The sequence below is a fragment of the Glycine max genome, chromosome 4 (genome assembly GCF_000004515.6).
Source record: "Glycine max cultivar Williams 82 chromosome 4, Glycine_max_v4.0, whole genome shotgun sequence".
In the NCBI taxonomy this organism is placed as follows: Eukaryota; Viridiplantae; Streptophyta; class Magnoliopsida; order Fabales; family Fabaceae; genus Glycine; species Glycine max.
In genome coordinates, this window is record NC_016091.4 from 30,114,948 (window position 1) to 30,181,182 (window position 66,235).

Here is a 66,235-nt window from a genome sequence, read left to right on the forward strand (position 1 = left end):
TAGTCGGAGCCCCATGAATTGTGCTTTCATTCCATCCATCCTCCACCAAAGAGTTTGGAGCCATGCTTCATGATTGACTAGTGAGGACCCTCAAGTTCAATCCTCCATCCTCGCCTTTTTTTCGGAGCCTCATGAATTGCGTTTTCGTTCATGCATCCTCCACCAAAGAGTTTTGAGCCATGCTTCATGATTGACTAGTGAGGACTCTGTAGTGCAATCCTCCATCCTCGCCTTTTATTCGGAGCCCCATGAATTGCACTTTCATTCATCCATCCTCCACCAAAGAGTTTGGAGCCATGCTTCATGATTGACTAGTGATGACCCTCTAGTGCAATCCTCCATCCTCGCCTTTTTTTCGGAGCCCCATGAAGTGCGTTTTCGTTCATGCATCCTCCACCAAAGAGTTTGGAGCCATGCTTCATGATTGACTAGTGAGGACCCTCTAGTGCAATCCTCCATCCTCGCCTTTTATTCGGAGCCCCATGAATTGCGTTTTCGTTCATGCATCGTCCACCAAAGAGTTTGGATCCATGCTTCATGATTGACTAGTGAGGACCCTCTAGTGCAATCCTCCATCCTCGGCTTTTATTCGGAGCCCCATGAATTGCGTTTTCGTTCATGCATCCTCAACCAAAGAGTTTGGAGCCATGCTTCATGATTGACTAGTGAGGACCCTCTAGTGGAATCCTCCAGCCTCACTTTTTATTCGGAGCCTCATGAATTGCGTTTTCGTTCATGCATCCTCCACCAATGAGTTTGGAGCCATGCTTCATGATTGCCTAGCGCGGACCCTCTAGTGCGATCCTCCATTCTCCAATGTGTTCTTCACTGTCAAGTGCGGACCCTCTTGACTGGGAATTGTGATCTTTGTTATTTTCCCGATTGATTCCTTTGCCAAACGTGTATATTATATTATTGTTATTTTTGTATTTTGTTTTGTGTTGTGCAGAAAAAAGAAGGAGTAGAGACGAGAGTCGTCATGGGCTAATCACGAAAAGGGCAAGAAGGACGAAATCAGTGTCTTATCTTTGCTTTCCTCTTATCTCCGATAAAAGGTAAGTAAAGAGGGGTAACTGTCATACCCTAATTTCGTCCGGGGATTATTACTTGATGATATGCAACCTTTGATTGGCCGCTTCAAGATACTTGGCACCCTTTGTTGCACGAAATGTAAGTCCCGAGACACGCCAGAAATCAAAGGGAAGCAGGGTTACACGATCCGTGAAATTCCGTAATGTGGCGGAAATAAAAAAGAGGTGTTGTGCAATCTGTGAGTTTCCGTAACTTCTTCGAAAGCTAAAAAAGAGTAAATACATGATCCGTAAGGATTCGTAACCTTACGGAAAGAAAATAAGTATGTTGCGAAAGTTGTAAAGTTTCGTAACGTTACAGAAAAAGAATTACCAAAAAAAGTAAAGGGGGGTGCATTTAGTAAAAAGGGGGGTACAAATAGCAATCAGGCCCACTTGGGCCTTCCAGATTCTTCCTCCAGAAGGTGGTTGCTTCTGGAGGAAGCAACCTTGCCCGCCTAGGCGAGCTGGGTGGCAAACTTCTCCCCTATTTTTCTATAAATAGGGGGAGGAGTGAAGAGGAAAAGGGTTCAGCCTTCTTGGCACTTTGTATTCTCTTAAATTTGCTGAGGAAAATTGTTTCCGTGAAGAAAATCCAAGCCGAGGCGCTTCCGTAACATTTCCGTAACGTTTCTGTGAGTAATTACGCGAAGGTTTTCAACTGTTCTTCGACATCCATCGTTCTTTCTTCGTTTTCTTCGGTCTTCAACTGGTAAGTACCCCAAACCGAGCTTTTCAATTCATTCTATGAACCCGTGGTGGTCCACATTTTGTTTCATGTATTTTTATTCTCGTTTTCATTTACTTTATGTACCCCCTTTTGACGTGCTTCAGTCATTTATTTAAGTCATTTCTCGCCTAATCAAAAAAATAAAATAAATTTCCATCGATCATTTGATTTGTAATATTTGTTAATTTCTGTTAAAATGAATTCCGACCGTTCGGTCGTGCCGTAACCACGTTGGAAATAAAAAAAGAGGTAAAATAATAATATAATAATCAAAAAATACCTTTTAGTAAAATGAAGCGAAAAAATCAATCGGACGTTTTCTCTTTGGGATTTTTCATTCTTAATCGAATTGACTAATAACTAAAGTAAAACTAAGGCTAAAATCAACTCGCCTAGTCAAGCTCGTCCACAAAAAAGTCACTAAAAAGGGTTTGAAAGTTTATCATTTAAGTTTTCCTTATCAAGTAAATGGATCATTTTTAAGGTCCAACGTCTTAAAATGATCACCTTTCAAGTAAAAAGAATCGCTTGATTCACTCTTAAGAAAGAACTACGTAAGTCTGACTTCCTCTTCAATGGAGGGTATGTAGGAGCAAAAGCCCCGCTTTTGTCGACCTCAAAATAATAAAAAGAAATAAAAGTAAAAGTAACACAATTTCCACAATTCTAAAAAATGAGGCTGTTGTCCTTTGAGACAAACGTGAGAGGTGCTAATACCTTCCTCAAACGTAAATACAATTCCCGAACTTAGAATTTTCATTTTGACCGGTTTCCTTTGGTTTTTCCGACGTTTTCCACACATAGACGTTGGTGGCGACTCCGCGCATCTTTCCTCCTTTGGAAAGCGCACACGTGAGCCTCGCCTCACACGCCCGCAAAAGGGCATTTGCGACAAATACCCGTCAAGATCTAGCTAAGATGGGGATACGATCATAGTTGCATCCAAGGTCTGATGGGAAGAAAATTTACTTGCCCCCAGCTTCTCATACTTTGTCCAAAAAGGAGAAGATAAGTTTTTTTCAGTGTCTTTGTCGGGTGAAGGTTCCACAAGGATACTCTTCAAATATTAAGAGCCTTGTGCAGTTGAAGGAGCTTAAGCTTGTAGGGTTAAAGTCTCACGATTGTCACGTGTTGATGCAACAATTGTTAGCCGTGGCTATATGAGACATCTTACAAAACAAAGTCAGGTTAGCCATAACTCGCCTGTGCTTTTTCTTCGATGCCATATGTAGCAAAATCGTTGATCATATCAAGTTTGATGAGCTATAAAATGAGGCTGCAATTATATTGTGCCAGTTGGAGATGTATTTCCCCCTGCTTTCTTTGACATCATGATTCACTTGATTGTGCATCTGGTAAGAGAAATCAAATGTTGTGGTCCTGTTTATTTGCGGTGGATGTACCCGGTTGACCGATTAATGAAGATCTTAAAAGGGTATACAAAGAATCTATATCATCCAGAAGCATCTATTGTTGAGAGGTACATTGCAGAAGAAGCCATTGAATTTTGTTCATAATACATTGAGAAGGCAAAACTTGTTGGCCTTCCTGAGTCTTGGCATGATGACAAAGTGGGTGGTAAGGGTTCAAGAGGACTGCATGTGATCACTCCAAATCTAGAAGATTTGTTACAAGCTCACTTGTATGTCTTGAACAACAGTAATGAAGTTTTGCCATACATACTTAAGCATGAAGCTTTAGTCAAACAGAATAATCCAAAAATGTCAAAGAATTGGGTGTTGAAAAAGCATAACAAGACTTTCTATGATTGGTTTAAAGATACAATCTTTGCAAATGAAAATGATTCAGAAACATTAAGAAAGCTAGCAAATGGGCCTAAAAGAAATGTTATAACTTGACAAGGATACGACATAAACAAGTATTCATTTTACACAAAAGCACAAGACGACAAAAGTACAATGCAGAACAGCGGGGTCACCCTAAGGGCTGATTCTCAACACTTCGCAAGTGTGCATGACGCTAATCCTTGTGTAGCTTCCATCCCTTACTTTGGGTTCATTGATGAAATTTGGGAGTTTAACTATGTGAAATTTACTGTTTGTGTTTTCAAATGTAAATGGGTTGACAACAACACCGGTGTGCGAACCAATGATAGAGGATTTACGTTGGTAGACCTAAAGAAACTTGGTTACCACAATGACCCTTTCATCATGGCAGAACAAGCTAGACAAGTATTTTACGTGCAAGACCCTTGTGATGAAAGTTGGTGCGTGGTTCTACAGGGCAAAACAATTTGGTGTTAATGTAGAAGATGATGATTCATACATGGACACCTATGTTAGTCCTCTGTCCATACAAATCACTCCTAATGTTGTCGGAGAAGAAGAAGCTAATCACGTTCATGCTAATCGTAATGATCATGATGAAGGAGAATTAATTAACATCGTCTAATGTAATTTTCTATTTATATATTTGATTTTGCTAGATTCATTTGCTAGATTTTTCTACATAAGTCATATAATTTATTGAGGTGAAATTTGAAGACCAATGTATTTATCACATTAAGTTGAATTGGACTAATGCTGCAATTATTAAAATTTTTGAAAATTTTCACATTAAGTTACATAACCTACTAAACATATTATTGACATCGATTAATATTTAATCCACATTTATATTTGATGATTGGTTTGTGTGATTGGCTTACTAATTGCATTATTGAAAACATGCATATATTTGATGAAAGCTTTGAGAATGGATCTTATGACATTTCATATTTTTGTATTTAGTGGATCTCATCAATTGTTTTCTGGAGAAAGAGAGGTCACCAAAGCAAGTAAGTGATAGCTACACTTTTTTCTGATTGTATTCAGTGTATACATCTTTCTTTGTGTGTGTGTGTGTATCTTTTATTATTTCAGATAAAAAATAAATACTACATGCAAACAAAATTCGCTATCTTTTCTCTCTTTATAGGCTAGTAAGACACTTCAAACAATTTTTAGTTCCATTGCATTGTCCCATGGCTCTTAAAAGATAAAATCAATAACGAGTACAACTTCAATGTCTAAAAATTTACCTCGAGTCTGTGATTCAATAAGTTATCTGTAAGTAGGATATATAGATATTCTACTTATTTTGATTCAATAAGTTATTTGTAATTGTCAAGAGTTGAAAGTTTTTAATTACTTGATTGTATAATGTAAGAAAAGTAAGAAGATTCTGTGAAATTAAATTGGAATTTGGATTGCGTCCACATCACATGGAAAATAGCGTAGTGTCACTATAAGCAACATTCACAAGCGTCATTTAATTAAAATTCTCGACCAATATCTGGCACCAACAAAATGGTGACACTTTGCTTTATTCTCTCAAGAGTAACTAGCAAATACTCAAACTATGAAATTTAGGTGACTGCTCATTCTTCATCCCATAGATCATCAAGAAGAGGCTTGGTTGGTCCTTTGATGAGCCTCTATTGGTGGATTTCACTTATTTTCTTGTAATCATCCTCAGTCAGTGACCAATCAAAAATCCCAAAGTTTTGCTTCATCCTCTCTTTGTCATAGCTCTTGACCATAAAAGTCAACCCTTGTTCATATAGCTATCGAAGACAAATCTGCAAAAAATTTAGATTAATTTTCAGAACATGAAAACATAGTACTTGAAATATATAAATAAAAATAATCAGAAATTAATTAGTATATAGTATATACCTAGGCTGCAGTCTTGCCATGAGCATCTGCCAATTCTTTGATTACATCATTGTCCAACACAAAATTAGCACCCTGTCGCAACCTACCCTTCGGCGGGAGGGCGACGCGTGACTCGCGGGTGCGTGTTCCAAGAAAGGAATACGCGCGGAGTCGCCACTAATGTTTATTTGAGGAAAAAGTCAGAAAAACCGGAAAAGACGTGATCTACGAACTTTAAGTGAAAGGTTCAGGAGTTGTATTTACGCAAGGGGAAGTTATTAGCACCCCACACATCCATCACAAGAGACGGCACCCTTTAATCAAATGTGCAAATATGACTTCAATTTATGTTATCTTCCCTTTTTGCGTTCTTATGTCTTTTTTATGCCTTTTTATATTTTTACCTTTTTGTAGTCGACAAGGGCGTTTCCCTTTGCTCCTACGTATTCCTCAATTGTGATGAGAAAATCAGACCTACGTAGTTCTTTTGTGAACAAAGCGTTTTGGTTAAGTTATTTTTTTATCCTTTTTTTGCAAGATATGTTTTTATTGAATGAAAGGTCATTTAAGGCGTTTGACCATTAGATAATCTTTCGATTCTTTTGAAAAGTGAGAAAACATTAAGGCATTGAACCATTAATGATTTCTTTATTTTTGAAAGAGATAACAAAGTTACATATTGATTTTAGGCTTTTTAGAAATCTACATTTAACCAATAAAAGCGGAAAAGACCATTTCAAGGCGTTGGACCTTTGAAAATGGCTTTTTTAGGCAATGACAAAAGTTTGGTTTATGAATTGATTTTAGCCTTAGTTTCACTTTGGTTATTAGTCAATTCAATTAAGAAAGAAAAATCCCAAAGAGAAACGTCCGATTGATTTTTTTGTTTTATTTTACTAAAAGATATTTTTTTTATTATATTATTATTTTACCTCTTTTTGGTTTCCAACGTGGTTACGGCATGACCGAACGGTCGGATTTCATTTTAACAGAAATTAATGGATATTACAATTCAAATGATCTGTGGAAATTTATTTTATTTTTTGATTAGGCGAGAAAATGAATTAAGTAAATGACTAAAGCACATCAAAAGGGGGTACGGAAAGTAAATGAAATGAAAATAAAAGCACGTGAAACAAATGAGGACCACTAAGGGTACATAGAATGAATTGAAAAGTTCGATTTCGGGAACTTACCGGTTGAAGACCGAAGAACGACGAAGAACGAACGAAGAACGTCGAAGAATGGTTGAAAATCTTCGCGAAATCACCCACGGAAACATTATGGAAACGTTACGGAAGCGCCTCAGCTTGGATTTTCTTCACGGAAACTATTTTTTTCACTAATTTCAAGTGATCTCGAAATACCAAGAGGGCTGAACATTTTTCTCCTTCACTCCTCCCCCTATTTATAGGAAAATAGGGGAGGAGCTTGCCACCCAACTCGCCCAGGCGAGCTAGGTTGCTTCCTCCAGAAGCAACCGCCTTCTGGAGGAACATCCTGGAAGGCCCAAGTGGGCCTGGTTTCTATTTGCACCCCCATTTTTACTAAGTACACCCCCTTGCCTTTTTTGGTGATTCTTTTTTCGTAATGTTACGAAACGTACGACACTTGTTTTCTTTCCGTAAGGTTACGGAACCTTATGGGCCATGTAATTACTCCTTTTTTAGCTTTTGGAATGTTACGGAAACTCACGAATTAGGTAACAATACTTCCTTTTGATTTCCGGCATGTTACGGAATTTCACGGATTGCGTAACAATGCTTCCTTTTGATTTCCGGCATGTCTCGGAACTTCACGAATTGCCTAACGATGGGTGCCAAGTACCTCGAAGTGGTCAAACGAAAGTTGCATGCCACCAAACAATGGTCCCTGGACGAAATTAGGGCATGACACACCCCTACTAGCACCCTTCCTCAGGGGTGAGAAGGAAGTTATAGTAATACCTTTTTCCTTGCAGAAATCTCTAACCTTCTATTGTTGCCACCCAAGGTTAACTTCTACCTGTTAAGGTTTGAAAACTATTTTGAATATTCTTCTGAAATTTAATTCAATGGCCCTCACATATCAGACTAGTGTCTTGCAGGTGGAAGTATAATTGTTTCGATGTTAGCTAGTAGTACTAAGGAGTAGAAGAAGAGTTTCACTATCTAAAAGGAAAGTGAAAAATATTTATATATGTACCTAATAAAGCAACTTGGCATTGAAACTCAATCATTTTCTTATAAAAGTTACTTAGGCTTTCCAAGAAAGTTGAAAAGTTAATGCACTTATTATAAGTTATAACTCTTGACGTTATGAACCTTCGTTATTTACCTTTTTCCTTCTCTGGATAAAACCAAACTGTAGTTATCAATAGTTAATGAGCCAATATACAGAGTGGCAGTTAATGAACAATTTGGTTGAAACAATTGTATCCAGATAAGAAAATAAACAAGACTACCATGAAATTAAGATTTCTGTTCAATATTTCAAAATTAGTAAAAGAACCTGGATTAGAAATCACTACGTTTTGTTTAATTATGAACATCGGACAAGAGAGTAATGTGACTCTTTCTGGTTAGTCAATTATTTAGCATATAATAATTTCCTAGTGAGAATACTTCAACATATAATAATTTCCATTTTTTTTCAATATCATTTTACTGAGTTCCATAATGAAACCTGAAATTGTCCATTAGCAATATACAAAGGTTGCAAACTCTTCAAACTTGTAAGCATGTCCTTCAAAATCAATACCACTTGCAACTAACCAAATACATTTATTTATACAGGACCAGAAAAACCTATGCCACAAAAATTAGCAGTTTATTGATCACTAATTTGATTGAAATGTTTGTGATGTGAACCAGATTTACAAGTGACAATATGAACTTCCTAGAAAAGTAAAAAAATAAGAATTGTATCCGAATCTAGCCATGTAATAGGTATTTGTATTGTACCTGTGCTATAATGCTACTAAGTTTATATGCATCTGAAGCAACTTGAAATTTTGCCTCATGTAAAAATATGAAACCAATTGGTCCAGGAGAGGATCTTCAAATGTGTTTTGCAATGCAGACAGCCAAAACTATGAGTTGCTTCTTGTCGTATACTCCCTACAAGGGCACTAATTGACAACCAAAAACAATTGTCACCTTCGCAACACTTAAAGGCAGTTAGAGTTTGAAAATTTCAACTACAACTGTTTCAAATTTAGAGTAAAATTAGTTTAATTCTAATATGAATAAAGGGAAAGGAAGAATATACTTATCTTAATTCATAGTTTTTAAAAGAAAACTCTCTAATTTCTAGCTTTTTCCACATGATACGTACTCACACTTAACATATACAATCCTTTCACTTAATTTCTTCTTCATGGATAGCTTGTTGTACACACACCTCTCAAATTGATCACCTTCATTATGCTTGTAACCTCCATAGATCATCTACCACCACCCAACATAAACCAACCTCTCTTAATTGCCAATGGTGTCATTAGGAATACTTCAGAGATTTAAAATAGATCTTTGAATGGCATTGAAGGTCAAGGAACAAGAATTACCTTGAGATATTAATTATGGATGTGTGTGTATTATAGAAACTGATGTTGGAAGTGCATTAACAGCTGTTAACCAAAATTGATGTTGTTCACATGGTTTAATGAAACAGGTTGGGACAAGGAAGGGACAAAGGAGAACATACATCATTTAGAAGAAATTGAAAAGGTTAGGTGATCGCAACTTGTTATGTTATTTTTTACAGCAAAATTAGATCTTATGCTATGTATGTGATGAAGTCTGCATATGCATGTTGCATTCATATGGCTTGTTGCATTCGTATCACCATAGAGTGGTGGTAGTGAAGTGCCTTAAGAATGTCACAAGTGGAGATGTTGAGTTTTGGGCAGAAGTCACAATCATTGCCAGAATGGACCACCTCAATATGGAACTGAATTTGAGTTAGGGATTAGGATATTTTTTATGATAATGAGTGCAATAATTATATACAATGAGCAAGAATCTATCCCTTAAGTTTAGGGATTAGGATCAACCTATCTATGTATGGAAATAATTAGAAAACAAATCACCCTAATTATGTAGTACAATATTTCATTTTCCCCTAATTATGTATAATATCTTAACAGTTTACAAGAACCAATACTAGCAAAAAAAATTGAAATACCAAAACTACATGAAGTCATATTTATATGGACTAAAAACCTATTTAATCCTTAGTGCCTGAATGTTGAAGATTGATGAAAAAGGATTTTAATGGAAAAAGAAAATGTCATGGGCAGTTAAGTCCCTCCCAAAAGTTTGAGCCTAACCTCTCCAATCCGCACTCCCTAGCCTAAATGTTGAAGATTGATGAACCAGCTGCTGTATATCTTAATCATGAATAGAAACAATAATTAATTATCTTATGACATTTATAAATCTAACTCAGCTTTAAAAAATTGAACTGCTCCAAAACCAAACTGCATGAACCAAACTGACTTGTATCTTATGAGATTAAAAAATCTAAGCCAAGTTTGTTTAAGCTTATTAAATAGTGATGAAAGGAACTAAGCCAAGTTTGTTTATTAAATATTGATGAAAGGAACCACAGGCCACAACTCAAGTCCATGCCAAACACACACACACACACACACACACACACACACACACACACCTACAATAATAAAGCATAAGCACCCCCGAACCCCAGAATTCCAAATTAGTTACATAAAGAACTGTTGATGTCGATATTTGTCTGTAATTAAAATTTACATTTTGTATGTTCTTGTATAAAGGACCATGGCTTCTCCACCTGCCTCACCTCCTCCTCCTCCTCCTCCTCCTCCTTCCGACACATCGCCTTTTTCGTCTGCGGTGAAGCGGACACGCAAAGCCTCATGTCTACAATCATTGTCTACTAGACCACCTGGTGCTGAGAGACCAATGGTCCATGTTGATCTTGGTACCGACAAGGCCGACGGTCCCCACAGGAATAAATTAAGAACATATTTGAGGATAGTGGCGCGTGATAAGGTGGACGTCACGTACGAGAACTGAAAGGAGGTCCCTTCTGCTCAGAAGGACTTGATTTGGGAGGATATTCAGGTATTTTTATTTTCTTATTTGATGTTGTTTAATTAATAGCCAAAAAATACATTATTGTAACAAATAAACTTTATTAACTATTGTCAGGCGGAATTTGAAATCCTAGAGACTTCTTGCAATAGGACGAAAAAGAAGTTACTTCAGACTGTCAACGAGAGACGGAGGCAGTTTAAATCATACCTCACGAGGAAATGGGCCCTTGTAGCCGATCAAGACGGTGTGGAAGACACTGTTTGTGAGAAATACGACATAAGCAAGGAAAAATGGGCCCAGTTTTGCCAGACTCGCAGAGACCCTTCTTGGGAGGTATGTACCTTGCCATTTAAGTTGTTTTTCAAAAAACATTAACTTATTATAATTCATTCAAGCAATTTGAAAGATTATTGTTTTATTTTTGTAGGATGTGCGGAAAAAGGCACATGCCATCCAGAAACAAAACACTGCCCCCCACGTTTTGTCTCATGTGGGTTATGAATATTTGGAGCATAAGCTCCTGGTTGAGAAGACCAAGAAGAAGCTAGAGGAAGCTGCACAGTCGGGAAGCGTTGATTGCATCATCGACCCTCCATCCCCCGTCAGATGCCATGTGAAGTGGAAGATGGCCCGCACAAAGAAAACAGGAGACATGACAATTGAGGCCGCAAAGAAAATCGCTGAGAAGATCGTAAGTCATTTTCAAATAACCATTAGAATTATATTTCAATATTTTGTGAATGCCATGTACAATTGTGTCTTTTTTGTGCAGTATTCCTTTGAGGAGTAGGCGGCACAGGGATCCTTTGTCCCCCATGGACGTCAGGATGTTCTCACCGTTACTATTGGAAGTCCAGAGCACCCTGGACGTGTTTGTGCTGTTGGAGCTAGTGTCACCATCAAGCAACACTTCAGATCAGCTCCACGGACATCCCGTAGCTCTTCCTCGCTGCCTCTTGAAGAATTACAGCAACTGACCCAGCAAATCAGGGACCAGCTAGAGGAGTCGATCACAGAAAAAGTGACTCGACAGCTCATGGCATGGTTCAGCCAGATGCAGTCCCAGATGCAATCTCAGGGGCTTGCACTACCTCTGCAGCCTCTGGCTGGTCCCTCAGGTCCTCGAGTAAGAACAAAGGGGAGTTGTGTTGATCCCTCAGGAAATGATCTTGAGACAGGTGACTCAGATAGGTGCGACTTGTACATCGAAGCAAATTTTGCCTGCCTGGTTGCCCTGGGGAGAGTTTATGAGGGATCCACTGCTGTTCATAACACTCCTTTGTTGCCTGGACAAGTAAAGGTGGGTGTGGAGGAGGTTAAAGATCCAGATGCTTCAATTCTTGTACCCACTGATGAGGTTTCCTTAGTGGGGCAGGCAATTCACACCTTCCTTGCTTGGCCGACACATCTGGTCAAGTCTTTATCATAGCAGGTACTTTACTCTTACTATATGTTTCTTCTTTTTGAATTAATTCATTCATTGTGCCTCAAATTAGGCCATTTAACTTTGTTTCATGAACAGGCAGTTGTGTCTCCAGCAAAACCACCTTAAAAGCCATATCCGGAGGTCGATGATCCGCTTTATCTGATGACATTGACCATCCAAGAGCTTTTCTTAAGGCCTTACCAGGTTACATGGGATGCCACCGTGTTTGGGGTCTTTAATCCAGACTTCCCGCTCTACATAAAGCACGAAGACCTCTCTAAAATCGCACACGGTGGTCAATGTCTCAGCATATCAGTGTTACAGTTGTGGATTCTGTAAGTCATTTTAGATTACTTTTAATTACCTAAGTTATTGCTTTAAATTCATAAATATTTAACTTTGACTTAACATAAACAAGCATCTGACTGAAACAAGTATGCGAGCGGGGAATTCTTATATCTATGGATTCCTCGAGCCACAGTCCATTCAGAGGTCTGGGCAATCACAGTTTGAGACTGAAAGTTACATAAAGAGTTGGATGCAGAGTTCAAAACGCAATGTCTACCTTGGAGCCTACCTGAATGGGTAAGTCACACAAAATAACTAAATTTAATTAATGTTTACTAATATACTAACCCATATTCATCCCCACTGCAGCAGACACTGGCAGATGGTGGTCATCGTGCCCAAGGAACACCTAGTTGTCTGGTTTTGTTCATTGCATAACAGGCCAGACAACTACCTTAAGGGGATAATTAACATGTCAGTGTTCTTTTCAATGCATTTGCATTTAAATACCTCAACAACACCACTTTTTAATTTTTACTCGCCTGGAACAGTGCTTTAAAAGGTCTTGATGATGCTCCACAGCCTAAATCAAAGGCTCCTACTAGGTGGATTGTCGTCAAGGTACGTCATTTACATAAAACTTCCACTTATATATATACTTCTTATGTGTCTGTACCTTAATTGTTTAATTAATATCCAAATTTCATTATGTATTTAGTGTAATAGACAAAAAGGAAGTACTGAGTGCGGCTATTATGTCATGCACTGGATGTCGACCACCATTTTAGGAAGTTTCAAGAATAACTGGGAAGTGGTACATTTATTTCAAACAAATTCGATTTTTTTATAATTTGTATTACATTATTAACTTATTATCATTTATTTCATGATGCAGTATATTAACGATCCTAGATCATTGGAGCCAGAGAGACTAAAGGCACTGCGGATCCAGTGGGCACATTATTATCTCCGAGTTAGAGCTGAGAGCTAGGATTTATGGACATTAAGTTTAGCTTAGTTTACATTGGTTTAACATTTTTGACATTTCCTATGTAATTTGAAAATTGAATTCATTTGTTGATAGTTGTTCACAATAAATCAATTATTCAATGTTTATTGTGATTAAAACTGCTTGAAAGCAGAATAAAATGTTTATTTGATATGAATTGGGTCTGAAATTGCATTTTACAGGTACAATTTTGGGTTTATTGTAAAAATAGAAAGTTTATATATAAAAAAACTTGAAAACAACATCGGTTATTAACAAAAATCGATGTTAATATAATAAACAACATCAGTTATTTAGAAAAACTGATGTCAACATGCACCTTAACATCGATTTTTCAAAAAATCGATGTTGGTTATTTCTAATAACATCAATTATTTATACATAACCGATGTTAATGTACAAACGTTAACATCGGTTATTTATAAATAACTGATGTTAATATACAAACTTTAACATCTGTTATTTATAAATAACCGATGTTATATATAACTAACTACAGCAAAATAAGTGTATAGATGATGGACGTTCACATCGGTTTTCTATAGAAAACCGGTGTTAATAAATTACATTAACATCGGTTTTTATAGAAAACCGATGTCAATGTTCATCATGCATACACTTATTTTCTTTAGTTCTTTGTATATAACATCGGTTATTGAGAAAACTGATGTTAGTATTTTTATGTTAACATCAAATTTTCAAAATCGATGTTAACAATAATACATTCAACATTGGTACTTTCAACATCGGTTTTAAAAACGATGTAGAATGTCGTAAATAACCGATGTTGAAAGTGTATTTTCTATTATTGTCTGATTTTAAAGCTTAAGCAAATCTTTATCTTTTCAATTTATTTTGGACCCAAACATGGTTACATAAAAGGGTTTTAACATCGGTTCTAAAGGAGTTTCAATATCAGTTCTAGCTAGAACCGATGCTGAAATGCCCATCATTGAAAATAGGCATTTTCAACATCAATTTTAAAATCGTCGTTAAAAATCTCTTTTTACATCGGTTCTAGCCAAAACCGATATAGAAGGCCAACATTATGTATTGTAAAGCATTTTCTACATCGGTTCTGAAAAGATATAGAAAGTGCCTTTACAATATCAGTTCGATGTTGAATATGCTTACAACTCGGTTTTGGTCAAAATCGATATATAAAGTGTCTTTATAACATCGGTTTTGATATTGTAAAAACACTTTCTACATCGGTTTTAGACCAACTGATGTTGTTTTTTGAATTTTTTTAATATTTTGTCTATTTTTACAATGAACCAACTACAACCAATTTATAAAAGATATATTAATTTTAAATTAAAATATTTAAAAATATTATTTTCATTACAATAACACATTACTTACAATCTCATAATAATGATTCCACGGTTAGCATCAGAAAAGTATATTTTGGAAAAGTATAAACACAAACAAATACTTTTTGTATTTAATCATCAAAACAACTTTTATCTAGCTAAGATGCAAAACATTCTATTATGAAAAAGATATTAAAAAATAAAAAAAGCTTTCAAGATAGATTTTTAAATGATGTTATGGTTAGCATTAGATCTATAAGGCCATAACAAAATATTAAGATGAAAAATAAAATAGTTTCCATGCGAAGCAAAATTTCATTGAATCCTATATGAAGTTGCATTAAAAGCATCATTTATATTTTTCATTCCAAGGCCAACACCTTCCAATGACTTACACTAAGATATCATATCCTCATAGTCACTATAAATATTTAAAAGAAAAAAGAAAAGAAATAGAAAAGATATTCACCAAAGCATATGTAATATGCTTTCTCTCTCCACCAAGAACACACTTTAGAACCTCTGCTTTGTATTCTGGACCACCACCTTTTAAGCTTGCAAGGATATGTTTTTGAGGGTTCTGAGCATGACAATAGCACTCCTCCAAAGTTAAAAAAAAATAAAAAAAATAAGAAAAACAATTCTCCCATAGCTCAATCAAATCTGTAAGATAAACCAAAAAACAAAATAAAACATAAAACTATTTATTTATAAGCAAAACCATATACTAAAAAACCTTACCTACAAGAGAAGAAAAGATAATTTGGGAGAAGGAAGGACAAATATATTATATGAAGAGATTATTGGAAATATAAAGCATTCAGATTTCCAACATGAGTACATTATCTCACATGGATGACCTTATTGGCTCATTCTCAACTTACTTGGTACTAGCTAACTGGTTGCAAATAAGTTTGATAACAACAACCATATTGGTGAGGGCAGGTTTGACCTTGGTGTATTTGCGTGTCATAAGGCCACAATCTGGGTTGACCCAGAGAATGTTGCTTTCAAGAACTACAAGCATCTTGTTGATCCTATCAACAATTTCTTCTGTGGGGGGAATCCTGGGTGAATGAATATCATAAATGCCAGCACGATATTTCACTCCCTCACAGATGACCAAAAGTAAATTCTCGTCTGATCTGGAGTTCTCAATGGTGATCACATCAACATCCATGTTTATGATTGAGTGAATGATGTCATTGAAGTTGGAGTAGCACATGTGAGTGTGAATTTGTGAAATATCACAATATATTAATATTAATACATAAGATTGAGTAATCATTTGTAAAGATTGGAACATGAGAAGTGAAGTTGATCTTGAGTAGTGTCCTCCACACCACAGTTGGTAATACTAAATGAGTGAACAAAGTTTAGATAGAAAGCCTCCTCGGACTTCCTCAGAGGTAAACCTTCTCTTAGAGCAGCCTCATCAATTTGGATGACAGTAATATCAGCTTTTTCAAGATCCTAAACCTCATCCTTGATAGCCAAAGCAATTTGTAGCATGTTTTAAATCTAATAACAAATAATGTTTAATCAACAAAAATTAATAAATAAAAATAAATTTAAGGCAATGAAAAAAAAGCCTTTTTTTTTCAATTCTTGGAATTACTTTCAATTCCAACAAAGTAGAATGTAGGTCTATGTTAAAAGCATCATGCATCATCTCATGTTAATGGACTATTCCATTAGTATAGAAAATAGATTTACACTGTATGTATATCATGTTGTTAACTAATATAGAGGCAATCCTAATCCTAATGCTTAACATTATTTTTCTGTTAGTATATGACATTTTTTTTATTGATGTAGCTTAGAAAACTTTCTGTTTCAATAAGTATTCAAGAAGTTATACTAAGTACAAGCTTTACATAATGTACATTTTCAATACTATTAGTTACTTAATGTTTTGATATTGCATTTAATTTTCTCATTTAATGTAATATAATTCAACTTACACATAGGATGGCATGAAATTCCTCCAAGTCATGAGGATCAGAGACATTGTAAGTGTTCTTGTTGGCACCCAAAATCTCTATGCCTGCATCTTGAACGTACTGTTTGCATAAAAAAAATTAGAAACTGATAACTAGAAAAAACAAAAAAAGTATAAGCGCCAGATTAACTAAGATGCAAAAAGAAAATGATTAGAAAAGATGAAGTATGAGCATTATAATAGTGCAAATTTACAACTCTAGCATGCCACGTTTGATTTCCCTAACAGATATGATTTCATACCTTTAATTGATACTTTTTCTGTGTGAAAGGCCAAAGACCCTAAAATGATGACATTTCAGATGTTAGAAAAGTATCTTTATCGATAAACAAAAGGCTAAAAGTTGTGTATCAGTAGTTGGTTCCAGATGATTTGAACAGAGAAAATGAGCAACAATTTTGAAAGAGCTAATAGAGGTTAGAGTGTCTATTGATATCGTTTAGATGCTAAAACAAGATCAGAATAATACATCAAACTGATAATATAATGTGCAAATTGAAACAAAGCTCCAGGAAATGTATATGAAACATTGTATTTAAAAAGTAGGAAAGAGTTATGTAATGGGATGTGTGCTTTTAAAGATACATATATTTTTATAGCTCATCCAAGCTGTTGTTGGCTTGAATGTTGTCCTACTTGTGGCAATTTTAGCCAAGCACAAATAGTTTGCCTTAACCTATAAGATAGCAAATCACTTTTGTCATACTAACATGAACCACAAAATCTAACAAGTTATTAGCACAAAAAATTATGAAAAGATGGTTGAGTAATCTCCGAATGCAACTTTTAGCTCATGCACACGAACGACACAAGCATAAATAGTTTGTCTAAACCTATAAGAAAGTAAATCACTTGGTCTGGCAACATGTATCACAAAATCTAATCAGTTATTAGCAGAGAAAATTATGAAAAGATGGGTGAGTAATCTCCAAATGAAACTTTTAGCTTATGCACACAAACTTATCAAGTTTAAAGTAAACTTATGGCAGAAGTAGAGGCATGCTGCCACACAAACTTTTGAATTATTGTTAAAACATTTAGAAGAAAGGAAACACATGGTTTGGTGGTTGTTGAACATTATTGATTGCCATTTGTTGATACGTTCCACATTTAAATTTATGCGCTCAGTATGTAATATGTGAATGAATTCTAATGATTTAACTAATGGCAGTTTTCAACTTTGTTTTATCCCGGATAAACTAGTCCCACATTTTCATGTTCATAAATCTATGGCGTGATGTTCAAAAGACAAAAGAAGTTGGAAATTTACATGTTTGGTATATGGAGCAAACCGTTTGCACAAGCACCTATAATGCCAAAAAAATGGGAATAAGTTATGGTGGGTCTATTTGATAATGTTTTTAAATTCAACTATATGATTCTCAATCTAATTCTTTCGCCCTTGCACAAACAAATGCATTTTCTGTGATTTTGTTTTCATTCATACGGATTTATTTAAATTGTTAGTAATTGGCTAGTAGCTTACAAGCTACATTTTACAAATAGAAATACAAGAAATCAGTAGTTTCACCCTAAACTACAACTGACAAAGTAATATAGACTGAAACAAATCAGGACTATGAAACAAATCAGGACTATGAAACAAACTAAATTTAATCCTAAAAGTTACTTGACTTTTGTCCATTAATTCTTAGTATCTAATCTCAATTACTTAGGTATAGCAAGACCCCAAGTAGAGATTTTAATAAAAAGATCCAGTCTGGGTCTTGGACTGAACAAGAAGAAGAATGTAACGACCTACCTCGTTGCTACGATATCACTGTTAGTCGATGAATACGACTAACTTTTGTGTAAGAAATCTGTGAAAATTGTATCTAACTCCTCCCATTTATGGTTATTTTGTAGTGTTTGATGTGCCATCATTTTCTTCTATTTTCTAAACCCTTTTTGCACCATTTTAATTACTGATTGGTCTTAATTGTCAATTAATCAGGCAGTTTTATTATTTGGGCTCATTTAGCTAATTTGATGTTTTTAATCTAATTTCAGGAATTAATGAAACATTGGGCTTAATCCGGATTTTGGTTATGGACTTGAAGAGGGCAAATAAAGCAGCGCTCACCTTAGTTAATTTCTAATTAGGAAATTTCGCAATTTTATTTTATGTTGTTCAGTGTTTATTTCGTTTTGGGCCAGAGTATTGTAATAGGGCCCAGTGACTTTGAGTGACTCTTTTTAAATAGCAGCCCTGGGATTCGTGCAAGGCATTTTGTTATGCTATTCATTATTCAGAGCTTTTGTTTTAGGGTTTTCATTTTTCTACTTTGATACTTCTGAGTTCGTAATGCAATTTTACGTTTTCTGCTTCTAATTACAATTTCGTTCTTGCTTCTTCTTCTACTCTCATTTACGTTTCTATTCCATTTTACATTTCTGTTCGTTTATGTTTCTGTTCATTTACGTTTCTGCTTCATGTTTCAATTGCGTTTTCTGTTTGAATCCATGGAAGGCTAGATTTTCTGGTGTTGTTTCCTTTTGAGGATGAAGCCCAACTCTCTTTGAGGTTTCGCTTGTAATGTGGTTTCCTGGCCGTTTTCCCATCACCAGTTATCCCAAATTCGTGAATATTAATCAGTGCACGCTTCGTGTTCGATTAATTGCCTCTGAGCCTAACTTGCATTCATGCTTAATGGACGAAGGGCTAACTGGTGTATGTGGTGCCTAATCATGTATTGAAAACCCTAAGTTGATTTTCGCTTAGTAAATTGAAATAGGGTTGGATTAAGTGGTTGACTGTTAGGGACGAATTCTCCATAACCCAGGATAAGAGAATGGCTTCTGAATCAGAGGAAACAACCCATTTTTAATATTAGTAGTTTCGTATTCCAGTTTACTTGTTCTGCTCTTTAATCACAAAACAAACAAACCCCCCCCCCCAATCGTTACTGTTACTGTTACTGCAAGTATATTATGAACATTTGGTTTGTCACTGCTCATTGGGAAACGACCTAGGATCACTTCCTAGTTACTGCATTTTCATGTTTATTTGATTCGGGTACGACCTCGATCAAATTTGGTGCCGTTGCCGAGGAGCAGTGTCCAAAGGTTCATAATAGTTAGCTAGTGTGTGTGTTTAATCCTTTCGTGTTTTATGTTTAAATTGTTAGTATTGTGTTAGTATGTGTGTTAGTGTTGTTTAGTGTCCTGGTATTTTGTTTAATGTGTGTTCTGTTTCAGTTTTCCCATTAAGCGTTTCCCCTGTTTCAGTCTTGGGTGTTTTGCTGTGAAGATTGTGCTTGCGGCAAAACAGAGTAGTAGTAGAAATCAATTAGAGACGGATTTTAGCGACCACCCATGCTGAATTATTTGAGATTTTTAGTTTTAGTAGCTAGGGTTGTTATTTTTGGCTGAATTTTTTTGTGGTAACTTCTTTTAATCCATATTTTGTGGGAAAAATAGCTAGAGCCTTTAGTTTGGTCAGATTTGAAAGTTCCAAAAAACTAGCAAATTTTGTGTTTGTCAAAACTTCAAACGGCCATAACTTTTGCTCTGGTTATCAGAATCACAATTATTATATATGCATTTGGGGTAGAAAAAACTTTCCTACACCATGGCATCCTGCCTTAGGCTGGCTAAGGTCTCCATCGTCCAAAAAAAGCGATTCTGTCAAAAGTTTTTTATTTTTCAAGTTTTATTCACTTATTTTTCTTAACTTACCATTTTTAGCTTTCATAGTTAGACTTTGATTTTTTATCTGAAATTTTTTGTGCTATCTTCTCATCATTTTATAAGGTTGCTCACAAAATTTCAAGTCATTTGGATATCATTTGAGGGTAGCTGTAGTTCAAACCTACACCTTTATTTACATGACAAGGCAACTAGTTGTGTGCATGCTGAATGTAGTGTATGACTAGAGGCAATCCATCTGACTTACAACCCTTTGATCCTGAGATAGATAGGACATTTCATAGATTAGTTAGGCATCATTTTATACCTTTTGATCATTCTGAGCATTCCATTACTGGTGAATCTGTGCATTCTGTTATTGGTGATTTTGAACATCCTGATGTTGAGCATTATAATTTTGAGCATTCTGATTCTGAGCATTCTGATTTTGCACATTCTGAGAACATGGCACAACCTCCACCCCGTGAGAGGACTCTAAGGGAAATGGCTGCACCTGATTTCACCTATGAAAGCTTGTGCATCCAATACCCTGATGAGGATGTCCCATATGTTCTTAAAACTGGACTGATTCATTTGCTTCCAAAGTTTCATGGCCTTGCAGGTGAAGACCCGCACAAACATTTGAAAGAATTTCACATTGTCTGCTCCACCATGAAACCCCCAGATGTCCAAGAGGATCACATATTTCTGAAGGCTTTTCCTCATTCATTAGAGGGAGTGGCAAAGGACTGGCTGTATTACCTTGCTCCAAGGTCCATCACGAGCTGGGATGACCTTAAGAGAGTATTCTTAGAGAAATTTTTCCCTGCTTCCAGGACCACAGCCATCAGGAAGGATATCTCAGGTATTAGACAACTCAGTGGAGAGAGCCTGCATGAGTACTGGGAGAGATTTAAGAAACTATGTGCCAGTTGCCCCCACCATCAGATTTCAGAACAGCTTCTTCTCCAATATTTTTATGAAGGACTCAGTAATATGGAGAGAAGTATGATAGATGCTGCCAGTGGTGGAGCCCTTGGAGACATGAGTCCTGCTGAAGCCAGAAATTTAATTGAGAAGATGGCTTCCAACTCCCAGCAGTTTAGCGCCAGAAATGATGCCATAGTCATTAGAGGAGTGCATGAGGTAGCTACAAACCCATTTGCATCATCCGAAACTAAGAAGCTTGAAGGCAAACTGGATGCATTGGTTAACTTGGTAACCCAGCTGGCCTTGAATCAGAAATCTGTACCTGTTGCAAGGGTCTGTGGTTTGTGCTCCTCTGCTGACCACCATACAGACCTTTGCCCTTCCATGCAGCAACCTGGAGCAATTGAGCAGCCTGAAGCTTATGTTGCAAATATTTACAATAGACCTCCTCAACCTCAGCAGCAAAATCAACCACAGCAGAACAATTATGACCTCTCCAGCAACAGATACAACCCTGGATGGAGGAATCACCCTAACCTCAGATGGTCCAGCCCTCAGCAACAACAACAGCAGCCTGCTCCTTCCCTCCAAAATGCTGCTGGCCCAAGCAGAACATACATTCCTCCACCAATCCAACAACAACAACAACCCCAGAAACAACCAGCAGTTGAGGCCCCTCCACAATCTTCCCTCGAAGAACTTGTGAGGCAAATGACTATGCAGAACATGCAGTTTCAGCAAGAGACCAGAGCCTCCATTCAGAGCTTAACCAATCAGATGGGACAATTGGCTACCCAATTGAATCAACAACAGTCCCAGAATTCTGACAAGCTGCCTTCTCAAGCTGTCCAAAATCCTAAAAATGTCAGTGCCATTTCATTGAGGTCGGGAAAGCAGTGTCAAGGACCTCAAACCGTAGCACCTTCCTCATCTGCAAATGAACCTGCCAAACTTCACTCTACTTCAGAAAAAGGTGATGACAAAAATTTACCTAACAATTTCTATGCAGGTGAATCTTCTTCCACAGGTAATTCTGATTTGCAGAAGCAGCACATTCCCCCTCTTCCATTCCCTCCAAGAGCAGTTTCCAACAAAAAAATGGAAGAGGCAGAGAAAGAGATCTTGGAAACGTTTAGAAAAGTAGAGGTAAACATACCTCTGTTGGATGCAATAAAGCAAATTCCAAGATATGCCAAATTCTTGAAGGAGCTGTGCACTAATAAGCGGAAGCTTAAAGGAAGTGAACGGATTAGCATGGGCAGAAATTTCTCCGCATTGATTGGTAAATCTGTTCCTCAAATTCCTGAAAAATGCAAAGATCCAGGTACATTCAGCATACCTTGTATCATAGGCAATAGTAAGTTTGACAATGCCATGCTAGATTTAGGAGCTTCTGTTAGTGTTATGCCTCTGTCTATTTTTAATTCTCTATCTCTAGGTCCCTTGCAGTCAACTGATGTGGTAATTCATTTAGCTAATAGAAATGTTGCCTACCCTGTTGGTTTCATAGAAGATGTCTTAGTTAGAGTTGGTGAACTGATTTTCCCTATTGATTTTTATATTTTGAATATGGAAGATGGATTTTCTCAAGGATCAGTTCCCATCATTCTAGGCAGACCCTTTATGAAAACTACTAGAACTAAGATAGATGTTTATGCAGGCACACTGTCCATGGAGTTTGGTGATATAACTGTTCATTTTAATATTCTGGATGCTATGAAATACCTATCTGAAGATCTTTCTGTATTTCGTGCTGAAATAATTGACCATGTTGTTGAGGAATACATGACTGATCTTTATTCTAATCTGCATGCCTCTCACTCTTCATGCATTGAGTCTGAAATTGTACTTGATCATATGTCTGAATTTGATGCTGAGAGTGAATCTGAGAGTGATATTGATTGCATGCCTGGTGGTGGTGTTGTACCTCTTGAGATTGATTTTATAGAGTCAGATAGGACTAACCATGTTTCAGGAAGTACACATACCTCTGACTTTCTTTATGAGGTAAAGGCTGAGAAACCATCCCCTTCTACCACTGTCCAGCCGACCACACCAGAATTGAAGCCTCTGCCATCAAATTTAAAATACGCTTACTTGGATGATAGCAAGAGTTTTCCAGTGATTATATCTGCCTCCCTTGCTGATGAGCAACAGGAGAAGTTGTTGTCAGTTCTCAAGAAGCATAAGAAGGCTATAGGCTGGACCCTGGCGGACATTCCTGGTATTAGCCCATCCACATGTATGCATCGAATAAATTTAGAGGATGGAGCTAAACCAGTAAGACAGCCACAGAGAAGACTCAACCCGGTGATTCTTGATGTAGTGAAGAAGGAGATAACCAAGCTTTTGCAAGCTGGAATCATTTATCCTATCTCCGACAGCCAATGGGTGAGTCCCGTCCAGGTAGTCCCGAAGAAGACCGGCCTCACAGTGATAAAAAACGAGAAGGAGGAGCTAATTCCTACTCGTGTGCAGAACAGTTGGAGAGTCTGCATTGACTATAGGAGGCTGAACCAGGTTACCAAAAAGGACCATTTTCCCCTGCCATTCATTGACCAGATGCTTGAACGCCTGGCAGGTAAATCCCACTACTGTTTCCTTGATGGTTTTTCTGGTTATATGCAAATTACTATTGCTCCTGAGGATCAGGAAAAGACCACATTCACCTGCCCCTTCAGCACTTTTGCCTATAGGAGGATGCCTTTCGGCCTGTGCAATGCCCCTGGTACCTTCCAGCGGTGCATGATTAGTATTTTCAGTGATTTTTTAGAAAAATGCATAGAGGTGTTCATGGATGATTTCACTGTATATGGATCCTCTTTTGATGGTTGTTTGAATAGTTTGGAAAAAGTTTTGAATAGATGCATTGAAACTAACCTTGTTCTAAATTTTGAAAAATGTCATTTTATGGTTGAGCAAGGTATAGTTTTAGGCCACATTATTTCCAATAAGGGTATTGAAGTAGATCCTGCAAAAATTTCTGTTATTTCACAATTGCCTTACCCCTCTTGTGTGCGAGAGGTGCGATCTTTTCTTGGTCATGCAGGATTCTACAGGCGCTTTATAAGGGATTTTAGCAAAGTAGCCCTTCCATTGTCCAACTTGTTGCAAAAGGAGGTGGAGTTTGACTTTAATGACAGATGCAAAGAGGCTTTTGATTGCCTCAAAAGAGCGCTGACTACCACCCCCATCATCCAGGCACCCGACTGGACAGCCCCTTTTGAGCTTATGTGTGATGCATCAAATTATGCATTGGGGGCTGTCCTTGCTCAAAAAATTGATAAATTGCCCAGGGTGATATATTATGCTTCTAGGACTTTAGATGCTGCCCAAGCGAATTATACTACTACTGAGAAAGAGCTTCTAGCCATAGTTTTTGCTCTTGAAAAATTTCGATCTTATTTGCTTGGTACCCGCATTATTGTTTACACTGACCATGCAGCTCTAAAGTACTTGTTGAAGAAGGCTGATTCGAAGCCTAGGTTGATCCGATGGATGCTCTGGCTCCAAGAGTTTGACTTGGAGATCCGTGATAGGAGCGGAGCACAAACTCTAGTTGCTGATCATTTGAGTCGGATCGAACGTGTATCTGATGCAGATTCACCTATTCGGGATGATTTCCCGGATGATCATTTGTATATATTGTATAGTATTTCTGACTCTCTTTCTACTCCCTAGTTTGCTAATATTGTCAATTATTTAGTTGCTTCTGTTTTTCCTCCCTTAGCATCTAAAGCCCAAAAAGATAAAATTAAAAGTGATGCTAAGCATTTTATTTAGGATGACCCCTACTTGTGGAAATTGTGCAGTGATCAGGTCATTAGACGGTGCATTCCAGATCATGAGACTGACTCAGTCCTGCAGTTCTGTCGTTCTTCCGCACCGGGAGGTCATCTGGGTGTTCAAAGGACAGCTCGCAAAGTGCTTGATTGTGGTTTTTATTGGCCCACCATCTTTAAAGATGCGTGGAAGATCTGCAGCACTTGTGAGCAGTGTCAGAGAGCAGGAAATACACTTACATGGCGACAACAAATGCCTCAGCAACCTATGCTATTCTGTGAGGTGTTTGATGTCTGGGGTATAGATTTCATGGGTCCTTTTCCTGTCTCTTTTGGTTATGTTTACATTCTCCTTGCAGTTGACTATGTTTCAAAATGGGTGGAAGCCAAGCCCACTAGAACTAATGATGCTAAAGTTGTCACAGACTTTGTCAGGTCTAATCTGTTTTGCAGGTTTGGAGTACCTAAAGAAATTGTTAGTGATCAAGGAACCCATTTTAGCAACAGGACAATGCATGCCCTGCTTAAAAAGTACGGGGTGGTACATAGGGTATCCACACCATACCACCCCCAGACTAATGGACAGGCAGAAATTTCTAACAGGGAAATCAAGAGAATTCTAGAGAAGATTGTGCAGCCAAGCAGGAAATCTCTGGGCACATCAGACTACCTACAAAGCACCCATAGGAATGTCTCCTTATCGGGTTGTCTTTGGAAAGGCATGTCATCTTCCAGTGGAAGTTGAGCACAAAGCATACTGGGCAGTGAAGACTTGCAACTTCTCTATGGATCAAGCTAGCGACGAAAGGAAGTTGCAACTGAGTGAGTTAGATGAAATCCGCCTTGAAGCCTACGAGAATGCCAAGTTCTACAAAGAAAAGACCAAGAAGTTCCATGATAGTATGATAGTTAAAAAAGACTTCATGGTTGGGCAAAAAGTGTTATTGTATAATTCTAGGCTTGGACTCATGAGTGGTAAGTTGAGGTCTTAGTGGATTGGTCCTTTTGTTGTTACTAATGTTTTTCCTTATGGTACAGTTGAGATCAAAAGCGACTCCACAAACAAGAGCTTCAAGGTCAACAAACATCGACTTAAGCCATTCCTCACGAACCCTTCTTTAGTGGACGTAGTGGTGGAAGAGACTTCCTTACTCCACCCTACTCTTCCTCCACCATGACTTAGGGAGTTTTTCTTTTCCTATCTCCTTCTTTGCTTTTATTACACTTGTCCGATTCTCTTTGATGATTTAATTGTTTTTAATCTTTTAATTGTGCTACATTGAGGACAATGTGTTGTTTAAGTATGGGGGGAGTGTTCTTTGGTTTTGCTAGTTTTGTTGGTTTTGTTAATTTGTTAGTTGTGTTAATTTGTTAATGTTGTTAGTTTCGTCGGATTTTCAGTTTAATATTTTGGGTCAATTTTGTGTGCACGTACGAATTTGCATGTTTTTCTTTGAATTATAGGATATGTTCAAGAAATGGGTAATTGTTTTGAAAATAAAAGTTCTTGACATTTTGTGACTTGAAATCCTTGATTCTTCTCTACATGTCATGATAGTTTTGAAAGCTCAAATTGAAAGTGATGAGTTTACCTTTGTGAGAATTTGAGCCATCCATCATCATAATCATTTGGTGTGTTTTGCCCCATTGATTGCTTGCACAATAGCCTTGGCTTGATTCTTGTTGATGCGTCCTAATTCACATGCATATTTGGAAATGATTGAGGCAATTTTGTTCTTATAAGCTTCTAGCCAAATGGACTTACCTTAAATTATTTCCTTTGATAGCCCTTTTGAGCCTTGTTTCCCTTTCCTTGTTTTGAAGCTCACTACAAGCCTTAAGTGAAAAACCATGATATCACCATATCCTTAAGGAATTTTGGAGCTTTGGAATTGTTTTGGGAATAAGTGTGGGGGGTTTTTGTTTCATTGGACAACTTGTTTTGTTGACTATGCTTCATGATGTATTTGGGGCCATACTTGATGTACATTGTATATTGGTTAAATGTTGGACATGCTGAATGAAATGTTGTTTCTCAAAGGCTATAGAGTCAAAAAAAAAAGAGAAAAAAAAAAGAAAAGCAATAAAGTTGAGTGAATAAGATCTTAAATGGCATAAGAATGATGAAACTCTTGGTTCTACTCTTCATGTTTAAATTTTATCTTTACTTCTTTTTATTTTCTTATTTTTTTTAGTATGCACTTATTCCCCATTGCTCCTCTATTCCTTTGGGATTTAGCTACTTATTCCATATTTCTCCATACCTTGTCCTTGGCCCCATTACAACCTCAAAAGACCTTTTGATCCTCATGTGCTTGTGTTTGTGGGTTGATTGTCAATTTTAGAATGTTGCCAAGTTTATGTGGTGTTTGCTTTCATCGGTGCTTTAAGGGTAAATAGTAGCCTAGACACTTGAGAGATAGAGTGTATATCTTGTGAGGCTTTATCACTTTTCATTCTTGAGCTGATTAACTATTTTGCCATGATTGGGTTGCTTGGATGATTTTCATGAATGTCTTGACTTTTTGGATCTCCTTATGTTAGATGTTACTCATTCCTCTCATTCCTTGATGTTCATTGAGAAATATGTGAATGTTTTTGTCTGTCTCTCTTTGATATCCTTGGATTTGGTTTTTTGTTTCATTTTGCCTAGGAGTGCAAAAGGCTAAGTATGGGGGGTTTTGATGTGCCATCATTTTCTTCTATTTTCTAAACCCTTTTTGCACCATTTTAATTACTGATTGGTCTTAATTGTCAATTAATCAGGCAGTTTTATTATTTGGGCTCATTTAGCTAATTTGATGTTTTTAATCTAATTTCAGGAATTAATGAAACATTGGGCATAATCCGGATTTTGGTTATGGACTTGAAGAGGGCAAATAAAGCAGCGCTCACCTTAGTTAATTTCTAATTAGGAAATTTCGCAATTTTATTTTATGTTGTTCTGTGTTTATTTCGTTATGGGCCAGAGTATTGTAATAGGGCCCAGTGACTTTGAGTGACTCTTTTTAAATAGCAGCCTTGGGATTCGTGCAAGGCATTCTGTTATGCTATTCATTATTCAGAGCTTTTGTTTTAGGGTTTTCGTTTTTCTGCTTTGATGCTTCTGAGTTCGTAATGCAATTTTACGTTTTCTGCTTCTAATTACAATTTCGTTCTTGCTTCTTCTTCTACTCTCATTTACGTTTCTGTTCCATTTTACATTTCTGTTCGTTTACGTTTCTGTTCATTTACGTTTCTGCTTCATGTTTCAATTGCGTTTTCTGTTTGAATCCATGGAAGGCTAGATTTTCTGGTGTTGTTTCCTTTTGAGGACGAAGCCCAACTCTCTTTGAGGTTTCGCTTGTAATGTGGTTTCCTGGAAGTTTTCCCTTCACCAGTTATCCCAAATTCGTGAATATTAATCAGTGCACGCTTCGTGTTCGATTAATTGCCTCTGAGCCTAACTTGCGTTCATGCTTAATGGACGAAGGGCTAACTGGTGTATGTGGTGCCTAATCACGTATTGAAAACCCTAAGTTGATTTTCGCTTAGTAAATTGAAATAGGGTTGGATTAAGTGGTTGACTGTTAGGGACGAATTCTCCATAACCTAGGATAAGAGAATGGCTTCTGAATCAGAGGAAACAACCCGTTTTTAATATTAGTAGTTTCGTATTCCAGTTTACTTGTTCTGCTCTTTAATCACAAAACAAACAAACCCCCCCCTAATCGTTACTGTTACTGTTACTGCAAGTATATTATGAACATTTGGTTTGTCACTGCTCGTTGGGAAACGACCTAGGATCACTTCCTAGTTACCGTATTTTCATGTTTATTTGATTCGGGTACGGCCTCGATCAGTGTTGTAATTACTTTTTGTTAAAGATAGGTAATAAATACTTAGTACTCCCATTTTGTGTATTTAATAATCATTTCCTCTCAATTTCAGGTTAATTAGGCAAGTTTGTGAGGTGCTAATTTTCATCTGCTCGCTAAGCCAACCTGCCAGCTCAGCGAGCCATCCGCTGAGCGCAACACTCCTTTGGCTGAGCGAGAGGAAGAATTTGGAAGAAAGATGAGTTGTGCATGTTCGTTGAGCGAGTGTTCCTCCTGCTAAGCACACCGCTTGAGTCCATCCGTTGACCGAGAAGACGTGTGCTAAGCCGAAATTCACTAATGCGCGCTAAGCGGTACAGATTTGTGCTAAGCGCACAAGCACCAACAAAGCCACCTATTTAAGCATGAAATCAGAAATGGAGAAGGGAGTTTGGGCAATTCTCAAAGCTTTTGCATGTTTAGAGAGAGAAAGGTCCAAGTTCCAGAGAGTTTTGAGAGCTTTTGTTGTGCGTAGACTGGTAGAGAACTAAGCAGGAAGAGGAAGCCATCCTGAGAGCATGAGCTGAGTCTGGGAGTAATTGTGAGGTTCTAGAGGTGGAGGAGACATCCCCACTACTTGTATTTCTTCAATCCTTCATTTTTCTCTTCTCTTTGTTGTAAAGGAAGCTTCCTAGATATCGAGAGCTAAATCCTCTGTTGGTTCTTCCTTGTAGGTACTTGATGTAAATACCTATATATCTATTTAATGATGTTTTATGTGTTCTCTATGCTATCAGTACGTCATTTCAGTGTGCTATTTCCTTGATCACGTAGATGCATGCTTTGTTAGGATCATTCAACAGTGGAAACTGGTCTGATTCTTAGAACTTGATAGGACAGGGCTAGTTATCGTATTATCACCAGGGGTCGAGGTACGATAACCTAGATGTTTGTATGCTTGTCTTAATGCGGTTCTGGTCGAGTTTAGTCCAACAAGAGGAATCTGACGATGATGCTTGATCTGGATTAGGCTAGACTATCATGAGGAATTGAGGTTTAGGATTTCAAGAAAAACCATAGAACACATGAGCATTGTTAAGTAGAGAATATCCTTATAACATCAGGCACCTAATAGGAAGACCAACATGTTGTCTACTTGTCTTTACACATCACTACTCACGTGATTTTCCTTTTAATAGTTAGTTTACATACCTATTCATAGTCCACACATATCCTTTCATACTAGACACCTATTCATTGAATATAGCTTTACCAAGTAACACAAGTTCCCCGAGAGTTCGATACTCGGTTCTTACCGTTTTATACTACTTGCGCGATTCAGTGCACTTGCTGGGTTCGAACAAGTTTTTGGCACCATTGCCGAGGAACTTCTTTCTATTTGGAAAGTTAGTTCAGCCCTAGGTGTCTATTCTTTATTCTTTGATTAACTGTGAATATTTGCTTTCAATTCATATTTGTTTTCCTCTTGAACTGGATAACCGCTGTTTTTGTTAGTGTTTTATATGCATAGATCTCCCACAGGCAATTTAGTTCCTCTGGACTTGGAGATTGAAGCTACGCTAAGAAGGAACAGAGCCGAGAAGAGAAGAAAATTACAGCAAGATAGGACAGTAGCGTCCATTCTTGAGGAAGAAACTCATTTTTCTTATTCTTCATCATCTGACTCACCATCATCAAAGGAATCTCCTTCAAACTTACCGAAGGCCATTACCATGGCTGATGAACACCAGCAAAGGGTTACCCTTGAGGACTACTCAAGCAGTTCAGTGCCGCAATTCTTTACCAGCATTGCACGTCCTGAAGTGCAAGCTCACAACATAAACTACCCTTATTCTTTGATTCATTTAATACAGGGGAACTTATTCCAAGGATTACCAAATAAGGATCCCTATGCACATTTGGCAACATTCATTGAAATTTGTAACACTGTAAAGATTGCAGGCGTGCCAGATGAAGCCATTAGACTCAATCTATTTTCATTTTCCTTGGCAGGAAAAGCCAAGAGGTGGCTCCACTCATTTAAGGGTAACAGTTTGAAAACCTAGGAAGAAGTTGTTGAAAAGTTTCTGAAGAAATATTTCCCAGAGTCAAAGACTGTGGAAGGGAAAACTGCAATCTCTTCATTTCATTAGTTCCCTGACGAGTCCTTGAGTGAAGCGTTGGAGAGGTTTAGAGGTTTATTGAGAAAGACCCCCACCCATATGTTCTCTGAGCCAATTCAATTGAATATGTTTATAGATAGGCTGAGCCCACAAACCAAGCAACTACTAGATGCTTTAGTAGGGGGAAAAATAAAGCTGAAGACCCCTGAAGAGGAAACTGAGCTAATTAAGAATATGTCAACCAGCGATCATGCCATTCTGTGCGACAGAGTTCATCAACCCACAAAGAAAAGCTTGTTATAACTATCATCACATGATGCTTTATTGGCATAGAATAAGTAGCTTTCTAGGAAACTTGAGATTTTAACAGAAACACTTGGTAAGTTGCCAACTAAACTGTCTATTGTTCAACCTACACATTCTTCTATTTTGTAGGTTACAGGTTGTACCATCTATGGTGAGGTTCATGAAACAGGCCAATGTATTCCCATTGAAGAAAACAATCAAGAAGTTCTCTATATGGGAAATCAACAGAGACAAGGATATACTCAAGGAGGATTCTTAGGCTTCCAACAGGGTCCTTATAACCAACAAGGACAGTGGAGATCACACCCTGGAAATCAATTCAACAAGGACCAGGGTGGACCTTCCAACAGGCCAATTCAACAAGGGCGTAACATCTTTCAGAGGACTACTAAGCTGGAGGAGACTTTGACTCAGTTTATGCAGGTAACAATGTCAAATCATAAAAGCACTGAGTCAGCAATGAAAAACCTTGAAGTCCAGGTGGGACAAGTGGCCAAGCAGATAGCTGACAAGTCATCCAACATTTTTGTGGCGAGTACATAAAAGAATCCAAAGGAGGAATGCAAATTTGTGATGACAATGAGTAAGAGGTTTGTGGGGGCTGAGGATGAGGATAGTGTTGTATCCAAGAAGAAAGGTGTTGAAAAGAAAGGTACTGATGGCAAGAAAAATGATGTGAGAGGTGAAAGCAATCAGGAAAAAGAGAAACAAATAATGGTCAAGAAAAAAGAATTAAATGACCAAGAAAAAGAAAAAGAAGTAGAAAAAGAAAAAGAAAAATAAAAATGAAAAAGATGAAAAAAATAAGAATGAAGATAGGAGTAGAAGTGAACAAGCTAGAAAGAAGAAAAGAGAAAAAGCTACGAATGAAGGTGCGGAAGTACCATATCCTATGGTACCTTCCAAGAAGGAGAAGGACCGCCATTTCGCGAGATTCTTAGATATTTTTAGGAAATTGGAAATAACCATGCCCTTCAAAGAAGCTTTACAGCAAATGCCACTCTACTCCAAGTTTTTAAAGGATATGTTAACAAGGAAACACAAGTATATTCACCAGGAAAACATTGTTGTGGAAGGAAATTGTAGTGCTATGATTCAAAAGATTCTTCCACCCAAGCATAAAGACCCTGGAAGTGTAACCATTCCTTGTTCAATTGGAGAAGTCACTGTGGGAAAGGATCTTATTGATTTGGGAGCCAATATTAACTTAATGCCACTCTCCAAGTGTAGAAGGTTGGGAGAGTTGGAGATCATACCCACTAGGATGACTTTACAACTTGCTAACCGCTCCATTACCCGTCCATATGGAGTAATTGAAGATGTGCTAGTCAGAGTAAAACATTTTATCTTCCCGGCAGACTTTGTGGTAATGGATATTTGTGAAGATAATGACATTCTTGTAATATTGGGAAGGCCATTCATGTTAACTGCGAGCTACATAGTTGATATGGGGAGAAAGAAGCTGGAGCTGGGCTTTGAAGATCAGAAAATTGATTTTGATTTATTTGTCAAAGACAAGCCTACCCCAGAATAAAATGTTTGCTTACAGGTAATGGAAGTGGATAAGGAGGTTCTGGAAGTAAGAACCAAAACGTGATTTCGCCCATTGAGGTAAAAGCGTCAAGCTAATGACGTTAAAGAAGTGCTTCCTGGGAGGCAACCTAGTTCTAATTTTTGTTATTCTATTCTTGTTTATGCATTGTATAATGTGGAACTTGCTTCATAATCATTACATTGGGGTATATCAGCTTGTTTTTGAATGATAGATATAAGGGTTTCAATTTCTTGAGGAAGGGACTGAAAAATAACTTAGAATTTTTTTTTTAAAATCAGTCCTCTCGCTAAGCAGAGAGTCTCTAGCGCTTAGCGCTCAACCCTTGCATCTCAAAGCTGATTTGGTTTGCTAAGCTAGCCAAGGTTGAGCTAAACCCATTCCAATTTGATCTGAATTCGGCTGAGCGAGGGCCTGCTAGCTAAGCGCATTGTATTCACTGGCTAAGCGCAACATGGCGTCGCTAAGCCCTTTTTGATGCAGCTTAAACTGGGTTTCATTGAGCTAAGCGCCACTCATGCCAGCTAAGCCCAAATCCTTTCGGCCATGAAAATGCTAAGCGATTAATCTTCCGCTAAGCGCATACCCCTCTATATTCAAGATGCATTATTTTAGCTAAGCCGGACCAGAGCCCAACTCAGAGAGAGTTGCAGGTTTTATGACCTGTAGAATTTGCTAAGCGCCCCTTCTATGTGCTAAGTCCAGCTTTAAAAAAAATCAGATTTTGAATTTCAAACTTGGGCTAAGCGTGCAATTCCGCTAAGCGACCCGCTTTGAGAAACCAAACGTCTCTCTGGCTCGCTTAGCGCTGCAGTTCGCTAAGCAAGAGGGTCAAAAATTGCTTAAGTGAGCGTAACATCAGTCACACCCAAACTCATATTTGCCTAGAATTTACTGAAAATTGCCTGCATCTTCTCTCTCACACCCAAACTCATGCATTCTTGCTTTCTTTGTGCATCTTCATGCATTGTCAGCTATTAAAGATCCAAGTAAGTTCCTCATTCCTTTTCCTTCTCTTTTATTTTGTCGAACCTTTGGTTAGAAAACCATAGATTTAGCTTTTGATTGCTAGGGTTTGAAAGATTTTAGATTAGTGAAAGATTAGGATTTTGTGAATGATTGTTTTATGTAGATAGTTTTGACTGGTTTGCATGTTTGATATGACTTTTAGAGGCTCAAAAATAGAGGAGAAAATGAACTGCGTTTTTTGGAAAACGTGATGCACTGCGCTAAGCGAGTTCATCAAAAATTGCTTGAATATATGTGTTTTCGGACAAACTCGCTAAGCGCGCCTACCGCGCTAAGCGAGTTCATCTTTTGAGGATGAGCACTCATCCTTCTGTTGAGATGTCTGTGGCTAAGCGGGGCTGATTCGCTAAGCCTAGGTAACTTAGTCAAAAAATTTGTTGGAAGCCGCGTGCTAAGCCGAGACTATCTGGGCTAAGCTCATTTCTTTGCGGCAGCCACTGGGCTAAGCGAGCGTGGCTCGCTAAGCCCCCATACTTAGTGAATTTTCTAAAATTATTTGGCCGCTGAGCGCAACCCTACTGAGCATAGTGCATATCTGTTGCGACTATTATTATGCTTAGCGGGCAGTTGCTTGCTAAGCCGATTATGCATAAGCATAATTTTCTGCAATATCTGCTAAGCGTCCCTCCATGTCGCTAAGCGGTAGTGTGTATTTTGTGAAGGCGAGCTAAGCAGACCATGTCCCGCTAAGCCGCCAGTGTTTTTTCTCAATCTTATTTTTCTGTTTTTCAATTTGAATAACTTGTGGTCTAACTAACTTTTTGGGTTCCTTTGTGTTGCAGATGGCCTCCAGGAAACGTAAGAGCATTGGGGCAAGGACAACTGCTCAATATGATACTTGACGGTTCCATTCGCTTGATGCTTGGAACAATTATACAAATAATGTCTTAGGGAGGATTATTTTGCCAGAGAGGAAGGTTGAGATATACCACACGGAGTTGGATGACTTCAAGACAGAGTTGGAGAGGCGTAATCTTAACAAACGCCTCACCAACTTGGCTGATGGGACTATTGATCTTGCTTTGGTGAAGGAATTTTATGCTAACCTCTACAGCTTTGAAGACCCTTCACCAAAGCAAGCCAGAGTTAGAGGCCACTTGGTGAAGATAGACGCTGACAACCTCAACACATTTCTAGAGACTCTTGTAGTTCTAGAGGAGGGGGAGACATTACCCATCTACTCTAGGTATTGCAGGTTACCCACAGATCATAGAGAGATTGAGACTGCTCTGTGCATACCAGGGAAATGGTTCATTTTGAATGCTGAGGGCCATCCAGGGAGGATTCTCAGGAAGGATCTGACTACCTTGGCCCAGGTGTGGAGTGCTCTCTCGTACTCCAACCTGGCCCCTACATCTCACACCTCAGACCTTACTATGGACAGAGCCAAGTTGATCTTTATTTATAGAGGAGACTCTGCCCAAAATTTTATATTTGTTCTTCTATTTACTTCTTTATTAAATTTTAGATGGGCATAAGAGTTTGTTTTGTATACCATAGCCCAGAATATCAGTCTTGTGATATTATAGATTGTTGTTGTATGAGATTTATGTTGCTCGAAGACCTGGGGAATGTGAATCCCAAACATGAATTTATATGTATTTATATGGAATGTGATTGCTTGTGATGTTGATGATATTGAGATGAAATGATGTTGATGTTGATCATGACATTGAGATGAGATGATGTTGATGTTGATGATGTCATATCCTTGAAGAGGGAAAGGGATTGCTTTAAAAATTTCAAGCTTTCCTGGAGAAAAGGAAGGAGATTGCTTAGAATTTTTAACTATCCACGGTCAGTGCATTGATGGTGCTCATGTTTCATACTTCATAATTGCATGAAAATAGTATAAACTTTGTCAGTAAGTACCTGTAGTTTTTCGTGAGGAAAAAATACTTGTACTTAGGGGGCATGTCACTTGGTTTGAAACTTCCTTGAGACTCGGGCTGATTACCATGGGGGGAAGTTGTCTATGCACGATAGGGTAACCTCAACACTTGCTGCCTAGTTTTCCTAAGGGAGGGTGTGATGTGGAGACACTTAGGCTATTTCCTGACGAATGGTACCACATTGCATTTGAGAGTTGAGTCAGGTACATGCATCATTCAAAGCTTAATTGATTTGAATTATGGAAAAGTTGATGACTAGTTTATTAAGTGTATGTTGAACTGATGGATTATTGAGAATGATTGTGGCTATTGTTATTGTTTTCTTGCTAATCATTGTCATCTGGTGCTTGTTGATCTTTTATAATAAACTCACCCTTGTAATTTTATACCATGTGGTTGGTGCCTATGATGATCTTGCACTTTCGTTCGTGGGAGCAGATGAGTAGCAGTAGGTGTCATGGAGGGAAGTCTTTTGTTGGAGCCGCCGAGTTGACATGATAACGTTGAAGTTTATTTTGGAAAAGAGTTGTGTTTTGTTATCAACTATTACTTAATTGGTTCCTTGATTTTCTTTTTGATTTGGATATGTAAAGTCTGGGTTTAGATACATGTAAAAACTGAATTATACCTTGACATGTGAATGAAGTGTAGTGGTTATATATATATATATATATATATATATATATATATATATATATATATATACATACGTATTTGTGTGTTATTTAGTGGATGTATATCGCGAAAAATTTACCACCGTTTTCACAATCAAATTAAAGGAGTTTTTACTTAAAATTGAAATGTCGCATTTAAAGTTAGTGATTGTTCGTACCCAGCAAGTGCACCGGATCGCACAAGTAGTATACAACGGTAAGAACCAAGTATCGAACTCTCGGGGAACTTGTGTTACTTGGTAAAGCTATATTCAGTGAATAGGTGTCTAGTATGAAAGGATATGTGAGGACTATGAACAGGTATGTAAACTAACTATTAAAAGGAAAATCACGTGAGTAGTGATGTGTAAAGACAAGTAGAAAACATGTTGGTCTTCCTATTAGGTTCCTGATGTTATGAGGATATTCTCTACTTAACAATGCTCATGTGTTTTATGGTGTCTCTTGAAATGCTAAACTCCGATTCCTCATGATAGTCTAGCCTAATCCTGATCAAGCATCATATTTAGATTCCTCTTGTTGGACTTGTCGCAACGTGCCCTTTTGCGGGCGAGCGAAGGCGAGGCTCACGGGTGCGCTTTCCAAAGGGGGAAAGATGCGCGGAGTCGCCACCAACGTTTATTTGTGGAAAATGTCGGAAAAACCAAAGGAAACCGGTCAAAATGAAAATTCTAAGTTCGGGAGTTGTATTTACGCTTGAGGAAGGTATTAGCACCTCTTACGTTTGTCTCGAAGGACAACAGCCTATTTTTAGAATTGTGGAAATTGTGTTATCTTAACTTTTAGGTCTTTTTATTTTTTGAGGTCGACAAAAGCGGGGCTTTTGCTCCTACGTACCCTCCGTCAAAGAGGAAATCAGACCTACGTAGTTCTTCCTTATGCGTGAATCAAGTGATTCTTTTTACTTGAAAGGTGATCATTTTAAGGCATTGGACCTTAAAAATGATCCATTTTACTTGGTAAGAAACTGAAATGATAAACTTTCAAAACCCTATTTTTTGTGGACGAGCTGATTTTAGCCTTAGTTTCACTTTAGTTATTAGTCAATTCAATTAAGAATGAGAAATCCCAAAGAGAAAACGTCCGATTGATTTTTCACTTTATTTTACTAAAAGGTATTTTTTGATTATTATATTATTATTTTACCTCTTTTTTGATTTCCCACGTGGTTACGGCACGACCGAACGGTCGGAATTCATTTTAACCGAAATTAACGGATGATACAATTCAAACGATCGGTGGAAATTTATTTTATTTTTAGATTAGGCGAGAAATGACTTAAATAAATGACTTAAGCACGTCAAAAGGGGGTATAAAAAGCGAATGAAACCGAGAATAAAAATACATGAAACAAAATGTGGACCACCACGGGTACATAGAATGAATTGAAAAGCTCCGTTTGAGGTACCTACCCGTTGAAGACTGAAGAAAATGAAGAACGAACGATGAATGTTGAAGAACGGTCAAGAATCTTCGCGTAATTACTCATGGAAACGTTACGGAAACGTTACGGAAGCGCCTCGGCTTGGATTTTCTTCACGAAAATAATTTTCCTCAGCAATTTCGAGAGAATAAGAAGTTCCAAGAAGGTTGAACCCCTTCTCCCTTCACTCCTCCCCCTATTTATAGCAAAATAGGGGAGGAGCTTGCCACCAAGCTCGCCCAGGCGAGCAAGGTTGCTTCCTCCAGAAGCAACAGCCTTCTGGAGGAAGAATCTAGAAGGCCCAAGTGGGCCTGATTGCTATTTGTACCCTTTTTTTTTACTAAATGCACCCCCCTTTACCTTTTTTGGTAATTCTTTTTCCGTAACGTTATGAAACTTTACGAATTTCGTAACGATACTTATTTTCCTTCCGCAAGGTTATGAATCCTTACGGATTATGTATTTACCCCTTTTTTTTAGCTCTCGAAGAAGTTACGAAAACTCACGGGTTGCGAAAAATACCTTCTTTCGATTTCCGTCACATCACGGAATTTTCACGGATCGCGTAAGCCTGCTTCCTTTTGATTTTCGGCACGTCTTGGGACTTCACATATTGTGCAACAAAGGGTGCCAAATATCTCGAAGCGGCCAATCAATGGTTGTATATCATCAAATTATAATCCCCGGACGAAATTAGGGTATGATAGTTGCCCCTCTTTACTTACCTCTCATCGGAGATAAGAGGAAAGCAAAGATAAGACACTGATTTCGTCCATCCTACCCTTTCCGTGATGACGATTCTCGTCTCTACTCTTTCCTTTTTTGCTGTACAACACAAAACAAAATACAAACAACAACAAGAACAACGAATATAATATACATATACACATATACACATGTTTGGCAAAGGAACCGATCTGGAAATCAACAGAAGAACATATTTCCCAGTCAGCAGAGGCTCCGCGCTTGATAATGGAGGACACATGAACAGCGCTAGGCAATGACATTCATGGGGCTCCGAAAAAAGGGGGAGAATGGAGGATTTCCTTGAGGGTCCGCACTTAGGCAATCATGAAGCATAGCTCCAAACTCGAAGGTGGAGGACACATGAACAGCGCTAGGCAATAACACTCACGGGGCTCCGAAAAAAGGGGGAGAATGGAGGATTGCCTTGAGGGTCCGCACTTAGGCAATCATGAAACATATCTCCAAACTCGAAGGTGGAAGACACATGAACAGCGCTAGGCAATAACATTCTTGGGGCTCCGAAAAAGGGGGAGAATGGAGGATTGCCTTGAGGGTCCGCACTTAGGCAATCATGAAACATAGCTCCAAACTCGAAGGTGGAGGACACATGAACAGCGCTAGGCAATAACATTCATGGGGCTTCGAAAAAAGGGGGAGAATGGAGGATTGCCTTGAGGGTCCGCACTTAGGCAATCATAAAACATAGCTCCAAACTCGATGGTGGAGGACACATGAACAGCGCTAGGCAATAACATTCATGGGGCTTCGAAAAAAGGGGGAGAATGGAGGATTGCCTTGAGGGTCCGCACTTAGGCAATCATGAAACATAGCTCCAAACTCGAAGGTGGGGGACACATGAACAGCGCTAGGCAATAACATTAATGGGGCTCTGAAAAAAGGGGTTGGCGGGACCGAACGGTCCACCGGGTTTTTCCACCTGAAAGGAAAACATGCTTTTTGTAAAGAAAAATAAATCATTCGCGAGAGCATCATATCTTAGAGAAACAATATACTTGTGCCAAGGGTAATCTTGCTTGTAACCGAGAATGAAGGGCAGGACGTCAACTTTTAGCTTTTAAATGAACATGCAGGGGAAACATCGGGCTAAGCTGAAAATAAATCACTCATAGTGTATAAAACTCACAAGGCAAGTGTTTTATCCTATTCCCAAACCATAACTGCACCACGACTTTATTTTGCACACGATTTCCTATCGAATCAAAGATCACACGTACGATCACGGATCAATAGGATTTTCTCGAGGGTAGTGTTTTTTGAGAGGAAACTGGGTGTTCTGGTCTTTTCCTCTTTGTTCATGTGGGGTGGGATATCGCCAATCGATAATGATTTCGAGCGGCAATTCGAAAGGAAAAGACACACCAAAAATGGGTTTTCCTTTGCTGACAGTCACTTATTCTGCCGAAAATTTATCTGGTTTGAAGATTTTCCATTCCCTTTCTTTCATTGATCGGGAATTACTCTGTTTTCCTCCGATCTTTTCCATTTTCACTTCCTTTCGATCTTCGATCGAGAATCCTTCTTTTTATTTCTTTTTTATTGTTCTTTTTCTTTCTTTTCTTTTCATTTCTTCCTTTTTTTTCCACTTCTTCCTTTCCTTTCTTTAGGAAATCGGGTTTCAACATTCTATTTGCTCTCCCTTGAGGAGATTCCGCTGTCCTTTGCTTTGGGGGAAAGGATGAGGATTCTTTTGATAGGCCAAGGTTCAAAAAAGTCTAAGGTTGTGTTTCAATGGGGTCTTTTATCGTGGGAGCCCAATCTTGATATCAGGGGTAAAACAAATTTGGGTGTCACGGTGTCGGTCCCGGGACGAACTCCCATATTACTCCACAAGGCACGCGTGACAACGATGATTTGAAAACAACGTGCAAAATTAGTCATGGCTACAGCCAGGTGGGCACTCAAGAATCCCGTTTATGGCATTGTGATACTATGGTTGGGAATTTACACAAACAGACCCAATGTTTCCCAATTATGTTCTTTTATCAGTTCAATGAATTCATCCATCCTTATCTCGGTTATTCCGGAAAATAAACTCTTAGCATCAGTCCCTTGTTTCCAAAAGATACGTTTGCTCTTTACGAATGATTTATACTTCTTAACTATAACATGTCGACCTTCGCGGTCTTTCTTTCTTTTTCCTTCATTGTACATCTATATTCTTATACATGACAAACTTTTTCTGTACACGCATTGGAACTCTTTCTCTTTACGTCACACGGTCTATATACAAACCCTATTTACGTTCAAAGATTTTTTATTTTTCCCAACACACCCTTATGGTTTACACAAAAGTTTCTTCATATACACTCGTTGCTCACACACGCAAGGATTCCTTTCCACGCATCATTTACACACAAAAAAATCCTTTTATACACACTTTCCTTTTTCTTTGTATACGCAGACATTTTATTCACAACACTTCTTTCTTTTTATTGGGATTTTTGGTTCATTTTATTATATTTTTTTTAGGACGACGTTCCTAAATGAAAAACTTTACACGGTCCCGGAATTTCAACAAACATTATTGACAACAATGAAACAAGTACCGACGTAACAACTCAAACGATATGTATGTACAAAACAAAAGTCAATCAACATGAAACAAATGTTAGTCCCTTAGTCAAACAAAAATATATAACAGGAAAAATGGAAACAAAAAGAAATATGGATCAAGGGATCTCCCAATCATGTGGCCCCGCTCCCTCCTAAGAAATCCAGTAAATCGGTCATCTCCTCGTCCTCGCGGGTCTCATCTGCCTCGTCGGGAGCCTCTACTGGTGCCTCTGTCGGCGCCTCTCCTGCCCGGGCCTCAGGCCAATCTCCAGGCCATGCGACCTCTGCCCTGAACTGGTCCGGAGTAGGGCACGGAAAAGAAGTAAAACCCTGGCTCTGCAAGCTGAGGCTCATTTGGTAAAGACAATCATGGGTCTGTACATGAGCCCGGTGGTTGGCCGCCTGCTGGCGAACCAAATGCCGCAAATACTGCTCCGTATCAAATGACCCGGCTGGACCAGCCTGATGAGGTGGCGGCACGTCTGCGGCCTGCGGATAATCCCCCTGGGCCTCTCTCTGTGTGCAATACTTCTCAATAAAAGCTCGGGTGATGGGCGGCCGAATCACCTTGCTAGGTGCGACGGGGACTCCGAACGACTGGCAGAGTCCTGTGATCAAGGCGGGAAATCCCAGGGCCCTGTTGCACTTATCCGGGTCCAGAGGGTGCCTGGTAGGCGCCATACCTGCAAATAGATAGATGGCATCAGCGATTAACTGAGCCACATGAATGCTCATCCGTATCAGGATGGCGTACACCAGCTGACACTTCGGCAGGGGGAGGTCGGAATTATGATCGCTGGGCTGGATGTTGCTGAGCAGCAAAGTCATCCAGATCTGAGTCAGGGTGGTCATGTTGGTGCGCATGATCCGCACCCGTCTCCCGGCAGCAGTCCGGTCAAAATCTTGCCCCAATATACATAGCAAATGGGCGATGGCCTCCTCATCGAACCCATCGGACCGGTTCCTCCTCTGGCCATACTCGCACTCCTGACCCTCTTCCAGCACTAAAGGGTATCCCAAGAACTGGCTGATAGCATCTGCATCAAACGGGATCCACTGACCCCTCACCCAGGACCTCATATCTCGCACGCCCTCCTCTGTAGGCCAAGCATTGGCATAAAATTCGAGGACTATGTCTGGATCGAACTTGGCCATGGGGGTAACCAGTGATGCCCACCGCTGGCGAACTATCTCCTCCTGGAAATCGGTATACTCGTCGTCCCTGAGCTGGACGTGTCGCTCCTGGAGAAATGACCATCCCTTGATGGCCTCGAAGCGCTGCTAGTGTTCAGCGCTCCTAAAGCGATGACTGTCATACTCGGGAGTGGAACTGGTTCCTTCGGCCGCTTTATCCTTCCTGGATCTCTTTGAGGCAAGTTTCCTCGGGGCCATCTCCTATGAGAACAAACATTTGGAAGTTAGTTTTACAAGATAATTCTTATCTTAACGCAAAAATGTCGTGCTAACCCCTCTGATTTAGACCAAACTCATGTAATCCATTTATGCACACGCGCATGTGTAGAAAATATCCTATTACTCATGTCAACATACAAGAACATCTAATATATTCTAATTGCCATACACCTATATACATTCTGAGAAAGAAAACACACTTTCATGCACAAAGTGTCAAACTTTACACCTAATTTATATCCTAAACATTTGCTATCACAAACTACCTACATACATTTGAAGTACACCATACAAATTTTTATTGTTTCACTCATATTTATTTATATGCATATTGGAAAGCTAATTACATCCTGCACATATTTGCATTCAAAAAGGCATTCCACGCTATCATACATTTATTTAGGAAAACAATTATTCATACTTGGCGAGGAATTTTATGCCCCTTATATTTACACATATATCTACACACCATTGAAAGGCATTTCCCACGTTACTTAGGTGCAAAGTACCAATCATGGGGCAGCCCAAATTCTTACAAGCAAGTCCCTATTTTCATGCTTTTCTAATTTTAAAACCAAATTTTGGGTTCCTAGTCATGAGTATGTTTTCTTGCATTGAAGCTAAAAGTTTGGGTTCCTAAGCTTGGGATTGCATTTGGGCATCTATTTTGACTTTCCTATGCTGTCTCTACATACATAAAACAGCCCCACCATCCCAATTTTGCAAAATCATATTCATATATCATTGGGGCATTTCACCGAGCACTTGATGGGCGCATGTTTGGACATAAATTGCAAGAGAATGGGGGCAATGTGGCATGCCCCATTGCTTCAGAATACAACATAGGCCTAAGGCCTTCTCATTCAAATCCTCAACTCCAAAAAATCAAGCATAAAAACAACCTAAAACTGCCCCACAAATATAATCACATTCTCACAATTTGGAGCACCAAAAGATGAAGAAAATATACCAATGGGAAGCTAAAAACATCAAGGATTGAATACTTACTTGTTGGAGTGAATAGAAACACCAAAAACGAAAGCAAAATGCGATCAAAAGTGGCTTAGGGGAGCCAGAAACGCAAGCCTTCGTGTTCATTATCTTTTGAATGAGAGGGGGGGGGGAAAGTCTTTTAGATACAAAAACATTCCCCTCCCTCGTTTTTATAATTTGGGTGCAGGGGTTGCTCGCCCAGGCGAGCTAACCTGCCATTTTATTTTTTATTTTTTTTACGAGGAACATTAACCATGTCTCCTCCTTCCTTATGGGTTAGCGTTTGCCCACTTGAACCTACTTAAATTAGAATTAGGTGTCGATTACTCATTTAAAACAAACAATAGTAAAAGAAACTGCGAATGCAAAGGATACCGGGCTGTCTTGCAGCGACGTTCTCTACTTGTTTAGCGCCGGGAAGGGGCAACGATCGGTCGGTCGCGATCCTATCCTCCATTTGCCTCCATCCCTAAGTACCTGCAAGTAGGAGACAAATAATATGCGGCCAATCGTGATCGGTCATCATCTTACCTTGGTTGATTTCTGCCATTGACTCGTCTTGACTTCTGACCGTGGCCTGAGACGACTCTGCTCCTTACTATCACAAGATATGCATGTGCATGTGCATGTGCATGTATGAATGTTCCTAATGCGATGATTTTATTTTAGTGAAGACTGGTTAGATTCAATTTTAAATAAGCGTTTGGGGCACCCCATACGCCGAGCGAAGAGGGCTCAAGTTATAACAAATCTAAAACACAAGGTTTGAAACCAAAGGGAGGATTGAAACCTCGCCCATCTTTTCTTTTCAAAGAAACGAGACAAATACAGTGAATGGGAATCCCTAGAACGAGAAAAACTTAGAAATAAAAAACATGCAACGGTCCTCTCGATTGCCCCAGACTTCAAGCGTAATATCGTTTAACTACATCGGAGTTCACGAGCAAGGGCAACTCCTCGCCATCCATGTTGGTGAGTATCAGAGCACCCCCAGAAAAAGCTCTTTTCACCACGAAAGGTCCTTCATAATTCGGGGCCCACTTGCCTCGACTATCCTTAACAGCGTGGAACATCTTTTTCAGCACGAGGTCCCCCTCGTTGAACTTGCGCGGACGTACCTTCTTGTCGAATGCGTTCTTTACTCTTCGTTGATACAGACGCCCATGGCTCATGGCTGTCAAACGCTTACCTTCAATGAGGTTGAGTTGGTCGTAGCGTGCTTGAGCCCATTCCGACTCTTCTAGGCCGGATTCTGCTATTATCCTCTGAGAAGGAACTTCTACCTCAAATGGTAGTACCGCCTCCATCCCATAAACCAAGGAATACGGCGTTGCCCCAGTAGAAGTTCGCACCGAGGTTCTGTATCCGTGCAGGGTGAAAGGCAACATCTTATGCCAATCTTTGTATGACACTGTCATCTTTTGAACAATCTTCTTAATATTCTTATTCGCAGCCTCTACAGCCCCATTCATCTTTGGCCGATAAGGGGTAGAGTTATGATGCTGGATCTTGAAGTCCTCGCACATTTCTTGCATCATCTTATTGTTCAGATTGGTACCATTGTCAGTAATGATCTTCCTAGGGAGTCTGTATCGACAAATCAGCTCCTTCTTTATGAATCTAACTACCACATTCCTTGTGACATTAGTATAAGAAGCTGCTTCGACCCATTTGGTGAAGTAATCTATCGCCACAAGAATGAAGCGGTGACCATTCGATGCTTTGGGTTCGATGGCCCCAATGACATCTATTCCCCACATGGAAAAAGGCCAAGGGGCGGACATAACTTTCAGAGGATGTGGCGGAACATTGACATTGTCCGCATATGCCTGACATTTATGACATTTCCTTACATGAGCGCAACAATCGCTTTCCATGGTGAGCCAATAGTAACCGGCCCTAAGAATTTTTCTGGCCATAGCATGCCCATTGGCATGTGTCCCAAAGGAACCCTCGTGGATCTCCTCAATCATGAAGTTCGCCTCTTTGGCATCTACGCATCGTAGGAGGGTCATGTCGTGGTTTCATTTGTACAGGATGGTACCGCTTACAAAGAAACCAGTAGCCAATCTCCTCAACGTCCTTTTGTCATTGTCAGAAATTCCTGGTGGGTATTCTTTGTTCTCGACATACTGTTTGATGTCGAAATACCACGGCTTCCCATCCCGCTCTTCCTCTATTGCATAACAATATGCCGGCCTGCCTTGAGATTTGAATTCGATGTACGGCAGATCCCCGTGTGGGGCAAGTTGAAACATGGATGCCAAGGTGGCTAACGCATCAGCCATTTGATTCTCTTCCCGAGGTATGTGGTGGAAGGAAATGTCATCAAAGTACTTGGCTAACCTCAAGATGTGAGTTTGATAGGGTATCAACTTCGGATCCCTAGTTTCCCATTCTCCTTTCAACTGGCGTATCACCAAAGCTGAGTCTCCATACACCTTGAGTAGTTTTACATCAAAATCAATGGTCGCCTGAACCCCGAGGGCACATGCTTCGTACTCGGCCATATTGTTGGTACAATCAAAACCTAGCCTAGCCGTGAAAGGAATACACTGATCATCCGGGGATACAAGGACTGCCCCTACTCCGTGGCCCAAAGCATTAGATGCCCCATCGAAGCAAACAATCCATTTGTCTATGTCCTCGTGCGTCCGCTTCTCTTCAAACAGGGCCATGATATCTTCATCTGGGAACTCGGGGTGCATCGGCCGATAATCCTGGAGGGGTTGCTGGGCCAAATAATCCGCTAAGGCACTTCCCTTTATCACTTTTTGGGTGACGTAAACGATATCGAATTCAGATAATAGTACCTGCCACCTAGCGATTCGTCCCGTGAGGGCCGGTTTTTCAAAGATGTATTTCACGGGATCCATTTTGGAAATAAGCCACGTGGTATGGCTGAGCATGTACTGCCTAAGCCGATGTGATGCCCATACCAGAGCACAACATGTTCTTTCCAGCATTGAGTAATTCATCTCACATGCGGTAAAATTCTTGCTCAGATAGTAGATGGCTTGCTCCTTTTTCCCAGAATCATCATGCTGACCCAACACGCACCCCATAGACTCGTCCAACACGGTCATGTATAGGAAAAGAGGTCTTCCTGTTACAGGTTGCATGAGCACCGGGGGATTTGCGAGACTTTGTTTGATCTTCTCGAAGGCCTCTTGGCAGTCACTGTTTCACAGGACCGCCTGGTTCTTACGTAATAGCTTAAAAATGGGCTCATAGGTAGGGGTGAGTTGCGAGATAAATCTCGCGATATAATTCAGCCTGCCCAAAAACCCCCAAACCTGCTTCTCCGTGAGTGGTTCTGGCATTTCAAGGATGGCCTTCACTTTCTCGGGATCTATCTCTATCCCTTTCTGACTTACGATAAATCCTAACAACTTCCCCGACTTTACCCCAAAGGTGCATTTGGTTGGGTTTAGTTTTAATTGGTATTTCTGCAACCTTCCAAACAGCTTACGCAGATTGACAAGGTGTTCGTCCTCAGTCCGAGACTTGGCAATCATGTCATCTACGTAGACCTCTATTTCCTTATGCATCATATCATGGAACAACGCCACCATGGCACGCTGATAGGTTGCCCCAGCATTTTTCAGCCCGAAGGCCATCACTTTGTAGCAGAATGTCCCCCATAGGGTGACGAAAGTGGTCTTCTCTACATCTTCGGGTGCCATCTTTATTTGATTATACCCCGAGAAACCATCCATAAATGAGAAAAGGGCGAATTTGGCTGTATTATCTACCAATATATCAATGTGTGGCAGGGGAAAATTGTCTTTAGGACTGGCTCGGTTCAAGTCCCGGTAGTCTACACACATTCGAACCTTGCCGTCCTTTTTCGGGACTGGGACAATGTTGGCCACCCACTCTGGGTACCGCGCCACAGCTAAGAAACCTGCATCAAACTGCTTCCTTACTTCTTCTTTAATTTTTAAAGACATCTCGGGTTTCATTCTTCGTAACTTTTGCTTAATCGGGGAAGACCCAGGATTCAAAGGCAACTTATGCTGCACAATGTCGGAATCCAGACCGGGCATGTCTTGATATGACCACGCAAAGACATCTTGATACTCTTCAAGAAGGGTTATCAAGCCTTGACGGATAGGCGCGGTCATACCGGCTCCTACCTTTACTTCTTTTTTTTCCTCCGTGGTCCCCAAGTTTACCAATTCGGTTTCTTCTTGGTGTGGCTTCATTTCACGTTCTTCCTGAGCGACCAACCTCTCCAACTCTAGTGACAGGACGTCCTCTTCCTCTTCCTCATTTATCGTTTGGCTTATATCTCGATCGAAATCGATTGTCAAACCCTCGTTGTTAGGATCCTCAAAGAATCGACCCTCATATCTATACCAGACAAGACAAAAGAAACAAAAACATGCAAAATGATATGAGAAAAGGTGGAACTACAAGAACAGATGAAACAAGATCTCTTTGTTTATTTAATAAGGTAGGTTTCACAAAACAAAAGAGAAAGGAAATCTATAGGCTCTAATTACATTGAATCAGCGGTATAGACTTCTGACTAGCTTATCACGCGCCAGTTCCCCACTTGGGAATCGGGGTGGCATGGTTGCACAAAACTTGGTGGGTCTTAAGGGAACTCCTCTTCTATTGCAGCCACCTCCTCCTCGGACACCATTCCAGCGCTGGTGAAACACTGGCTAATACGGCCGGGCCATACCCTATCCGCCCGAAGTCTTGACGGCACATTCCTCCTCCCCGGCATCCCGGGTTCATACCCTAATCCATACTTGTATGGATTTCCCTTGATATCGACCACGTCGGCATTCCCGAGGCAGTCCTTGCCTAGACCCATTCTGGGCTCAAATCCGTTCTTGAGCATAACACGTGCCACCATTATGGCCGCGTTGGAGAGAGAAGGTAGCGACGAACTTGGTTCCAAAGAGGCGCAGCTCACCACCTCAAAGGATTGGAAAGCCGTTTCCAATGATTCTTCCGCCGCTTCTACGTACGGTGCGGAGGAGGGGAAGCTCACTAACATATCCTCTTCACCCGACACTATCACTAAAAGTCCACCCACTGCGAACTTCAATTTCTGGTGAAGCGTTGAAGGGACCACTCCCAGGGCATGAATCCAAGGTCTTCCTAAGAGGCAGCTATAGGCGGGATTTATATCCATTACTTGAAACACCACATTGCAAGTGTGGGGGCCTATCTGAATGGGAATATCAATTTCCCCCATCACTTCCCGCCGAGTACCATCAAAGGCTCGCACCACCATCGAGCTCGGTTTTAAACGTGACGCACTAAAAGGAAGCTTTTCCAAAGTGGTCTTCGGCATTACATTTAAACTCGATCCATTGTCGATAAGTACCTTTGCAACAACGTGGTCCATACATCTCACCGACACATGTAGAGCCTTGTTGTGTCCTCTCCCCTCAACGGCAATCTCTTCTTCCGCAAACGCGATATAATTGTTGGTGGTTATATGATTAACGATGCCTTCGAAACCCTCCACTGAGATATCATGTGCTACATGGGCATCGTTAAGGACCTTCATCAACAGCGCACGATGAGGCTCGGAGTTTATGAGTAGTTCAAGCAAGGAGATCCTTGCTGGAGTTTTATTCAGTTGCTCAACTACCTTAAACTCGCTTTGTTGGATGAGGCGGAGGAACTCATGGGCCTCTTCCAAAGTCACTGTTTTTCCTTAAAGACCTTCTTTCTTTTGAGCCCCTCTTGCCACTGGAGGATCTACTTCTTTCGAGGGGGTGGCTATGTCTGTGGGCTCTTGGACCATGGGCACTTTCCCTTTGGAGGGCAATTCCGCCGGGTGAGGGGAAGCGAACACCCGACCACTGCGGGTTACGCCACTGAGGCCGGTGATGTTGGTTACCTTGGCTGATAGGGAGTCAACTTCGGTTGCAACTCTTTCGCTGGACGCGGGAGGGGTATACTTCCACGGAACGGCCTTATTACTTTGATATGCAAATGGCGTTGGCTTGGGCGCCGCCCGGGGGTATATGGGTGTGGAGCCGGTCCCTTTTCTAGTAAAACATATCACTAGGGCCTTGGGGGTTAGAGGAACCTTTTTCTCTTCCGACTGCATGCAAATTTGTGGTTCTTCCCTCCCTCCTATGGACACTTCAAGCTGCCCCCAGTCCATGAGCCACTGAAGCAATTCTTCTACCACGGGACAGGTTTCCATGTCGTGCGACTCCCCGAGGAGAAACAAACATTCGTCCCTTTCGCCTTCACCACGGGAGACCATGCACGCCGCTTGCAGTGATTGATAGATGAAGCGTCTAGAAGTAGCTACCTCTTCTAATCTCTTTGCCCGTGATAGCCCATCCTCTTCGGCGACGTTCACGCTAGCCCCTCCATGACTAGCTAGCGGGTTGGTTTTAACATTTGGGCCTTCCTCTTGAAACGATAGCCAACCGGCACTGATTAGGTGTCGTACCTTATATTTGAACGGGAGGCAGAAGTCAATGTTATGTCTGGGAACTCCACTATGGTACGCACACTTGGCACCCGGGTCATACCACTTGGGGTAGGGTGGCTGGAGGACCTTCCCGGGTATGGCCACCACCAAATGATTCTCCAATAATGAAGGCCATAACTCGGAGTATGCCATGGGAATAAGAGGGAAGTTTTCTTTCGTGGGCGGGTGCTGTGCATATTTATAGGTCGCGCCGGGGGCTGTATTATTAACTGGCCGGGGTGCGGCTGGAGCTGTGCGTTGGGCCGGCGCTCTTTCTGCTGCGGGTGGTCCTTTTACTTGAGTCGGGAGGGAATTCCCGGCTCGGATTAAAAAATTTGGGGGATTGGGTTGGTATGAGCTTTGGATACTTTGGGGTGCTTTCATCCATGTCGGGGCAGTGGTGACTGCGTGGGCATCTCCTTCCTTTTTCCTCGTGCCCACTACTGGGGCTCTTCTGTTGTTGTTGGGGGCCATATTGGCAGCATATTCGAACTTGCCTTTTCATAGTCCGGATTCAATCCTTTCTCCGGCGAAGACGAGATCCGCAAAGTTAGCTGGCATGTAGCCTATCAGCTTTTCATAGTAGAACGTGGGTAACGTACCTACCATAATTGTGATCATCTCCCTCTCCGTCATGGGCGGTACGACTTGGGCTGCGAGATCTCTCCATCTTTGGGCATATTCCTTAATGGACTCATGCTCTCGCTTAGTCATACTTTGAAGCTGGTTCCGATCGGGAGCCATGTCCGTATTGTACTGGTACTGCCTAATGAAGGCAGTTGCCAAGTCCTTCCACGATCGGATCTAGGAAGCTTCCAGATTGGTATACCATGCTACAGCTGCTCCGGCCAAGCTATCTTGAAAGAAATGGACCAACAACTTTTCGTCCGCAGAATATGCCCCCATCTTTTGGCAATACATCCGGAGATGCCCTTTTGGACATGTCGTCCCTTTGTACCTATCAAAGTCTAGTACTTTGAACTTGGGAGGGATGACGATGTTGGGCACGAGACATAAATCCGCCAAATCCGAGAATGGGTAATTGCCAAGGCCCTCGACTGCTCTTAACCTCTCTTCAAGCGCCTCCATCTTCCCCTTATCTTCCACGAAGGGAACAGATTCTTTTACGGGTGTGGGTGAAGCCGGGATATGGCGGACTATGCTCGGTTGGGGTAGTTCATGGGGGGACGGATCTTTGAGGTGGAGCAGGGGGCCAAGATGGGTATCTCCTTCCTCATCGTCTTGCCCGGGATAGTCGTCATAAGGTGGGAGTTGCCCCTCGAAAGTAGGGGCTTGGCTTAACTCTTCCGGGGTGGCACGGGGGGTGAAGTCCGGAGGCAAGCCATAAGGATAAGCTTGCGGACTATACCTTCGACCAAATACGGCCGTGTTTCTGTCTCGGCCCGGATTTAAGGCGGGCTGCAGCACCGGCTCCACTTCCCTAACCGTACTGGAGGCGGTTGCCGTGGCTTTATCCTCTATAGTTTTCTGGAGTTTTAACATGACCTCCGAGATGGAAGCCATTTGATCTTTTAAAGCCGATAGATCGGCCTTCATCTGTTCCTGCATGCCCTCTTCATTATCCATTTTTCTGGATCGAGTGTTATAGGGGTGCCTTGGTGTTTTCTTAGTTATGATGAAATTCCTAAAGAAATAAACAATGGTGAGTATGCCACCAAAACATGAATATGCAAATGAATGATCGGAGCACTCGGATCCACCCCAAGGTTTTTTAGATAACATGATGAGTTCAGAACTTCTCATTTTATAAAAAGAACAAAGCTTTCATCTAGCCAAGATTATACAAAGGTGTTACAAGAGAACCTAACGGTTTCTAATCATGTGGGCCATCAAATATATCATGTGTTGACAGTAATTGATTAGCCCATGCATCTCCTCCGGGGCCGTACACACTTCGGCCATGGCTTTTGCTTTGGCTAATAGACACGGGAGGTCTTGACTTCCATTCAAGGTCAAGGCGAACCTATCCATCCACATAGTCACTTCTTGATGCAAAGCATCAATCACTCTCCCTCTTGCTTCTTTTTCAACGTACAACTGTGCAAAATCCTCCACTAGCTTTTGTTCATGGGTCACAGACTGGTTCAACTCTTCCTTGTATTGCCCTATGATAGCTAGCATGCTTTGCTCCGTGGCTTCCAAGTGTTGAGCCAAACTCCTTTTGGACCTCGCGCAAGCAACTAACTCTTCTTTTAAGATCATGCCATGCACCCGTGACCGATCTCTTTCTTCTCTTTGGAGCTTGAGCTCATTGTTGCTACCCCACAATGCTCCTCGGAATTTCTCTCAGCCATATTCCTCCTTGCGGGCCCTTTTGGTTTCTTGTTCAAGGGCTCTTGCAGTGGCCGCGTTTTCCTCTTGTAACTCGGTGCACTCTTTCCGGATGTGTGTAGCAGCTGATTTGAACTTCTCCTTGGCGAGTCTTGCCTTCCCTAGCTCCAATTTTAGAGCTCGGACTTCTTCATCTTCCTCCGGAGCTTCGAAGTTCTCCTCATCGATAACTTTCAACTTGGAGAGCCAATCTAACCCTCGCGTGTGAATTCTTAGCCATCCATGATAACCTCCGATGACACCATTACGGATGCCCCTTAGCTCCTTGTCTTTCCTCAACGGACTCCTCCACGCCATGTGGATTCTTTGTATAACCTTGACACCTTGCGTGCCTAAATCTTTCACAAGGAAAGGTGAGAGACTCCCTTCCGTTGGCGCTCCCCTCATGGGGTACCCTAGCAGTCTTATGGCGAGCGCGGGATTATAATTAATACACTCCCTAGTCCCTATCAATGGAACATTAGGGTAGTCCCCACACGAGAAAAGAACTCCTTCCTTGCCTTCCTTCCAACGAGGAAACCAATTGATTGCGCTGCCCCCTATCTCCGCCAAATGTTGATCCCAATCGACTCTTCCTTTTTCGGCGCATGAGCGATAACTTTGAAGCGGACACGGGTGTCTTGTGTCTTGTTGGAATAGGTGTGAAATCAACCACACACAGAGAGTGGGTAAACAACAAACAATCCGTGCACTGTTTTTCTCACACCTCCGGTCAAAGGTGTCAAATAAATTTGCCAAGATAGCCACCACTGGACTTTCCTTGCCATGGTGATATGCGAGGAAAGCATCAATGGCGGCTAAGTCTACCAAACCGTCAACGTTCGGAAAGAGGACAACCCCAAAAATCAACAAAGCTAATATATCCGCAAACGGGCCCCACTTCTCTTGGCTTGCCATATCCCTTGCCTTGCCTTCCAAGTATTTCCGAGGCAGGCCCACTAAGCCGTTCCGAGTTTGCTTCATGCGATCCAACTCTTTTGCTGAATCTCCAACCACAGCTGCAATCTTGCTCAAGGAAGGAAGAAAATCGGAGAAAAGATACGGTTTTCTCCCCCCAAGAGGGCATCCTAATATTTCCTCAAACTTTTCAATAGTTGGTACCATTTGGAAGTCCCCAAACGTGAAACACCTCAACGGCTGGTCATAGTATTGGGCGAGGGATATGATAGCTTCCGTAAATACCTCCGCTGCGGTCAAATCTAGAATCTTCCCGTACACTTTGCGGAAGGCTTGCCTTTGGAGAGGTCCCATCAATCGTCCCAATTCCTTGAGGCTAGTGACATCTAGACTTTTAACCTTGACTTGATAAAACCTTTTGCCGTTTTGATTTGTCCCCATCATTTATCTAAAAAAAAAGGGGTGGATCAAGACTTCGACATGAATGATGCAATGCGTATGCATGAAACAGAAAGAAAACAACACAAAGGGGTAATTCATACATACGAGACCGCAGAGATCCAATTTTAATGCTACGTTTGGGCATGATGGTGCCTCGACGTAGCATAAAAAAGGTTATGTATTACTCTAAAGAAACCAAACACCACTAGCAAAAACTATAAACTAGTTCTATTTTACCAAAAAATGCATGAGAACGAATGGCACGGAGCGTGTTTGCTCTTTGCCCCTATTTGGGAACCTATAGGACAATATCTAGGGGTCTCTAATAACTACTCCCCAACAATTCATAACTCACATGGCTGTTTTCTAGAGGTATCATCACTCAAGATAATAATATTGTGGCGGTATGGAATACCAGCGACAACACATTATAAAGAGAGAAAGCTCTAGACGAGGTTTCATTACTATCAAGCAAGTCGGAGACCTAGCATGATGATACATTCACCCCCACTCCTTAAATTCCCATGAACCCGGGTATAGGGCCCCTTTTTTACTCAAACCCGTGGGTGCTTAGAATGCAATGTAAAGAATGCGAAATAGACAACAGTTATTTACATTTTACACAGTTCAACCAATGCACACACGAAGTTTCACAAATCCACAATTCCTTAAAATAGGCCTAACTCACAAAAAAAGTCCCCAGTGGAGTCGCCAACTGTCGCAACGTGCCCTTTTGCGGGCGAGCGAAGGTGAGGCTCACGGGTGCGCTTTCCAAAGGAGGAAAGATGCGCGGAGTCGCCACCAACGTTTATTTGTGGAAAACGTCGGAAAAACCGAAGGAAACCGGTCAAAATGAAAATTCTAAGTTCTGGAGTTGTATTTACGCTTGAGGAAGGTATTAGCACCTCTTACGTTTGTCTCGAAGGACAACAGCCTATTTTTAGAATTGTGGAAATTGTGTTATCTTAACTTTTAGTTCTTTTTTATTTTTTGAGGTCGACAAAAGCGGGGCTTTTGCTCCTACGTACCCTCCGTCAAAGAGGAAATCATACCTACGTAGTTCTTCCTTATGCGTGAATCAAGTGATTCTTTTTACTTGAAAGGTGATCATTTTAAGGCGTTGGACCTTAAAAATGATCCATTTTACTTGGTAAGAAACAGAAATGATAAACTTTCAAAACCCTATTTTTTGTGGACGAGCTGATTTTAGCCTTGGTTTCACTTTAGTTATTAGTCAATTCAATTAAGAATGAGAAATCCCAAAGAGAAAACGTCCGATTGATTTTTCGCTTTATTTTACTAAAAGGTATTTTTTGATTATTATATTATTATTTTACCTCTTTTTTTATTTCCAACGTGGTTACGGCACGACCGAACGGTCGGAATTCATTTTAACCGAAATTAACGGATGATACAATTCAAACGATCGGTGGAAATTTATTTTATTTTTAGATTAGGCGAGAAATGACTTAAATAAATGACTTAAGCACGTCAAAAGGGGTATAAAAAGCGAATGAAAACGAGAATAAAAATACATGAAACAAAATGTGGACCACCACGGGTACATAGAATGAATTGAAAAGTTCGGTTTGAGGTACTTACCCGTTGAAGACTGACGAAAACGAAGAACGAACGATGAATGTTGAAGAACGGTCGAGAATCTTCGCGTAATTACTCACGGAAAAGTTACGGAAGCACCTCGGCTTGGATTTTCTTCACGGAAATAATTTTCCTCAGCAATTTCGAGAGAATAAGAAGTGCCAAGAAGGCTGAACCCCTTCTCCCTTCACTCCTCCCCCTATTTATAGCAAAATAGGGGAGGAGCTTGCCACCTAGCTCGCCCAGGCGAGCAAGGTTGCTTCCTCCAGAAGCAACAGCCTTCTGGAGGAAGAATCTGGAAGGCCCAAGTGGGCCTGATTGCTATTTGTACCCCCTTTTTACTAAATGCACCCCCTCTTTACCTTTTTTGGTAATTCTTTTTCCATAACGTTACGAAACTTTACGAATTTCGTAACGATACTTATTTTCCTTCCGCAAGGTTACGAATCCTTACGGATTATGTATTTACCCCTTTTTTTAGCTCTCGAAGAAGTTACGAAAACTCACGGGTTGCGAAAAATACCTCCTTTCGATTTCCGTCACATCACAGAATTTTCACAGATCGCGTAAGCCTGCTTCCTTTTGATTTTCGGCACGTCTCGGGACTTCACATATTGTGCAACAAAGGGTGCCAAATATCTCGAAGCGGCCAATCAATGGTTGTATATCATCAAATTATAATCCCCGGACGAAATTAGGGTATGACAAGACTAAACTCGACCAGAACCGCATTAAGACAAGCATACAAACATCTAGGTTACCGTACCCCGATCCCTCGAGATAATACGATAACTAGCCCTGTCCTATCAAGTTCTAAGAATCATATCAGCTTCCACTATTGAATGATCCTAACAAAGCATGCATCTACGTGATCAAGGAAAAAGCACACTGAAATGACGTACTGATAGCTTAGAGAACACATAAAACATCATTAAATAGATATACAGGTATTTACATCAAGTACCTACATGGAAGAACCAATAGAGGATTTAGCTCTCCCTATCTGGGAAGCTTCCTTTACAACAAAGAGAAGAGAAAAATGAAGGATTGAAGAAATACAAGTAGTGGGGATGTCTCCTCCACCTCTAGAACCTCACAATCACTCCCAGACTCAACTCATGCTCTCAGGATGGCTTCCTCTTCCTGCTTAGTTCTCTACTAGTCTTCGCACAACAAAAGCTCTCAAAACTCTCTGGAACTTGGACCTTTCTCTCTCTAAAAATCTCTAAACATGCAAAAGCTTCGAGAATTGCCCAAACTCCCTTCTCCATTTCTGATTTCAGGCTTAAATAGGTGGCCTTGTTGGTACTTGTGCGCTTAGCGCGAATCTGTACTGCTTAGCGCGCATTAGTGAATTTCGGCTTAACGCGTGTGTTCTCGGTCAACGGATGGACTCAAGCGGTGCACTTAGCTGGATGAGCCCTCGCTCAACAAACATGCACAACTCATCTTTCTTCCAGATTCTTCCTCGCGCTCAGCCAAAGGAGTGTTGCGCTCAGCGGATGGCTCGCTGAGCTGGCAGGTTGGCTTAGCGAGCAGATGAAAATCAGCACTTCACAAACTTGCCTAATTAACCTGAAATTGAGAGGAAATGATTATTAAATACACAAAATGGGAGTACTAAGTATTTATTACCTATCTTTAACAAAAATTAATTACAACACTACAAAATAACCATAAATGGGAGGAGTTAGATACAATTTTCACAGATTTCTTACACAAAAGTTAGTCGTATTCATCGACTAACAACTCTCCCAAATTTACAGTTTTGCTTGTCCTAAAGCAATTAAAGAACAACTCACTGGTCCCCAAGTGAAAATAATATGCAGTGACTATGTACAAAGGTGTATGCTTCAAAAATTATTGATTGCATGATAAAAGAATGAAGCAAAATTCCCTCATCACTTGTCTTTCACAAAACATGCAGTTATGCAAAGAGAAGAATAAAATGTAACCTGGACAATTAGATGAAGTTAGGCATAAGACAGATATCAAGGAAAGTAGCTTAAACCGCAGTCTCACAGATACTGTTTTACTCAAGCACAAGTGCTTAAGCTATTCATCAATAACAACTAGCAAGAGATCCAATCTTTGAACTTCATCTCAAGCCATAAAGTCATAAATGCATAAACAGAATCAGAAGGACTTTCACAGGCTTGTAGTGAGGCTTGGCTACAAAAATAATTGGTTTTTCTAGGATTCAAAAGCTTAGATTCTAAGAGAGCACAAATCCTAGACTTATCCAAATATTCTTTTCAATACAATTAGCTTACTCACTAGTCTTTCACTTTAATTTGCATTTGACCTTATTACAACAACACACATTTCCTTTGATTGCTCTTTCTCTCCTTTTTTTTAACATAATTTATTGGTTATGTGTGCTGATGTGCTTTACCTTCCACTTTACATCCTGGTTAAATCCCCCAAATTTGGGGCAAATTGCCTTGAACCATCTGCTCTCCTAGAATCTAAGCAAGGTATCAGGAGATATTCATTCAAGTTCAGGGTTCAATTTTGAAAATGTAATTTAGCTCACAAAGGGTGCAAAGGATACAATTATAATTCAAGGTAAGCTTTTTGGTTAATTGGCATATATATACAATCATGGCCTTCATCATGTCCTCATTCATACATTTCATTCTAAAATTCAAAGATTGATGCAAAGACTATTACTCAAAGCTAGTCGTTCACTCATAATTTAAGATCACATTCTCACCGGTTATGGTTCAAGCTTTTCTTTCTCAATCAACCTGTCTACTGACTAACAATTATAATTGGAAGTTCACATTCTTGCTCTTTCTTTGTCTAACATACATACTTGCTTAAACTTATGAAAAGAAACACAAACTCCATCACAATCATGCATTCAATCCAAAATCACTTCATAACACCAATTTCACAAAAGGATAAAAGTGTTTCACTGCATAATCATCATGATCAAGTAAAACTGTTATGTATGCTTCAAAACATGCATACTAACTATTCACAATAAGTATAAGTATATAATTATAAACGGAAACCAAAATTACTCAAAACAATGTACTGGAACTAATATAGTTATAATTATTATCCAAAAAGCAAAATCATTAGGAATTTAAAAGTCATGAGATGGATCCTGTGTATCCTGAGTCTGAGCATCCTCCTCATCTATCAACTGAAGTACTAGAGTAGCTGGAGGAGAAGTGTTCAGTGCTAGGACTGGTGTGGTCTGGTCCTCGGGTATGTCAAGTACAGGAGTGGAAGGGTCAACTGTAGGCTGTAGTGAGGAGAGGTCTGCCACTGGAGTAGGAGGCTTTAATGTGCCCTCAAGTGATCTCTCAGGAGTAGCAGCCGTCTCTGGTCCGGCCTGTTCTTCCCCTGCCTCAGAATGAAGAGTGAATGGCTCTGGAATGGTGGTCTCAAAGGAAGCATCTTGTACCTATTGGGGTACCTGGGCTGTGGGACCTTCACCTTCCCTATCAAGAGAAGGTTGGGTCCCAGGCCAGGCTACCCTCTCTAAAACCTGCTCCACTGATAGGATGGATCCTGGAGGAGCTACCACCTATAGACTCTGCAGCAATAGAATTTGTCCATGATGAATACTTTGAAGCATGGCTTCAAAGCGTTGCGAGTGAATATGAGTTGGAACTGAAAAAGCTGCAGAAGTATATGCTGGAGTAGGTGCTGGAGCTGCAGAAGAAGATGGAATATCAGTTGGCCTCGCCCTCGCCCTCCTAGCCCCCCGAAAAGCAACTGTTAGATCATCAATGTTCCAACAGTTCTTCCTGATGTAGGCCAAGTTAATGGTCGGGCTTAAGCGCTCAAATGTGAGGCTGTCAGAGACAACCCCTCGGGCTCGGCATAATGCAGTAATCCAAGTTGGAAAACCAAGTCTACAAGAGTTAGACTAGGCAATAGAAGTCATCTATCCTGAGATTAGAGTGCCGATGTTCATATCCATATGAGAGACCAAGCTAAAGATTATGGGTGGGTAAACGGGCCCAGGTCCATGGACTGATCCGCGGTTCGTGCGGGTTACGTACCAATTTTTTTAAACGGTCCATGGTTATGTCATATTTTTGGGCTCGCCCCGCTTAACCCGCGGACTATGCGGGTTTGGCCCGCGGGGTCCACGGGTTGCCCGCAGCCCGCATTAGGTTTGATTTGTGTGACCCTGATCCAATTATATTAGGTTTGATTTTCTCTTTTTCACTTTAAACTTTTCTTTTAAAATAATAGATAAAGAAATATATTAGATAAGATAAAGATTTAAAGATAAAAATAAAAGATTTAAATTAAAAGATGATAAAGATAAAAAATGATAAGATAAGAAAAATAAAAAATAACAGAAATAAAAGATTAAGATAAAAAAAGATAAGTGATAACATGCTAAAAATCTTCATTTTTGATATTTTGTCGATCTTTTTTTCTTTTAATATATCTTTTTCCATATCTGCAAGCCATAAATAATAAAAATATCAATTCTTATCATTTAAGCTAAAAATAATTGTTAAATAAATAATTTGAAAGATATTTCAATATATTTTTATTGTAAAAAATAACTCACATCATATTTAGCCGTTATCATTGTAAAGAACATTTTTTCTCCTCACGGTTTTTCTCCACCACGCACTCACACATGCGCGCAAGTCATACGACTCTTTCCCTTACAAGGAAAACAAAACGTGACTCACACTCATGCAGTCATGCGACACATCACAGCAGCACAGCCTCGGCCCACCACCGCGCCACCATGCAAAGTACATCTCTTCTCTCTCTAGAATTTTTTTTTATGTTGGAGATGTTTAAATTTCATATTTTAAATTTATTGCTTGAATTTTCTTTTGTTAAGACATTATTTATTTTATTGATGTAATTGACTAATTATTGAGATTTTATTTACATCTGTATTGAACTTAATTTGATTGTATTGTATTTTTATTAAAATTGAAATTCTTTTAAAACTAGGCTCGCGGACTGGCCCGTTTGACCCGCGAGGTCTGTGGGGCGGGGGCGGACCAATTTATTTGGTCCGTGTAAGAAGCGGGGCGGACTGGCCCGGTCCGCTGCCAATGCGGGCTTATGCGGGCGGGCCTTACGCGGGGCGGGCCGGCCCGCTTACCCACCCCTATATAATTAAGACTTTTCCCAAAAATTCCAATCATTACAACAACAACATTATTCACAATTTCAATCATCAATAACAAATATATCACATCCCATTAGTTAAAAACACATTTTTTCTTGAAAACCAGCATGCACAGGGATAGACATTCATCCCCATAATTGGGTTCTCTGACCCCAACTATGGTATCAAAAGTTGTAAACAAACAATAAACTCCTTTCACTTATCTATGTCTCTTTGTTAGTTCCTTACATGGTTGTTCTAAGATCTCTTAGGTTCATGTCTGTTTGTCCAAACACAAAGCTCTATATACCAAATCGGAGACAATTTAATATGAATTTCAAAGACAAGGTTAATATCAAATTTTGGGGTCAAATACCCATTCAACATAAAAAAAAAGGGGATAATGAAGTGTTTTGAGATCCACATCAAAGAGACGTCACTTTGAAATTCCAATCACGGCACTGTGGCTAGGGTTCAATGAAGTTTACAAAAACAAAGTCTATTTTATAAAAGGACAACTTTTACAACGTCTCATTTTCAAGGATTTTTCAAAGTATGTATAAAAACATCCAATAACGGTACCCAAGTCACAAGAGATGCAAAGATAGGTTCAAATGAACTAGGAGAAGGTTTAGAAATCATGGTTACCTCGAAGAAACCGCAAAGGGAGGATTGGAGCCTCCATTCTCTACTGAATCCCCGAGTTGAGTTTTGAAGATTCCGCTTTGACTAAAGTGCTCTTCTCTGTGTTGTGGTTTAACGGCAAGTAACGGTGGCTCCTGGTTGTCATCGATGGTTGTGGGTTATGGATGAAGTGTTTCTAGATTTTGGGTGAGGGTTTAGAGAGAGAGAGGGGGGGGGGGGTAAAATCATGTTTTTCACACTAAAGAACATATTTACAATCTACAGATCTCACTTAGCACATTGATCTCGCTGAGCGAATTATCTTCTCTGTGTGCAATTGCGCTTAGCGCGCTTGTCTCACTAAGCAAGATGTCCAGAGGTCGTATTTTGCAAATTCCAATGGTCAAAACTTGAAAACTTGGGTTGCGAACCTACAGTCCAAGTTTAATTGAAATAGGTTTTGGGTCAAACTTGAAATCACACATTTCCAAGACAGATCAATCAAACTCCACATAACCTTACATCCACACCTAGGAATCACACAACACTTCAACTAATCCAAATTAATCAAATAATACAAGAAATACATCAAACATTTATTTTTAGTTATCAAAATTTCAAGGCGTTACAAAGAACCTACAAGGTTACAGAATAATAATGATGGTAGAAGTGCTGAAAATATATTCAATCATATAATAATATAGTTATGCCTTGGACTAAGTGGTGTGCTTACTGTTGTATAGATTTGATTGGCTTTAGCTTCAACATTTGCAAAAGCTCCCACGAATTTGATCCATTCTGCTTTTTATCAAAGTAAATGCAGTAAATCATTAAGCATTCCAAGCACATAAATGAGTGTATAGATTAATATGCATCTTAAATAATTTATGAATTTTTCAAGTAGGTTCTTAATCAGTAATCAGATTAAATTAGCTAGAAAAACTGGATTGAATACACCATTCTTCTGGAAATCCTTCATGGTACTATTTATCATAAGATATAGTACAAGAAAAATAAGGATGGATGACAACAAATGCTCCCTCAGTGTTACTTGGTAACATAAAATATAGTTAGTTATGCAGTTGTAACTTGTAACTGAATCGTCCATGTATTAGGTGGCAGTAGTTCTGTTAGGTTAGTTAGGTTCCTATCCAATTAGTAATTGCATTTGCAGCTCCTTTCCAATAGCTTTTCTTGTTATAAACATATGACAAGCTCTTTATATCTACATATTATTAATATTTAAATATCTATGACATATTGTTGCACTTTTACCCTCCTTTATGGTGGAAAAATTTATCTAATGAATGCCAAAGAATTAAGATTATAGAGTTCAGACTAAGCTTTGCAAACTGTGACATTGCTCAATCAAAGCTTGGATGGGAAATTTTGATTGGTTATTGAACTAACTATACTCTCTTTTTTCCTATACTGAAATACACCGTTTCACTTAAATAATAATATAATATTAAACAACAAAAGTTAACATATGCTCTGATCCTTTTGACTTTTGGAAATTTATATGGGGAGTAATTTTTAGTTGCTTACCTGCAAAGGGATATCCTCCATAAATTGAACAAAAGTTGCAAAATTGCAAGCTGCCTATTGATCAATGTCACTAAGAAAGTATGAAGAGAACTTTAGAAGCTTTTGATAATCACTATTATGGAAAAATTCTATTTGTCCTCCTTCATACAGTTTCAATACACATGGAGAAGCCACATAGTCTGAGGTTATGCCTTTCAACCTCTCCAATAAACCTAAAAGTTGCTCAAAACAAGAATATGAAGAAATAAGAAGGCAAGGAGGGAATGCAAACCCTTCTATCTTGATCTTAGCAAAACACAACAAAACCTTTTAATATGTAAACTTGTAGTAGTAAGGGATTCTCACCTCTATAAAGGAGACTTAAGTTCCAATCCCTAGATGAAAAAGAAAAAGTTTGTCAGAGAACACAGGTGAAAGATACAATAATAGTATAAATTTGCTGGTCAAGAAAAATAATGACTATATTGAATTGCCAAATCATTTGGTTTAGCATTGGCACGTTGACCTGATTTCTAAATTCCTTTGGGGATTAAATGTATGAGTTACTATATTATATGCTATAGATTCTTGATTCTAGAGAACAAGAGATGGGAATATGCATGACATACCTAGAAAATAAGTTGTATCAGCATAATAGTTTGACAATGGTATGCCAAATGACTGGATTCTTGATACGCAATATTTAGTAGAGTAGGCTAGAAACACAGCTTAGCAGGAAAAATTCAGCAAACATGAAACTAATTAGAAAAATAGCAATGTGTATGTTTGATTCCTTCTAGCATAGTTTCCCAATAGAAGAAATGACAAAGTCAATTTAAGTTAACAAAATGTGGTGTCTTCCTTAAAGGTTACTAACTTACTATAACTATGAACTGTTATACTAATATAAGATATATTTTAAAATTCCCCCATCTTTGAATAGAAATGACTTTGGCACTTTGCTAATACAGGTAGCTACTGTCCCTAATCATAGTTTTAAAAAAAAATACAATATCAACAACTAGATAGTTTGATCATACAAATGTATTAAGCATAATGATCAGTTTGTTGTCTTTTGTCTTAAAAATTGATCAATATGTTATCTTCACATAAAACATCATTATCTCTTTTTTCAATTCGAGAAAATGCTAAAGATAGTCATCTTATTTTGATATTAGATAACAAATATAAAGCCATAACTTATGAACAATAATTTCTAAAATTATATTGAATCAACTTATAAAAATGTCATACACCCCCCTTAATCTTCCAACACTTAAGCGAGCTAAAAAATAAAAATACAAGTCCTTATCATTTTTCCATTTCATTCTTTTCTTACATAAACAAAAAACCAAAGAAAACCTTAGGACCTATGGATATTAGTACCCTACCTTAAGAATTCAAAGATAGTAAAAAAAAAAGTATATCTCCATACTCACCTGGAGAAGAAGGTGGCTCTAGCCATCAGTAGAATTCTTAATGACTTTGAAGGTCTAGCCATAGTAAATATGGAAGTTTCAAGCATCTTCCTCTTTTGAAAAGTTACCTACTTTCACTGCTGGGGTGGCTCCATGGACACATCCACAGTTAAATAACCAAACCAATGCTAAGAAGGAGAAAGCTTGTAGCCAAGAACAAGAAGGAGCTGAATCCATGAGTTAAAAGAGGGACCTTTTATTGCTACATAAAAATAATGTGATAATTGGAGCTAATTATATTTAACATGTTAGTGTTCGGCTTCCGGCAAGTGCACTAGATCGCACAAGTAGTATAAAACGGTAAGAACCGAGTATCGAACTCTTGGGGAACTTGTGTTATTTGGTAAGCTATTTCAGCAAATAGGTGTCTGGTGTGTAAAGATAAGTGTGAATATGAACAGGTGTATAAACTATCTGTGCAAAAAGATAGAAAATCACGCGAGAGAAATGATGTGTAAAAAAAAGTAGAAAACACGTTGGCCTTCCTAATAGGTGCTTGATGCTAAAAAGATATTCTCTATCTCACAATGCTCATGAGTTCCTATGGTGTCTCCTGAGATACTAAACCCCGATTCCTCATGATAGTTTAGCCTAATCCTAATCAAGCATCATCCGCAGATTCCTCTTGTAGGACTAAACTCAACCAGGACCGCATTAAGACACACATACACAACTAAATCATCGCACCCGATTCCTCGTGATGGTACGACAACTTAGCCCTATACTATCAAGGACTTTAGAGTTAGACCAGTTTCCACTGTTGAATGACCCTAACAAAGCATGCATCTACGTGATCAAGGTAAAGGCATGCTGGAGTGAAAAGTAGATAGCACAGAGAACACACAAAACATCATTAAATAGATAGAAATATATTTACATCAGGTACCTACAGGGAAGATCCAACAGAGGATTTAGCTTTCCATAACCAGGAAGCCTTCTTTACAACAAGAGAAGAACAAGATGGAAGATTGCAAAAATACAAGTGGTGAGGATGTCTCCTTTACCTCTAGGATCTCACAATCACTCACAAACTCATCTCAAGCTCACAAACCGACTCCTGCTTCAAGCTCTAGTCTCTACAAATCTTTACATAGCAAAATCTCTCAAAACTCTCTGGAACTTGGACCTTTCTCTCTCTAGAAACTCTTGACATGCAAAGCTCTGAATCCCAATCCAAACTCCCTCTCTAAAATCTGATTTCGTGCTCTTGCGCTTAGCGCAATTATGGACCGTTGAGCTCACATTAGTGAATTTTGGCTTAGTGCGTGCCTTTCTCGCTTAGCGGATGGACTGAAGCGGTTCGATTAGTGAGATGAAGCGGTGCACTTAGCGAACCTGTACAACTTATCTTCTTCCAAAGTCTTCCTCGTGCTTAGACCATAAGTGTTGCGCTTAGCGGACGCTCGCTAAGCCAGCAGATTGGCTTAGCGAGAAGGTGAAAAACAACACTTTTCAAAGCTTGCCTAAATAACCTGAAATTGAGAGAAAATGATTATTAAACACACAAAATAGAAGTACTAAGTATTTATTACCTATACTTAACAGAAAATACTTATAACACTATAAAATAACCATAAATTGGAAGAGTTTGATACAATTTACAAAAGTTTTATACACAAAAGTTAGTCATATTCATCGACTAACAACTCCCCCAAATTTATAGTTTTGCTTGTCCTCAAGCAAAAAGAGAACAGTTCACTTGTCATCAAGTGACAATAACATGCAGTGACTATGTACAAAGGAGTATGCAACAAAAGTTATTGATTGCATGATAAGAGAATGAAGTAGAATGTACTCATCACTTGTCTTTCACAAAATATGCAGCTATCCAAAGAGAAGAATTAAATGTAACCTGAACAATTACATGGAGTTAGGCATAAGACAGATATCAAGGAAACTAGCTTAAACCACAGTCTCACGGCTACTGTTTCACTCAAGCATAAGTGATGCAATCCTAACCCGGAAGGGCATTGGATAGAAGACTCCAAGTAGATTGGACCAGAGATCCAAGGGAAGGTCCTAGGGTTCTCATGAGCCTTAGGGTAGATTTCGAGCCCATGGGCTAAGTATGAGCTCGCTTATCTTTGTAAATATTAGAATAGGTTTTTTTCTTCGTTTGGGCCTTGTATTTTGGTCATTCTAGTAGTATAGGGTTTTAGCCTTGTATTTCGAGGCATTTTGAGTAGTCTTTGTAGTAGGGACTTTTTTGTATTTTCATGTATTTTGTCATGAGGGTGAGCTTAGCTATTATAGGGGGTGTGGAAAATCACCATTAAAGGACCTCATTGCAGCTCAAATCGTAAGAGTTGGTCGTGACGTAGTTCCTACTACATAGTA

The 66,235-nt window shown here is 39.6% G+C and overlaps 1 protein-coding gene and 1 non-coding gene across 2 annotated transcripts; both read right to left on the bottom strand.

Annotated features, from left to right (window-relative positions):
* Positions 1 to 15,205: 15,205 nt before the first annotated feature.
* On the bottom strand, positions 15,206 to 15,732 carry LOC100810051 (5-methyltetrahydropteroyltriglutamate--homocysteine methyltransferase 2). Its single transcript, XM_006579115.1, has 2 exons — positions 15,437 to 15,732; positions 15,206 to 15,215 (listed from the first exon to the last, which is right to left on the bottom strand). Exons 1-2 carry the CDS (start codon positions 15,730 to 15,732, stop codon positions 15,206 to 15,208), a joined length of 306 nt encoding a protein of 101 aa, XP_006579178.1.
* A 5,292-nt stretch (positions 15,733 to 21,024) lies between these two features.
* On the bottom strand, positions 21,025 to 21,131 carry LOC113001531 (small nucleolar RNA R71). The gene has a single exon (XR_003266925.1). It is a non-coding gene; the product is annotated as a small nucleolar RNA R71 (small nucleolar RNA).
* Positions 21,132 to 66,235: the final 45,104 nt, after the last annotated feature.

Excerpts from the sequence above, each read along its gene's own strand:
- LOC100810051 (XM_006579115.1), bottom strand. The coding sequence starts at position 15,732 with ATGGATGTTGATGTGATCACCATTGAGAACTCCAGATCAGACGAGAAT.